This window comes from Heteronotia binoei, chromosome 1, assembly GCF_032191835.1.
Source record: "Heteronotia binoei isolate CCM8104 ecotype False Entrance Well chromosome 1, APGP_CSIRO_Hbin_v1, whole genome shotgun sequence".
Taxonomy (NCBI): Eukaryota; Metazoa; Chordata; class Lepidosauria; order Squamata; family Gekkonidae; genus Heteronotia; species Heteronotia binoei.
In genome coordinates this window covers 153,192,142-153,248,031 of record NC_083223.1, presented here as the reverse complement: position 1 = coordinate 153,248,031, position 55,890 = coordinate 153,192,142, and the positions used below count along the sequence as shown (strand labels likewise).

Genomic DNA, 55,890 nt, shown 5'->3' with positions numbered 1-55,890 from the left:
CCCAGGGGCGCTTATGCACTCATACCTACCTAATCAAAAGGGGGAGAGGGATGGACAGGAAGGTCCACACATCCCAGCTGGTTTCAGTTCACAATAGGGGAGTTCAGACATCCAGAAATGTGGGATGAAAGTGCTGGCATTTGTAAGGACTGGACTTTCCCCAGTGCCTAATAACTCTGCTTTGAGGGCAGGTCAGAACAGGGTGCCAATGACTGGGGAATGGGGAGCAGATGCTGCTGTTGATTTTGCACTTCAAATCCAGAAGGATATAGCAATGACTTCAGATCAAAGTGCTCGTCTGACCACAGCCTTCGTTCCCTGACAGGTGATGCAAATGTGTTCTTGCTCTATTTGCAAAATGATCTTAAAATCTGAAAAAGCTTTCTAAAACTACTGAACAGCAAAAAAAGAAACATAAAACCCACAAAATGTTATTTCAATCATACAAGTTTAATTGCTTGGCAGAAATACAGTTTTAAATGCCGTTGGCTGTTTGTCTGTACAAAAATTATTCCAATCCACTGAAAAACAGAAATGTGTGGTGTTTATTTTAAGAAGTGTGATTTTTGTAGTGGTAGCAGTTCACTCCTACATTTTAAAAAGATGTCTAAGAGAAGCAAAATAGAGAAGCAGTAATCACTATGGGCATCCCATCCCATCCCTATGCAGAGAACAAGTTCAGAGGGTTTTCAGTTAGGCCCGTAAAATAATTTGTATGCTGCCCCAGTGGGGTAAGCACCATAGCTGTTCCTATGTTGGCATACTCCAACATGCCAAACCATTCAGAGCCAGCCCTTCTGTACCTTTTGCAACACCCAAGAGCCTCCTTTTTTGTATGCAAGTACTGAACTGCTGTGAGCCCCTCAAGAGTAGCAAAGTGTTGCTATGCCCCTTTAGTCTTAGTTTTGTTCACTTCTGACCCTCCCTCTCACTGTTTCAAACTTCATGACCAGCCAGTCTTATACTCAAAGCCCTACAAACTTTGCTTTGGGAACAGCTAATTGAGAAGATGCAATAGACAAATAGGTGGAACCAGAGACGCTAGCCTGAATGTATTAAAGATGTGACAGCAAAGTGGCTCAGAAAGTCATACCATGACACAATGGAAGAGACAAAGCTGATCTGATCATGCACCAAAAGTATCGTTTAAGGTGTTTTGGTTCCAAGATCTTTTTAAATGTCGTTGTCTTGCTGCATTCTTTTCTAACAAAAGAGGACCCACTGACCTCAGCCTCTCAGAGATTCAATGTGAAGGGCGGGATATAGATTCAATTTCTTCTTCTCCTCCTCCTCCTCCCAACACATCCTGAAGAGGCAATGAAATCCTTTCTTCCTTCCCACCTCCACATTTTCCCTTTCTCCTCCAACACACCACCTCCCACACTAAGCCTCCCCCCCCCCTTTATTTGGAAATTCCCTCATATCAGGAACACCTCTGTCATATCTTCACTCCCAACTGGAAGATTTTCCTCTGAGAAGAATAAAGGAAGTGCCATCAAGTTGCAAATGACTCCAACCATGGGATCTAATTGTTGCGACCAATTGCTGTGGGGATAAAATGGGAAGAGTGGACCATGTATGCCATCTTGAGTTCTGTGGAGGAAGACAGGAGAAAACCGTACAAGATGGAGTCTTGAGAATTCAATGCTCTGCCAAGAGAGTCTGAAAATTAGATCTCAAAGAATGGGGTGGCTGCTTGTGCAAAACAACATGTACGACTAACACAGAGCCATTTGCATTGCCTGCCTGCCTGCCATTTCACATGCTGGTGTTCATTCTAAACAGTCAGTAACAGATTACATGGCCACTATGATTCTCTAGCACATTTTACCCAAATAAAAAAACACCTTCTAGGTTTTAAAACAAAATTTATTTTGTTCAATTTTAATGCTGCCCTCCCACAAGTGAGCTCAGGGCAGGTTACAGTAATAATAACTATAAATTTAGATGATTAAAACCATATTTCAGTTAAAACATAAGCAAGTACATTGCAGACTAAATGTGTGGAGCCCAAAGCAGTCTAGCCCTTACCCAGTTAGCCCAGGCTAGTCTGATCTCATCAGATCTCAGAAGCTAAGCAAGGTCGTCCTTGGCTAGTATTTATTTATTTAGATTTTTAAGTTGCCTTCCCTGCAGGCAGGGCTCAGAATGAGTTACAGCAAATTAGGAACAATAAATAATTCAGTTCAAAATTTAAAATACAATAAAAAAAATACATTTCAAGAGATGGTGGGGGGAAATTTGCTTCCAAAGGCTGACTAGGGGGACGGGTTGCAGATGGTGGGGGGAAATATGAATGTGCCAGATTGTCTGCTGTCTTGTTGCTGTCCTTGACCAAATGCCATGCAGAACATCCCTGCCTTACATGCCCTGTGGAAAGGTAGTAAGTCCTGCAAGGCATGGGCATCCTCTGGCAGTGTTCCACCGTTAGGCTTCCCAACCCTCCCGCCCTGGCGAGGGACCCCAGGATTTCCAGCCTCTTCCCCCGCTCCCCCAAAAAATGGAAGCGGAGGGAGGGGGGGAAACAGCTGCCACCTCTTCTCCGCTTCACCGTAGCTGCTCCTCCATCTCGGAGGAGCAGCTACGGTGAAGCGGAGAAGAGCCTCCCTCCTCCCCCCCCCCGCATGCACTTGGCAGGAGCAACCACTCCCTTCCCGGCCGCACTGGCAACGCCAGTCAATTGTGCTTTGCCCTCCCGGAAGGAGGGAGGCTGACGCCAGCTTCCCGGCCATCTGGGAGTTGTAGGAGGGGGCGTGGAGTCGGGGCTATAAAGCCCCGGCTCCCGCCCGTGCAGCGCAGTTCTCTCGTGGCTCTCGGCAGGGAGAGCCACGTCGTCAGTTTCAGCGTCCGTAGGCGGCAAGCGACGCGGCGCGGGCCTCTACAGCGCAGCTGCATGTCGGGGCTGTGAAGAGCAGCTCGGGGCGATCGCGTGAGCAGCGGCTGCTGGGTGGCAAGAGTTTGGCTGGTTCTGCTGGGACGCAGAGTTGTATCGCGGGGGCAGTAGAAGCCTGGCTTCCCCCTCTCACACCAGGTCCCACTCAAGAAATATCTGGGAATTTTGAGGGTGAAGCCAGGAGACTTTGGGGGTGGAGCCAGGAGCAAGGGTGTGGCAAGCACAAGAGTTCTGGCCATCACATTTAAAGGGGACCACACAGTAAAGCTGCAGTACTGCAGCTGGAGCCCTCTGCTCACAACCTGAGTTCGATCCCAGCGGAAGCTGGTTCAGGTAGCCGGTTCCAGTTTGACTCAGCCTTCCATCCTTCTGAGGTCAGTAAAATGTGTCCCCAGCTTGCTGGGGGGAAAGAAATCAGAGAAGGGGAGGGTGGAGGGAAGGAAGGCATTTAAAATGTTGTGAGGTCCCTTTAATTGTGATGGACAGAACTTCCTTTGGAGTTCAATTGTGCTTGTCACACCCTTGCTCCTAGCTCCACCCCAGTGTCTCCTGGCTCCACCCCCAAAGTCCCCAGATATTTATGGAATTGGACTTGGCAACCCTATCCACCAGGCAGGGGGCCTAGCTGAGGAGGGACCACCAGGAGGTTCTTATTCCCAAAACATAACACCCTTCTGGGGGCATACAGAGAGAGGCGGTCCCAAAGGTATGTGGGTCCCTTACTGCTAAGGGCCTTAAAGGTCAAAACCAAGACCTCCCTATTGGATAGGAGACCTCCAAGGAATACCATGGTCATGAAGCGCCTTTAAAACCCCATAGGGCCACCATAAAACAGCTGTGCCTTGACAGCACTCTAATTGTGTGGATGGGGTAAGGGTTCAGGCACTAACCCTTAACAAAGTCTGTCTATGCCCTCTTTTAGTTGTAAAATGCTGGAGGGTATGAAGATAGGGAGGTGGAGGAATTGCTGAACTTTGATCAAACTATGTCAAGCATCTTTTAATTCCCTGCCAAACTCCATATATATGTTTAAACTGGAATTACCCTGTAGTTACATAATGCAACTGGCTCCCAAGGACTGGAGAGATTCTGTCTTTATAATCACTACAGAACAAAGTACCAACAAATTTGAACTGACAAATGAAAAGCCACTCTGCCTCCTCCTGATGTAAACTGTGAGCTGTCTGGGTTTTCTTGGCTGAAATTTTTAGTGATTTGATCAGTTTGACCAGAAAAGTTATTTTTGTTGGATTGTAAAGAGGTGGATTCGTGGTTAGGAGTTTGTGTGACAGTTTTAAGAAAAGAACTAGCCAATTCTATTTATAGAAGCTGGGGAAGATTGAGCTTGTTTTAAAGTTAGGCAAACTTTGTGCTTGAGAATTTTATAGGCCTGGATTTTAGAACAGAAAATTTATGATGGAATTTTATCCAAGGCTGGGCTTGCTGACTGAACTCCAGCAACCAGTGTCTCTGTTTCCTTGTAGTTCACAAAACAATGGAGTGAGTTTTTAGCAAAACTGGAGACTGATATCTTAGAACCTGATTCAGAATCTTCAGTTCATCTCCTAATTGGATTTGGGAGCCAAGAGTATATTAGATCAGTGTTTCATCTCCTGTATTAACAATGTGTGATAATGAAAGCATTTGACTTGCACTCCAACATGTAGTGACTCCTTTTTCCCAGGTGTTCCCTCATAATCAAAATGATCAACTGAGATATACTAAGAGTACCCTCTTGAATGTATCAGTCAAACATCAAGTGTAAATGATAAAAGGCTGAAAGCACACGATGTTCTTCCATCTCTAAATTTCAGTAATCTGGCCACTGACTAGGAATAGAAACTGTGAAAAAAAACTGTGATGGATAGGAGGCTGTCCTGCTGTACACAGATAAAACGTCCACTCAGCTATTTTCACACCCGAGTCTATGGGAGTACTGCTCCAGCATCCAGTCTCCTTCCAGAAGGGGGTTGAGGGCTGCCTGAGAGGGAGGGCAGCCAGGAGAAAAAAGGAATTATCTCAGTAAGGGAGTGGGCAATTTTGTGTATAGCTCTGCCTGGCTGTGTGGCAGAGTGGTTTAACTCTACCTCTGGGAGAGAGTAAAGATGTGAGGACTGTCCCTGCTGATGAACAGACCATTTAACAACAGACTCTAAAGAAAGTTCACTACATAACCTGTACATAAATAAATCTTTTGTTTTGTCCTGAAAAAACTCTATGGGTTTCCATAAGTCAGCTGCGACTTGACAGCAAAAAACAAAAACCTCCCTATGCCTTACATCATGCTGGAAAGCAGCTAAGTTAGGCTGCTTGTGCTGCTTTGGCACCTGTTCAGTTGGCAGCATCTTCCCCTCTACTTTTCGTTTACTTTTTGTAGCCTCGGTATTTTCTAGCTATTTCCTACAGATGCACACTTATGTTGACAAGAAAGCCTTCATCGGTTTCATTTCAGGTTCATGCCTGGGCTTAGAGCTATGTTCCTCTATGGGTGCTTTCACACGGTGACTGTTTGCAAGTGGATTCTGCCCTTCTTCTTCTTCTAGTTTTAAATAGTTTATTAAAATCTCAAAAGTAATGCAAAAATAAAATCCAGTTGCAAAGCATGTTATTTAATGTGTGTGAATGCATCCTACGAGAACTAGCGTGGAATTGTGGATAGAGTGTTGGACTAAGATCTGAGAGAACCAGGTTTGAATCCCCATTCATACAATTTAAGGTTGCTGAGTAACTCTGAAGTAGTAACACATTCTCAGTCCAATCTACCTTAAGAACATGAGAAGCCATGTTGGATCAGGCCAATGGCCCATCCAGTCCAACACTCTGCGTCACACAGTGGCCAAAAATTTTTATCTAAACCCCATATTTTTATCTAAACCCCTCTTAGGGTGGCCAGATCGTCCCGGTTGCCCGGGAAAGTCCCGATTCTGGCCCCCAAATCCCGCCTCCCGACCTGGCTATACCGGGACCATTAAAAGTCCCGGTTTAGCCAGCTAGAGGAGCCGGCGGGCCGCGCGCACGGGCAGGGAAGGCGGCGAGTGAGGGAGCAAGCGTCCCTGCGCGTGCGCACGGCGATTGGCGGGCTCTGCGCATGCGCCAAATGCCGTGCGCACGTGCAGGGACGGTCCCTCCCTCACTCGGCGGCCTGCATTTCCCTCCCCTTCCCTCCCCGACCCGCCGGGAAGCTGCCCGGGCCGCGCTGCGGCCCGGCGGCGGCCTCCCTTGCCCTCCCCTTCCCTCCCCGACTCACCGAGAGGCTGCCCGGGCCGCGCTGCGGCCCGGCGGCGGCCTCCCTTGCCCTCCCCTTCCCTCCCCGACTCACCGGGAGGCTGCCCGGGCCGCGCTGCGGCCCGGCGGCGGCCTCCCTTGCCCTCCCCTTCCCTCCCCGACTCACCGGGAGGCTGCACGGGCCGCGCTGCGGCCCGGCGGCGGCCTCCCTTGCCCTCCCCTTCCCTCCCCGACTCACCGGGAGGCTGCCCGGGCCGCGCTGCGGCCCGGCGGCGGCCTCCCTTGCCCTCCCCTTCCCTCCCCGACTCACCGGGAGGCTGCACGGGCCGGGAGGCTCACCGCTGTGCGCACGCGCAGGGACGCCGGCTGCCTCACTCCCCGCCTTCCCGGCCCGCGCGGCCCGCCGGCTCCCCGCTGGCTATACCGGGACTTTGTAATGGTCCCGGTATAGGCAGCCCGGGAGCCGGGAATTGGTGGCCAGAACCGGGAAAGTCCCGGGAGACCGGGACAGTCTGGCCACCCTATGTAACAGAACCCATGCTGAGTCTTCCTCAATAACCCATGTCGATAAATGTGCCTACTCATTCTGTCCTTGATAATGCTTTCTACCAACTTTCCCGGTATTGAAGTCAGACTGACTGGCCTGTAATTTCCCGGATCTCCTCTGGAACCCTTTTTAAAGATGGGGGTGACATTTGCTACCTTCCAGTCCTCAGGAACGGAGGCAGATCATTTCAATGAAAGATTACAGATTTTTGTTAGAAGATCCACAAGTTCAATTTTGAGTTCTTTCAGAACTCTTGGATGTATGCCATCCGGACCCGGTGACTTATTAGTTTTTAAATTGTCTATCAGTTGTAGGACCTCCTCTTTTGTCACCTCAATCTGACTCAGGTCTTTCAACACCCCTTCCAAAATTAGTGGTTCTGGGGCGGGCAAAAAGTTCTCATCTTCCACAGTGAAGACAGAGGCAAAAAATTCATTCAGCTTCTCAGCCATTTCCCTATCCTCCTTTAGTACGGTAATCCTTTTACCCCAAGGTCATCCAAGGGCCCCATTGCCTCCCTGGATGGTTTCCTACTTCTAATATATTTGAAGAAATTTTTTATTGTTGGTCTTTATGTTTTTTGCAATATGCTCCTCATAGTCCTTTTGCCTGCCTGATCACAGTCTTGCATTTGATTTGCCACAGCCTGAGTTCCCTTTTACTAATTTCACTTGGACTGGTTTTCCACCGCTTAAAGGAGTCCTTCTTACCTTTTACAGCTTCCATTACTTTGTTTGTTAACCATGCAGGCCTTTTCTTATGCCTGTTTGTGCCGTTCCTAACTTGTGGTACCTTACAGGGTTGTTGTGAAGATAAAATGGAGAAGATAATTATGTAAGTCACCTTGGGTTTCCATTGGGGATAGAATACTCATCCAGTGTACTCAAGATAAAATTAAGCAAGACAATTTGTTTTGTAGGTTGCTTTTTTGGGGTGAGGTTTTGGGAGGGGAGAGCCATGGCAAAGAATTGTGAGAACACACATTTCCAATTATTCCCTATTTGGACAGTTTGTCTACCTTTCCTATTAACATACACTGAACACAAGATACCTCACATCTTTATATTGCTAACTATGAAATTTAAATGTTTTATGTAGTTAAAGAAAGTGTCCACATCTGATGTGGTAGGCAAGTTTTGATGGGGCGGGGAGTAGCATGAGAACACACATTTTATTGACTTTTTTTTAGAACAACCAAGAACATGTCTCAGCGGTGAATATAAATGAGTAGTCTGCAACTTTCAGATAACTTACAAACTGAACTACAGAGTGACTGAGCATTGTAATCTGAATTAACTGTTTTAATAACCTATTAGAATAAAAGTTGTGGAAATTCAATCAAGATAACCACCTGGCAAAGTTATTCAATTAGCCAATTTATTTAAAGAGATTTGATTGCAAACACACGATTGTACAGAGCAACTGTGCAGATGCAGTGCTAGATGGAAATGTAGCATACCCTTTGGTGGAGATGTGCAAGAAGGTGTGTGAATATGTGACCCTATAGAATCACAGAGTTGGAAGGGGCCATACAGGCCACCTAGTCTAACCCGTCTAATGCAGGATCAGCCTAGAGCATCCTTATAGAATCACAGAACCCCATTCCCTTGTGAATTATAAAACAACAGAAGAGTATGATTGAGAAACATTATGGGTAGATCATCACTTTCTCTTAACTTGGGCTTTCTCTGTTGGTCCCCGCAGGAAGGCTCCCATGCTTCTGCAGAATGCATAAAACCAAATTGTTCATGGGGCTATTTTTGTAGCCTGTTTAAGAAATAGGCAGTTTTTATTGCACCGTATTATTTTATTTTTAATTACATTATTTAATTACATTAATATTGCTGTTTCTAATTTTTGTAATCCAGTTTTATTGCATTTATTACACTGTCTGTACTGCATTGTTTTAGAATTTTATAAAACATCCTGAGCCTAAGCAAGAAAGGCAGGCAATAAATGACATAAATAAAGGAGATTCACATTACATGTGATTGTGTTGATGCAAAAAAAGGATGAAAAAGCCATCCCTTTTGCACAATGATAGGAAATTTAAGCATATAAAATCTAGCTCTAGAAATATCCCTTTCCTTGCAGAAACAAAGCCCATTAATGTGATGCACAGAGATATGAAAAAGTATGTTTAATTTTCCTATTGAGGCTGTTTTGCAAGAGCTGTTCCTTTAAGCTGGAGAACAAGCACATGGCATGCTGACCTCTCATCGGAATAAACTTGTGATGATTGCCAAAACCAGCCGTCCACACTATTTTTATTGGCCCAGCTACCTTTGCCAGATCCAAAACCATCTACCAGATTTTACATAAATTACTAGGCAAGAGCAGAGATGGACTGGTGGGACTAGACACTCAGCATGGACTAACCTGAGCTCCCTGTAACAATGCTTGGTTCACCAAGGAAGGTGTGCTACAGTAGAAGAGTCCTATGGAGCAAACCTAACCAGCATGACCACCACAGTATATTTGATGCAATGAAGTACTTAGAGCTATAGTCTCTTTAATAGTTGTCTTTATTTTCCTTCAGCCATGGCCAATCAACTTCCAGTTCAGCTAGGTGTATCTCCAAACAACAGCAGAAAAGTACAGAAGAGGACAATGAAGATGATTTAAGGAGTTAGAGCACCTTTCCTATGAGGAAAGTTTGAAGAGTCTGGGATTTTGCAGTTTAGAAAACAGATAACTGGAAGGTCACAGTAGAGTCATGTAAAATGACAGAGAACACAGAGGATTTTCTCTCCTCCCAAACTACTACAATTTGGGGGCTCCCAATGACGTTGAAGGGCAATAGATTCATGAGAGAGAAGAGGAATAGCTCTGCATTCAATAAGTGATCAAACTGTGGGATTCAGTGTCAACTTGCACATGCACCAGCATCCTTGCTCATCTCCTGAATGCCAAGAGGTCTGACACACTGCTCAGACTGAGCCTCACTCCACATTTCCTTCTCTGGATTTATTACCCAAAATTGTTGCTAGATTGTCCACTTGGTGTTCATTCCTCCCTTCTCTGCAAGCACCCCTCCCCCCAGACCCACAAGTCTTAAACTGATGTGCATGTTTGAGGGTAAATGGAACTAAGCCACCCCAAACAATTCCCTGATTTAAAAAGATAGGTAATATTTTCCCCTATCCCTTTCCTCCTCCCTTCTCTTCTCTGAGATATTTTCTGTTCCATGGAAGTAACTACTAGGTGGCTGCCAAAATCAGGTGCTGATATTGATGTGCTATGTGTACGGAAGTATTGCTCTAATTCTGGCTCTCCAAAATAAATTGTATCCAGTCAGTATAGTTTATTACACCCCCATTTTCCTTTCTAAGCCCACTTAGGTCCATCACTTTTCATTTGAATCCCAACCTTCTGGGTACACCATATACATTTTCTTCAGCCTGAGTCTTGACCTGAGTCCTGTTCACACCAAGAAAGAAGTTTACATGGGTCACCTCAAACACATTTGGTAGCAATAATGTTCCATGTTATCTTTTGGAGTGTGAGGAAAAACTATTCTTGACTTATCACATAGAGAATGAGAAGATAATCTAGTGGCAGGCATCTAGTTTTCCACTCTCTCTATCCTACAAATTGTCATTGTAATCAAAGCCAAGCAGTTTCTATGCACATGCTGGGAGAAGTGAAAGTAACAGAACTGCCAGGTAGATCATCTAAGTGACAGAAGGTGGCTGGTTGCCAGATTGCATCAGCCTGGACAATGTCAACATGACTCAGCAGCAAGCTGATTGGTTACCTGGGTGGATGGTGTGTATAAAGGTACAAAGACAGTTTACTATGTGTGGGATATGTATGGTGGAGTTGCAGCAGAGCATTCTGTCGGTTTGGAGAGTGGAGGTGTAAATAAATTGTATAGAGTGGTTTTATCACTGCTGTGTGCAAGCCTTCATTCTTTGCGTCACTAAAGACCACCCTCACTAAGCACAGGCACATCAACACAATTTCACTGGACTTAACAATGTATGCCAAGATGCACTTTGATTGCAAACTGAAGAACATGTACTTGTGTCTAAACTCCACTCAAGAACCCACTGGAAGTTAACCTTTAAAAGGAGCAACTGATGCAGTGAAGTGTCACCATGACAATCAGGTCTAAGACAAAGAAGGCAAAACTGGTTTACATCACGTGACTTTATTAAAGAAGTAATTATTTGATATAAAATGTGACCAAGTACAATTTTGAGTATGAATTTCAATAAAAACAAGTCTAACAAAAGAAGAGGCAGCAGATTTAGGTTTCAAAGCCCAATAAAGGAAGTCTGAATGGGATTAATATTGATTCTGCAGCATACACTGCTGGCTGATTTCACTGAGTACAACCCATCAACATGCTCTCCTGCACAAGCCTCACTGAAATGAATGTGAGTTGTGCAAAAGCAGAGCAGTAACACTAAGATGACTCCAGAGGACAAATCCTGGGATACAAAACCTACCGATTTCATAGTCTCCCATATGACAGCATAAAAGCTGTCCTATACCAAGTCAGACGAATAATTCATCTAGGCTAATATTGCCAGTTCTGAATGGCAGCAGTTCTTCCAAGGTCTCAAGCAGAGAACAGCTTTTCTCAGCATCTTCCACCCAAGTTTTTTTGGCAGGGGATGCCAGGAATTGAACCTGGGATCTTCTGCATGGAAAAGCAAGCACCTACAACTAAGCCAAAGGCCCTCTCATGAGCTAACTAAGATGGAAAGTTACACCATTTATTAAAACGGAAGCTTTTGATTTAATTTTTCAGCTAAGGAAAACTGGAACCTAAGCTGGAAAATTCACATTTTACATCATTCAGCTTTAACAAGATTGCAAAGACTCTCTTTCAAAGGTCCCCAAAAGTGCAAATCAGAAATATCACTATGCTTGTTAAACTTGTGCTCAAGCTTGTTTCTTAGATTTGTTGCTTTTAAAATTGCAAATAGTTTTCAAAGTATGAATGTCTTTTATATTAAAGTGACCTGCAAAAACTAACCTCAATGGTCAACAAGACATTCATCAATGGCCATCATAATTTTGGACACTTTCTTGAATTATAGCAGGCATTGCTTTAGTTTGTTTGTTTTGAACTATCAATAATTTAACTCAGATTATTCAAGAAATGTACAATGCAATCAACATTTAAACAAAATGGTAGCTATTCAGTATCCAGGAGCCAATTCATACTTGCATGGCACCAGTGCTACAAGAGATCACAGCTGTTTGCTATAGGAAACATTTTTTAAATATGGACAGAAGATGCACAATACACAGTGGCCCCACAGCAAAGCATCAAACCTATCTGAGGGACACAATACGTTTGACAATTGGATCTTCTGACATGGAATGCAGCTGAAAAAGCAGCTAGGGGGAGCCCCCAGTATAGATTGGGCTGCAATGCTAGAAAGGTGCTTTCAGTAACAGTCTGTCTCCACACACCAGCTTCCTGATAGACAATAGCCTCACTGGGCCTGCTTTAAATCTTAAGGAGAGCAGAGGGGGAGAGAGAAAGAACAGAAGACAGCATAAAAGCATAAACAAAGGCACAATATGCTTACTGATCTTTCCCCCTTAGAGTGGTTTTAAAGAAGCCCAAGATGGCCATTTTTGAATGACTGAATCCCTCCCACCTTCCGAGCACCACAGCTCAGGTTGCACATAGCTGTTTTTTGCAGCTGTGTTACACACTGAAGGATCTGACCATTTATCAGAATGAGGTAAAGGAGATTGTGAGCCACTCTGAGACTCTTCGGAGTGGAGGGCGGGATATAAATCCAATATCTTATCTTATCTTATCTTATGAAGAGAATGGATTTATATCCCGCCCTTCACTACCTGAAGAGGTCTCAGGACAGCTTACAATCTTCTTTCCCTTCCCCTTGCCACAACAGACACCCTGTGAGGTAAGTGGAGCTGAGAGAGCTCTAACAGAAACTACTCTTGAGAGGAACAGCTCTGAGAGAATCATGACTGACCCAAGGTCACTCCAGCAGTTGCATGTTGAGGAGTGGGGAATCAAACCCGGTTCTCCCAGATAAGAGTCTGCACACTTAACTACTACACCAAACTGGTTCAGCATTGTTACAAATACAACATGACGCATTTTAATGTTTACCACAGCAAATGCCCAAATGCATGTTATGGCACAAAGCTCCCAGAAGTTACATTTTCTTTGTGTTCTCTTCATTGCTTTCCCCATATCCTATAACTTTCTATTACAACATATCCACCCTTGTTTAGAAGAAAGGTTAAGATTTAGAATTAGACTCTAATATATGTGCTGCCTAATATCACCATTATTTGCCTGCAGGTTATATAGGACAGCAACTGACTGAATAAACAAAAAACAGATTTTAAAAGAGCAGAGTAAGAGGTTACTTATATAGAAACACTCTCATTCTTTAGACTTTCAGACTGCAGTTGACAGAGGTCTTATGCAGTCATACAATGGAAAACTTACAGTTGTTATGGCTCATCTGTAGAAGGCTGGTAGTAACTGACATTAGAACTGGGTGAAACTATTAAAATGCAAATGAGAAATGTAAATGTGGCCCTTTTTTGTCCTAAAAACATGCAAACCAATTTGAGGCTGCTGGGGCTCCTTGAGGATTCAAGAGTTTGTATTGGACCAGTATTCTGAAAATCCAGTTCTTGAAATTAAGGAGAAGGTCAGACAGGTCCTGGATTGCACAGATCACCATTCGTGTGCTATGGAGAATTAAGGCTTAAAAGTAATGGGACAGAGCAGAGGCAGGATAGAAACCACAATGCATGTCCGAAATGGCAATCCAACCAGCATAGCTTTTCTATTCACACATTTAAACATTAGATGAGAATGAGGCCTGGTCTACAGAGGAGGCAAATTTAGGTGGTAGAATCCCAAAGTGGTATGATGAACTGGACCAACTCAAGCTGCAAGTGGGCAACACTATTTTTAATACTCTCACATACTAAAAAAAAAAGCAGCAAGCCACCCTGAAGATATAAACCTACCACAACAGGTAGGATATGAGATACCTGGAAGTTCTATTCCCATGAAAGGAAGTAGCACCAGAAGTTATATAATCCTGTCCTGAAAAGGATAATGCTGCAATGTAAATAAAGTACATCAACGTAATCACGGAGGGTGATCTACACTCCTGTAGACTGGTACAATCATCACTTGAGGTACTGTTCTCCACAAAAGTTACTTTTATCAAGCAATTTTAGCCAATAAATGACTGGCTGCATCCCATGCACCTTTATTTTCTCCCTTGACCTCCACCCTGGCTTTAATTTCAGTAAATTATTCATGTACAGCTACAGTACTGCTTTGGATATACCCCTTTGGCAAAGTCTTCCCATTTCAAAAATATTCCCACTGCCAAAAATCCCACAGATGAATCAGCTGCAACAGAAATAAGCCAAACTAAACATACCAATACAAAAATATTTTCTTTTTAAAAACTGCAGCCTTGTTTTCTTTATGATTTATTTCAAAGAGGCATGATGACTTTTTCTGAATTTTGTGCTTCAATAATTTATTATCCTTAACACTTTTCCTCTTCTTTGTAATTCGTGGTGTAGCCACTTAGTTGTTTTTACTAGCATCCGCATGAAAATGGGTACTTCTGTCAGGAGGCTTTAACATTTCTCCCACACCAGATTCCCCTCCTTGTCCTTAATATATAAGCAATGATTAGGAAATTACTCCTGTCCATCCCCATCATGGATAACCATCTTGCAAGAGGATTGTAAAAATTAAAAAAGAAACACCCCACACTAACACTGGACCATTTCAAAATACAAATACCCATCTTGAGTTTACAAAAAATATTAATACAAAGGTGAAATTTAAAAGAGTTGGAAAATTATAATTTGTTTTTAAAGAACACATAAAAGCCAGTAACAAAACAAAGGATAGAGGGAGAGAAATGCTCCTTTTAGCTCTCTTCAAAAATTAACAGAAGTTATTCAGTTCTTCTTTACCAGTTGTCTAGGAAATCAAATCCCGTCTTCAAGATAACATTACTTGTATTGTTCTGCGAAGAGACAAGATTTAGACAAAGTAAATTTCTACAGACATAGAGATGGACATTAGAATACAACAAAAACAAGATGTCTATATAACTCAGCAGAATTACTGCAAGACATCTTTTCCACTGGGCAAACCTCTCCAGGAGAACCAATGGTAGTACAATCATGCTTTTGTACAAAATGTCTGGGAGACTTTCCAGGTCAATTATGCCCATGTAGTCCTCATTTCTTTCCCATCTTCCTTCTGAACTTAGTTTTTAATAGCCATACTCATTCCTACTTTGAGAATAAAACTGGATTAAGAAATTCTTCCTAGCTATATACCTGTCAAGAGGGATAACCAAGAATTCAGCTCTGATGTTAAAAGTTAGCATGTCCAACAAGGAAGACATTTACTCTTTGTGTTCCTAACCCATTTGCTTACTACACTTATATCTCAAGAACCCTTCGGATGGCTTGCAGAGGATTCCAAACAGGTCTCCCATCCAGGCAATGACCAGACTCAGGGCCAAATTAGATGGGCTTAAAGAACTGGGTTTGGGTTCCAACCTGGGTTCTCTGCAGCTACATAGTAGTTGTGAGAAAGGGCTTTTAAACAAAACAAAGGAGAGCCTGTTTGTGCTCACAATACCACCACAGGAAGGGGAGGAGAGAAGGGCTCCTGCCTTCCCTCTGAGTCATTTTTCTGCACTGAAACAGCACATCCAGTGGGGTATTTCTCCATCTTTCCTGCTCTAAGTAGGGAAATAATTCCTCCCCCAGAGCTGCTTTGCCATGGGACAACAGCTTAGGGGAGGGAAGGCAGGAGCCCTCCTCCCCCCACAACAGTTAAATGAGCCCAAACTCGTTTTCTTTTATTTTTTCAAAGCCTTTCCCCACAGCTGCTATGTGATTGTAGGGAACTCACACCCACCTCTTTAAAAACAAACAACTGTCGTGGGGCCTCCAGGCCTGCTTAAATTCAGTAAGGTAGCTGTACAAGATGCTTTTGCGCTATACCATCTTCCACATTCCCACTGGTTATTGTATTTGGACCAAACCCCTCAATGCAATGTTGCTACTAACTGCAACACTCTGGCATCCCAAGGGGAGTGAATGACAGCCATTTTCTCACATGGTGGCTTGGTTGGTGACACAATGAGGCCAGGAAGAACAAACTTTTGATTTTTGAAAAAAGCTTCTCTGCCCAATTGTCTACTGGAAATTCTAACTTGCAACAGGAATCCAGGTAAATTATCATTTATACATGTCGTGTACTCCCATATGGAGTGAATCCTCACCCTTTTATATATCACAGACACACAAGGCACAGAGTTCTGCAACAAAGCTCCTGCATGTGCAAAACACTACATCTGAGTCTCTGCTTTTAGTCCTTTCATAGCTAACTCACATAGGCAGCTTCAGTGGAAGTCAATTAAAATTCTGTTCAGGTAAGAGGGTGCGAGGCAATTTAAACAACAGGTTATGATATTAAAAATGCCCCATCTAGAAAATGATGGTACATTAGCCAACGTTATTTCTTCAATTTCTGAATCAAGGGAAAAGAAACTCAGGGTTTAGCATTCCACAGAGCACCTAATCTCCTTGCATAACTTCATTAAACCAGGGAAGGGATAGAGAGATTGCACAGCACTCAAAGATTAGGAAAGGAAAGGTCCCCTGGGCAAGCACCAGTCGTTTTCGACTCTGGGGTGACGTCGCATCACGACGTTTTCACAGAATACTTTTTTACAGAGTGGTTTGCCATTGCCTTCCCCAGTCATCTACACTCCCCCCCCCCCGCCCCCAGCAATGCTAGGTACTCATTTTCCGACCTCGGAAGGATGGAAGGCTGAGTCAATCTTGAGCAGCTACCTGAATCCAGCTTCCGCTGGAATTGAACTCAGGTCATGAGCAGAGAGTTCAGACCACAGTACTGCAGCTTTACTACTCTGTGCCACGGGGCTCCGACTCATAGATTAGGTAAGGGATAAAACACTGGATTTTACCTGACCAAGTGTCTGCAAGTCTGAAAGGAAACCGCTGTCAGTATCTTCACTTCTTGTCCCAGGAGATGATAGTTTTTCCACTGGTTCAGGAAGGGTCTGAGTGGTGCTCACAGTGGGCTGGCCAGGCTGAGGTTTTTCCCATTCCAAAGATGTAGGAGCAAGAAAGGGAGTGATCAATTTTTCAGGCTTCATAACGTTAGGCTTCTCTGCTTTAGATGCCTCTTTTGGACCAGATTCTTGCCTGTAATAGGGCTGGAGGGTCTTCTCTCCCTTCTCCATGGATTTGATCTGGCTAGGGGTCAAAGAACAGAATTCAGACTGTTCCCCTTCAAACTTGGAGCGTTCAGCATTTATCTTCCAAAAGGAGGCCTCATCCTCTTTCCTGGCTGGTATAAACCCATCTGAGATTACTGTTTTACCACCTTGTGAAGGTTTGGGGATCTGGGGGCCTGGAGCTGTTTTGACAGGTTGTTTCTGTTCATTCTGTGATGACACTCCACCTGGTTCTTGTATCGACAGAGAAGCAATGCTGAACTCCATCTGACTCTGTAGGGAATTAAAAGCAAAGTAACTCCAAATCTCTTCAGATGGGCAAAGTAATTAGAACGTATAAAGCAGCACAGTTGATGAGGAGGCACATTTCATGGATTGTGCCAAGGCCATTGGTGACCAAGGCTTGTGGCATAACAGCTGCCGGCAGGATTGTGTAGTTAGCACACAATTTTGATGTTTTAGTATAAACAGCATCTATGCCTAGAAAAAGGGAAATTTACAACCTACATAAACTGTGCAATGTATGCAGATTTGCAATGCAATTGCTTTTGGAGGGCATCACTTATTCTGCTAGTCTTGAGGGCATACTGAGCAATTCAAGGCTCAAGCAAATCTGAACATCAGCCTGCATTCCCTAATAAATGGTACTGCAATTTTGTCAATCCTAAACTTGCAAAAAACCACCTCAGGCATATAGGTTATATATCTTATAAGGCAACATGAAACAAACAAAAACACTATGCTTTCTTAGATAGGTAACATCTTGCACCCCTAAGCTACCCCAGCTCTTCTTCTTCTAGAAAATACTGCCTTGCCAGTGCACACTGCGCAATCTGGGGCTCAAGCAAATCTGAACATCAGACTACATTCCATCACCATCAGACCACATTCCATCATCTTCCTAACATGTAAATCATCATGGAGATATTGCAATTCTGTTAATCCTAAACTTGAAAAAAAAAAGAATTAAATTTATAATAATAATATAATAATAATTTTTTATTTCTATCCCGCCCTCCTCGCCGGAGCAGTCTCAGGGCGGCTCACAACATAAAACACACATTACATCAATTATACTTATAAAACATGGTTAAAACAATTACAGAGTATTAAAATTAACATAACAGTATGGCGTTATAAACAGGTTTCAATAAATTTCAGAAGTAAAACATTTCAAGAATAAAAGCATTTCTAGCAGCATATCTAGTTTTGTCACAAGTTTTTTCGCTAGTTGAAGGCCATCCTGAAAAGGTGGGTCTTACAGGCCCTACGGAATCCCTCTAAACATCGTAGGGCCCTCACCTCCTCAGGGAGTTGGTTCCACAGTAATGGAGCAGTAATAGAGAAGGCCCGGTCCCGGGTGGCTTTCAGTCTGGCCTCCCTTGGCCCAGGGATATTCAGCTGGTTTTTCCCAGATGACCTCAGTGCCCTCTGGGGCTCATATGGGGAGAGACGGTCCCTTAGGTAGGTAGGTCCTCGGCCATATAGGGCTTTAAAGGTAATAACCAGCACCTTGTAGCGAACTCGGTATGACACTGGCAACCAGTGCAGTCCGCGCAGCCCCGGCTGTATGTGCTCCCACCTTGGGAGCCCCAGCAACAGCCTAGCCGCCGCATTCTGCACCAGCTGCAGCCGCCAAATTCGGCACAAGGGCAGCCCCATGTAGAGGGCATTGCAGTAGTCCAGTCTCGAGGTGACCGTAGCATGGATCACTGTTGCTAGGTCGCGGCGCTCTAGGAAGGGGGCCAACTGCTTCGCCCGACGAAGATGAAAGAACGCGGACTTGGCAGCGGCCGCTATCTGTGCCTCCATTGATAATGAAGGCTCCAGAAGAACCCCCAGGCTCTTGACCTTGTGTGCCGCTTTAAGCTGCATACCGTCAAGGACTGGCAAGGGGATTTCCCCTCCCAGGGCACCGCGACCCAAGCACAGGACCTCTCTGTCTTCGTTGGATTCAACTTCAGCCCACTCAGTCTGAGCCAGCCTGCCACGGCTTGCAATGCTAGGTCCAGGCTTTCTGGGACGGAGCCAGGCCGGCCATCCATTAGCAGGTAGAGTTGGGTGTCATCAGCATATTGATGGCACCCAAGTCCAAACCTCCGGGCAATCTGGGCAAGGGGGCGCATATAGATGTTAAATAACATCGGGGAGAGAACTGCCCCTTGTGGGACCCCACATACTAGTGGGTGCCTCCGGGACCGTTCCCCCCCAATAGCCACCCTTTGTCCCCGTCCTTCGAGGAAGGAGGAAAGCCACTGTAAGGCCAATCCCCCAATCCCCGTGTCGGCGAGCCGGCGGGCCAGTAACTGATGATCGACCGTATCAAATGCGGCTGACAGATCCAGCAATATCAGCACCGCCACGCCGCCTCGATCCAGATGCCGCTGGAGGTCATCCACCAAGGCGACCAGCACTGTCTCCGTCCCATAACCCGGACGGAAGCCGGACTGGTGAGGGTCTAAGGCGGAAGTGTCATCCAAAAAACTCTGCAACTGTAACGCCACTGCCCTCTCTATAACCTTACCTAAAAATGGTAGGTTCGAGACCGGCCGGTAATTTGCCAATTCGGCCGGGTCTGCTGTACTCTTTTTTAGGAGAGGGCGGACCATGGCCTCTTTCAAAGATGTTGGAAATTGCCCTTCCAAGAGGGATCTATTTATGATATCCCGTATAGGATATCTAAGCTCCCTCTGGCAGGATTTGATTAGCCAGGAGGGGCATGGGTCAAGGTCGCAAGTTGTAGGGCGTACAGTTGAGAGGACTTCGTCGACTTCCCCAAGACTAAGCGCGTCGAAGTGATCCAAGATAACACCAGAAGACAGGCGCGGAGCCCCGGGTTCATCTACTGCATTCAATGTGGCAGGAAAGTCCTGGCGGAGTGACGAGATTTTATCTGCAAAAAATTTCGCAAAAGCCTCACAGCCTATTTCCAATTCTTTCATGTTTGGTCTGCCTTGGGGCAGAGTGGTCAGATTCTCAATTATCTTAAATAATTGTGCTGGGCGCGAATTTGCAGATGCAATCCTAGCCGCAAAGTATTCCTTCTTTGCAGCTTTGACTGCCATCTCATAAGACTTCATAAACGTTCTGTAGGATGTTCTCGTCGCTTCGTCACGAGTATGCCGCCACCGCCTCTCTAGTCGTCTGAGTCCCTGTTTCAGTTGGCGTAGCTCCGAGGTGTACCAAGGAGCCAGCCTACTTCGGGGGCGCAGAGGACGCCGGGGTGCAATTTCGTTGATGGCCCTGGATAACCTGTCATGCCAGGTATCTACTAGGTCATCAAGGGAATTGCTAGAGGGCCAGGGGTCCCGCAGAGCCCTCTGGAACCGCTCAGGGTCCATCTGACTCCGCGGGCGAGCCAAAATAGGCTCGCCGCCTGTACAGGGTCGAGGGGGCGCACCCACACGGGCCTTAAGGGCTAGGTGGTCCGACCATGGCACCGCTTCTACTGCGTCTGAATCCCGGACGCAAAGATCAAGTCTAACATGTGTCCGGCCTGATGCGTGGGAGTGGTAACAAATTGGGAGAGTCCCAGTGTCGCCATGGAAGACACTAGGTCCAGCGCCTGATTGGAGGCCGCGTCGTCTGCATGGACGTTGAAGTCACCCAAGACCATAAGCCTTGGGAACTTAAATTTAATGCAGCTTGGAAGATTCATGTATAGTCTGAAGACCAAAGGCATTATCTTGGTGAACATTTAGATTCAGCACCACATTTGCCAATGCAATAGGGATGCCAGGGAAGGGGTGATGGTAGAAAGGCTTACAGGACTGAATCCCCTCACCCCCTTCCCCATGTTCCCAGATAGCAGGAGGAACAGCAGCTAGCACATCAGCCCATCCTCAACAGAAGCCAACTTGCTTAAAGGGGCTGCGCTTGCCTTATGATGGCACCAAACAAAGGTGACTGCTGCCAGGTGATTGGTTGTTTGTTTGTTTAAAGAAACATTGTGCTACTGTTGCTGCTACCAAGAGCAGGCTGGTGTGTGGATGTGTGAATCAGCCCAAAGAATGCAGGAAGTCCTGTTTATCCAATTTCAAAGTGACAAACCCCATAAATTGACCTAATTCTGATGAAACTTTTTTCTTTCAGTTTAATTACCATTTCATACTACAACATTGCTCTAATGGTTTTCTATGTAGGAAGGGTGTCATTTCAGAAACTGTGAAGGCCAAATCACGGTCAGCTTGATGCAGTTTCTGTAGTTGATCTGCATGGATGGGTGGGGGGAGGTGGCTTTGGTCCATAATGACATGAACATCTCCCTTCACAGTCCAAGTACAAAGGTAATGGTTGGTTACTGGGATAGAGTATCTTGCTGTCTAATGGTTTTACAGATTGAGTCAACATAGGGATTTTTATCCCACATCATTAGAACATAAGAACATAAGAGAAGCTATGTTGGATCAGGCCAGTGGCCCATCCAGTCCAACACTCTGTGTCATGTAGTCAAAAAAAACCAGGCGCCATCAGGAGGTCCATCAGTGGGGCCAGGACACTAGAAGCCCTCCCACTGTGCCCCCCAAGTACCAAGAATACAGAGCATCACTGCCCCAGACAGAGTTCCAACAATACGCTGTGGCTAATAGCCACCGATGGACCTCTGCTCCATAGCTTATCCAATCCCCTTTTGAAGCTGTGTATGCATTCCTCTAAAGAGCACACAGCAACATATTTGGTTCTAATTTTATACCCACAACAATCCTGGGAGATAGGCTTGTCATTCTCTCAGTGTAACATAAGATCACCCAGTAAGATGCAGGAATCCAAATCCAGGTCTGACATTCTAACCCAAAGGATCCTCAATGAGTTGCCTACAAGGCCCCACAGCTCCTAGCAACAATAACTGTGGCACCGACTAGGAAGGGAGATTAGGACATGGAGTGTGCTTTGCCCCAGTCAAATTTGTAGTGAGAGAAGAAGGAGTTGGCAGGGCTGGGGTATCCCAATTAGATGTGCTGGCAGGGCCCCACTTTACTCCCTGCCCAGCACCAGCAAGGATTCAATAGTGAGAAGCCTAGTACTACTCCTCAAAGTCAGGGTAATCCCAAAGGGTGAGTGATTGGTAGAGCCACAACAGATTTTGGGAAACAGAGTAGTATGGAGGAGGGCCATGAGAACCCGCATGGTGTAGTGCTTACGAATGGCAGACTCCAATCTGCAGAATCCTCATTCCGCCTCCACATGCTGGGTGATCTTGGGCCAATCACAGTTCTCTCAGAATTCTCTCAGCCTTCCCCCTCAACCTCACAAGGTGCCCATTGTGGGGAGAGGAAGGGAAGGCAATTGTAAGCCGCTTTGAGACTCCTTAGGGTAGAAAAAAGTGGGGTATAAAAAACAACTGTTCTTCTTTTAATATGTGGAAACAAAGGAACCAAGGAAGGTCAGGGTCTCTGGAGAGGGAAACACATTCTAAGTGTCTATATGTTAATACTAGAAGCCTCCAAGAGAAGACAGGGGAGCTGTAGCGCTTGATGGTAAATAGCAGTCTGGATATAGTGGGTGGATTAGAAACACAGTGGAATGGGGAAAATCAATGGGATACAGTCATCCTCAGTATAAACTCTATGTTGTGTTGTATATTAAAGAGAGCAAAGAATCCAATAAGATGAAAGTGAATGAATTCACTGGCAGAATTGTGATAAGTGGAGGTATTAGGCCTGAAAGGTTATGTAAAATTTGGAGTATACTATTGCCCACCTAACCAAATCTTTGAGGAAAATAAGGGAGGTGACTAAACCAGATAGTGTGATACTGGGTAATTTCAATCAGCCTCTCATTGACTGGATAAACATGTGTTCCAGTCATGCTGTAGAAATAAGATTCCTAGAAAACACAGATGACTGTGCACTGGAACAGTTAGTCACAGACACAACCAGAGGGGTAGTGATCTTGTATCTGGTTCTGAACAGAGCTCAAGACCTAGCACAAGATGTAGATGTTGCTGTACCAGTTGAGAACGGTGATCATCATTCTATTAAGTTCAGCATTCATGTCAATGGGAAGTTACCCTAGAGTTCAAAATTGTAACATTTGATTTCAAAAAAGGGGACTTTACAAACATGAAGGGGCTAGTGAGAAGAAAGTTAAAAGGGAAACTCAAGAGAGGCAATTCCATAGAAGATGCTCAGAAGCTATTTAAAATTGAACACTAATTGAAGCCCAGATAGCAAGCAATCCCAAGTTTGGAAAGGTACTGCCAATTTAAAAGGATGCCTGCATATTTAATGACCCAAGTCAAGGAAGCTATAAAAGGCAAAAGGTTTTTTTTTAACCAAAAAAATAAAATAAAAATGAAAGTCTATCCCAATGAAATGAACAGAAGAAGGCACAGGGTCTGGCAGAAGAAGTTAATAATTACACAAACAAATAAAGAATATGAGGAGTGGAATGCTAACACTGTCAAGTCAAATAATGAACATTTCTTTTAATATATCCAGAGCAGGAAAATGACCAGAGACAGCTGAGCCTTTGGATGACCAAGGAATAAAAGAATTGCTAAAGGAAGATGGAAGAAGATTCCCTGTAAGATAATATAGTAAAGACAACAAGTGCAGATGACATTAAAAGAGGATTGCACAGCTTCATGTAGGATACAAATAGTGGTAGACCTAGAGGCTACTAAGCCTTGGTGACTGAAAGGAACCTTCCACATTCAGAAGCAATAAAACTAAAACTCTGAATACCAGGGCCAGGCAACAGTATCAGAGGAAAGCCTTAGCCTCTATGCCCTGTTCTTGGCCCTCAAAGTAACTTTGGTCATGGGTGAGCCAGGAAGCTGGACTAGATGGACCAATAGCCTTATCCAGAAGGGCTCTTCTTATGTTCTTGGGCAGTGAAGCAGAGAAGTGCTTGACTTGCTTGTTCTGCACCCAGCTGGCTGCTGGAGAGGGAGAGAGGGATATTGGGGTAGGATGTTAAATACTGTACTTATGGTCCAGATGTCTCTTCCCATCTAGAAGCCAACAGAGGTGCAACACAAACAAGTCAAGCACTTCTATATTTTATTTCCTGTCCTGCCTTGAGAAGAAGTGCTTGGGTGGGGATGGGGAGGGCAGAAGAAAGAGGGAATAAGCAATTAAAACAGAAAAAAAATGCAGGGAGGGCAGTAAAACAGTGCAATCCCCCCCACCCTGTGGACAGCTTCTTTATTTCTGTTTTATTCCCCCTTTCCACACACTTGGGCTTCTTCTGGGGTGTGTTTGATATACTTCCTCCAATCAGAGCTAAACTACTCTGGATGTCACATGCAAGGAGGTGATGTGCCTGCTTTTTAATGGGAGACCTAAAACTCCATACAGAGTTTAGGATGCCCATGTTTCTGCTGGGTGCAGAAGCCCCCCTTCAGCCTTTCCCCTGCTGCTGGTCAGCTGGGTAGGTGGGGAATAATGCACTGGTGTCACTTTCAGCTCAACTGGAAATGACATCAGAGTGCTTCTAGAAATGCTCTAGCATTCAATCAACACTCTATGGGACAGTTGAATGGAATCAGCTGCAACTTTAGAGAAGGGGGGAAATCTCATAGCAAAGTAATAAGGTTAATTTAGCAATGAACTCAGTGCAATGCTTCATGAGACAAATTGAGGATTGCTCCTGCAGAATATATTCATTCTAGGATGTCTGAAAGTCAGTGTCAGACACAAACTGCATATCCAATTTCTCACTATGCATTTGGACAGGGGCGGTGATGGAGTGCTTGTAGGATAAATCTGGCTTGCAAAGGTTCTTCTGTTGGAATACCTAGCCCTTAGAATACCTAGTCTATGCAGTGCGTTTCTGCAAGCCAGAAAAAAACTTTAGCCAGATAACCAGACCACAAACATCACGTTACTAAATCCTGAATTAGAATTAAAATTTTCCACATTTCATCAAAATATTTGCTTCTCTTAACAATACTATCCCTTCCTCTCACATTTTACACATTTTTGTGATGTTCTCTGAATGCTGTACAGACAATACACAGCCACTGCCACCAGAATAATTTTAGCCTAATCTCTGTGATGCAAACAGTGTTTATCTCTTCTACATTCCAGAAAGATATGCCGCATGTCACAACCAAGGTCAGTACTATCAACACCATATTGCAGATGGAGTGGGGGAAGGAGAGGGCTGACTGTGAAGAGACTGGCTTTCCTAACAGGACTGGATCTACATGTTGTTGGGGTTTTTTTTGGGGGGGGGGGGTTTAAAAAATGATGCCCGCTTATGGACTCATTTTATCTTATGGACCCAATTTGGTGCCCCCCCCTCCAGCAGCGCCCGGGACAAGCGCCCCCTCTGCTCTCCGGTGCTGTTTCCTAAAACTACTGAGTTCATGACAGAGCTAAAAGTCAAACTGGATTCTATCTCTTCGTCACAATGCTGTAACTGTCCCCTAATTTAATCCTAAAGTGGGGGATAGGTTAGAAAAGAACAAAGTCAAATGGCATTTAAGGAAAGTTAATTTTCTGTGGGATAGGCCTTCCACATTTCCATTTTAAGGTCTCAACATGAAAAAAAGGCAACATTTGCAACAGGCTTGGGGGGAATATATGACAAACACCCCTCAGTTTAGCCACAGAAAATTCTAGAAGAAAGGACACTCTAGACTAAAACTCTACATTGGCTAAAAAGATATTTTAGAGGAATACAATTGTTTCTAAACGCTGGAGTGGCAAAGCTGGTAGCTGGTGACTTCCTTTCTGCCCCGTATCTGGTGCCACTGCCAGTTATATTCTTCTTGCATACTACCCCAGCTCTCTGTCTTGTCCTTCTGGCAGAGGCATCCACCATCTCTCTTCTAGCCTGGGAAATGGCCATTTGCACTAAGGCTAGAAGGAAGCTCATAAAAGTTGCACCACAGCTCTCCCAGAAAGGCCCCCTGTAGGCTTTGCAATGGGCTCAGTCCATGCTGCCCAAGGGTCCAGTGGTGGCAAAGGGAATCAGAAGAATAAAAATCCCAAGGCTGTCCTCATCACAATGCATCAAACTCACCAAAAGCCTGTACTAAAAATGGAGAAGACCGCAAGATCTGCAGTTATTTTTATATCTTATTCACTCATGGAGAATGTGTGGTATTTCATTAAATACATAGCATGCACAGCCAAAACCAGCTGTTTGTCTTGGCAACTTCTAAACAAAACAGAAAAAGAACAAACCTGTAAGATATTGAAACAAAACTTCTAGAATGACAGTCAAACAAATATATTATAAGACATAAGCCAATATATTAAGAAGCCAAAGACCAGCTCACTTCAGTGACAGAAAATAAGAACCTTTGGCTGACTGGATTTGAATTGACTGAGAACATTATGTTTCAGACTATTATACAACCATCAAGGTATGAGCAGAGTAGAGAAAACACTGTCAGCAGAGAACCCTTCATCTGTTTATAAAAAGACCCCCCCCCCCCAAAAAAAAAAAATCTTTCTGAAGCCAAATCAAGATACTGCCTCTTCAGGCAGTGGTCACTCCAGCCTGGGTGTTAATTTTTTTTTTTTTTTTGGCCAGCTTCCACACAGCAACATGGTGTGTTCACGCACTTTCCAGTTTTTCCTGGACTGATTTCCCATTTGCCTTACGCCGCTGTCAAGCGCCTCTTCTTAGCGGGGCTTCCCTCCGATTTCACACTATCTGCCCCGGAGCTCCAGCCAGCGTCAGCTTTTTCACGGGGCAAAGAGAAACCGCTAAAAAACAGTTTCTCTTTGCCCTGTGAAAAAGCCAATGCTTGCTGCAGCTCTGGGGCAGATAGTGTGAAATCAGAGGGAAGCCCCGCTGAGAAGAGGAGCTTGACAGCGGTGTAAGGTGAGTGGGAAATCGGTCCTAGTTTTTTAAGTAAGAAAAAAAGCAAGGACATGGTAGGCCCATTGCAAGCAGGACAGGAAAGAGAAATTGTAACAGGCAGGAACTCATTAGCATATTAGACCATACCCCTAATATTGGCATATTAGCTAACTAGCATATTAGGCCACACACCTATTAGCATATTCGGCCACACCAGTTGGTATAATCAAGTGCAAGTGGTAGCTGACTCTCGCCCCCCACCTGCCACCCCTCCCTCCCTCCATGCAGAAGCTGCAGCTGCTCCCACCAGACTTTTAAAGGAACCCACATATCCCAGCAGCAGTCGTTCAGAAGACAATGCCCACCACTCAGGGAAGGAAGGGAGGGAGGGAGGGAAATAGATGGGGGAGGGAGAGGTGGAAAGAAAGCAATTAACTTTAAATGCATTCTCCAAGCTGCCAGCTGGCTTGGCTTGGAGAAATGATTTAAAGAGGAAAATGCCTTCTCCAAACCAGCCATTGGGGTGGTGGTGGCTTTGAAAGTCACATAATATATGTGAAATATATGTGAAACAAGCCAGAGTTTGGCCAGCCCTGGTGTAAAAGGTGCCACTGGACTCAAAATTCATATTAGGCTAACTTCCACATAAGTCTTTTCACCTACTAACATAACCTCCATCTTATTTGGACTGAGTATCTCCTTATTGGCCCTTGTCTAACCAGTTACAGAATCAGATACTTGTTCAGAATATCCATAGCCTCATCCTAATTTAGATGCAAAGGAGAAACAGATCTCGGTCTCATCAGCATACAAATGATACATCATTCTAGACCAGGGGTGTCAAACTCATTTGCTAGGAGGGCCAGATCTGACATAAATGGGACTTTGTGGGGTCGAGCCATGCATGTCCTAAAATGTAATGTCAGATAGAGAAGATGTAGACTTTATAAAGGACACAGGCAAACACAATTAAAGATATTATTTTTTAACTTAAAATACAAACATTCCTAAAACTCTTGCAATATTTTGTTTAGGAAAGATAGGAGAATAGTGCGATTCTGCAATGCAATTTCAAAAATAAAACATCAAGAAAAAACACAAGGATGACACAGCAGAAAACTAAAAATATAGAATGCTCTCAGTCTGGGAAAACATGAAATGGCAGGGCATTTTAAGTTTCTTCCCCCCACACACCCCGTCTACTCAGATTAGCAATGGCTCTCCAGGATAATATCCCCCTTTGGCTGTGGGTTCCCAAGTTAGAGTACTGAGTAGGCACTAGTCCTCATATCCATTAAAAAAAGACAAAGCTGACTCAGAGCATCAATGCTCCATTTGCAATGACACAATTCCAGGACGCTTCAGAGAGACAGAGAGGGAGGGAAGGGGGGAAGAGAGAGGGAAGGGCGGGGAGAGAGATTCATGCCTCCACACACACTATAGCTGAAGTCAAAATGTACATTAGGAAACTTTATTCTGGTCTGGAAATTAAAAAAAAAAACCTGAAGAGAAACTTTGCCTTCCCATTCATTCATGCCCAAACTTCTGCAAATACTCACTTTACAAGCCTAGGCTCTAGCCTTGAAAACACTGCTGGTATACTGATGGCTTAAATAAAATAACTACTGCTGGAGTCAGTTAGAAATTATCTCACCAAAATGGAGAAGCAAAGATAAAGAAAGTAGAGCCTGCTTTCACCAAGTCACCATGCAATAATATTGGGGGGGGGGGGGGAGGGAGGATGAAGCAAATAGGAAAAAATAAAGACTGACAGAAAGAATGAATGAATGAAAGAGTGGGGAAGTGGGAAATAAAGCAAATAGACAGGGAAAAGGAAAGTCAGAAAGACAGACAGACAGAAAGAGAGGGGGGAGTGGTAAATAAAGCAAATAGGGGAAAAGAAAGATTGACAGAAAGAAAGCATGAATGAATGAAAGAGTGAGGGAGTGGTAAATAAAGCAAATAGGTAAAAAGAAAGACAAACAGAAAGAGAGGGAGGGAGGCAGAGTTGGAGACAAATAGACAGAGAAAAAAAGAATGAAAGAGAAATAGTAAGGAAGGAAAAGACAGGGTAAGAGTGAAAGAAAGGAGGGGGGAAAGGAAGAAAGAAAGAGAAGAGAAGAGAAGAGAAGAGAAGAGAAGAGAAGAGAAGAGAAGAGAAGAGAAGAGAAGAGAAGAGAAGAGAAGAGAAGAGAAGAGAAGAGAAGAGAAGAGAAGAGAAGAGAAGAGAAAAGAAAAGGACAGAAAGGGGATGGGAGCAACTCACCTGTAAAACTGCTGACTCTCTGGAAGCCCGCTGCTGCGCAGCTTGGCCTCCTGAGCCCCACTAGCCAGCGTGACATCGAGAGGCCCCTGTGCAAGCGTGACTTACGGGGTTGGGAAAATGGAGAGCTGACCCACTTCTTGCAAGAGGAGCAGACAGGAGCCTTTGTTTTGGACATAAAAGGCGACTCTAATGCCTGCTGTCTACCTTTTCCAGTGAGGGAATTGTCTATGACATGCTTGAAGAATTTTGAGGGGGTTTACTTTGGCTGGCGAGGAGTCCCAGAGGGATTCCTTTCTGGCTTTGAAGAGCCCCCGGTTAAGAATTGCATTCCAACGTCTACAAAGAATCTCCTGCGTCATTAAATTGACTTAAGCTCATCAAGATTCCAACTTTCTATGGATTACAATAACAGCTGAAGGAGAAAAGATCCGTGTGAGAGGTAAAGATTGTTATCTACCACTCCGGGATTAAAATAAGGTTTTAAAAATTAAATATTTAAGATCTGGAAAGAACTGTAAGAGCATAAAGCTAAGAAGAAGTAAAAGGGGGTAAATTTGGACTTTTTGAAACTTAAAATAAGCAGGAAAGTACAGAAAAATAACTGATGTTTGATATACCTGTGGCTTTGAAAAAAAAAATACCCTGATATAATAGAGTGCTGAGCTTCAAGACGAAACAGGAAGTGACGTGCTACAACTATTGTGAGACTATTAACTATAGAGAACGAGACTTCATGGTCAGAAAGTCAGAAAGTGAACACTGAAAGAAGAGCTTTGTTTTAAACCTCCAGGGACATCTCTAGAGCCAAAAATCATAGAGAAACATCGGCAGCCATTAAAGAAGGGTCAAAGGTTTTATATTTTTAAAACAGAATTGGACTTTAAAAGTTTATAAAACTGACAGCAATCATCTTAAAAAGAATAAATATTTTGGACTATATGTTTAAAAATAAAATTTAAGGCTTATTACAAAAAGGAAAACGTTTTGAAAAAAGGAGCTTGGAAAAATCGTGGCCGCCATTTTGGATTTTTTTAGAACTTTAAAAATTAATATCTTGAGCTAGGAAGCTCAGAGGATGGCGATTTTGGGCTTGTCGGAAAGGGCATGCCCTAATCTATTGGAACATATCATTGGTTTGCTGATTGGTGAGGTCAGCCTATAAGCCCATTCTGTGCAATGGGAGGACAGTGATGTCTGATCAAAAGTTGGAACCAAGGCTTACATGATTAAGATCAGGTTCACTGGGAGGTGGAAAAATGGCTAAAGTTCAAGAGCAATTGGAGGCGATGGAGACAAGACTGCTGAAGGTGATGAAAGATTTAGCAACTGGAACTGAGAAGAAACTAATGAAGGAAATAAATTCCAGTGCTGAAGAAGTCAAGAAAGAAATTAAAAAAGAGATTAGGGTTTGTAGAATCTTTCGGGCTTAAGTGCCGTGTTCTACTGGAGAAAGTTTTCCTTCCAGACGTTTTGTTCTCAGCTGCGGAGAACATCCTCAGTGGCGTTGCAGCCGGAGCAGGCGCTCAGACCTTCTTGGCTGCTATGCATTGAGTGAGGCCAGGGCTGCTGGAGAGCTGCTATTTCTAGGCTGGAGGGGGTGTGGTGAGAGGGCAATTGGTTTGTGAATGTACCCACAGTTTGGTGGGGCTTCCTGGAAGGGTGGTGATAAGGAAACTGGATGTGGAATGTGACCATTGTTCTTTGTTGATTGCTGGGAGGGTTGGAAGAGATTGATGAATCACAAGCTACTGCTCAGAAGACACAGGAAACAGAAAATAAAGTTAAAAACCAAGATGCTACCATGAAGAAAATGCAGGAGAAAGCAACACTACAAGACTGTAAGTTAATGGAAAACATGATTCGTCTATGAGGTGTACCTGAAAATGACCAAGAGGACTTAAAGAAGTATATTTCAACAATCATTGCTGAGTATATGGGAGAGGACCCTGATGTGACAGGACTATGGAGACTATGACTATGTTTACAGGATTAACTCTGATTGAGTTAATGACTATGACTATGTTTACAGGGTCAACTCTGAATTTGCTAGAAAGAACAAGCTACCAAGGGATGTGGTAGTAAAATTTACTACAAGAGTCATGGTGGGAAGGATTTTAAGTCAACAATTTAAAAAAGCAATGGTGGTGGAAGAAAGCAAAATAAGAATAATGAAGGAGCTGCCAAGGAAAGTTATAAGTGACAGAAGACATTTCAAAAAATTGACAAAGGGCGAAGGGAATAATTTATAGATGGATTTTACCAGAAGGTCTTAGCTTTGAGTATAAAAGACTGAGAAATACAATAATAGATATTCAAGTCATGGAAAGGTTTTTTGCAGACAACAAGGAATTTAGAGATACAGAATAATTGAAGAATCACTATGGATTACAAATTAATTTCTTGGAATGTAAATGGACTAAATGATTTGGATGAAGAAACAGAGGGAACACTTATGAAATCTGCAGACGATACTAAATTGAGAGGGGTTGCATACTGTAGAAGATAGAGACAGGACACAGGATGATCCTGACAGGCTGGAAAACTGGACGAAAACAAATAACATTAATTTTAACAGGGAAAAATGTAAAGTTCTGCATCTAGGTTGGAAAAATCTAATGAATCATTATAGGATGGGAGAGACTTGTCTTGGCAATAGCATGTATGAAAAGAATCTAGGGATCTTAGTGGACAGTACACTGAACATGAGTCAGCAGTGTGATGCAGTAGCTAAAAAGGCAAATGCAATTTTGGTCTGTATCAACAGAAGTACAGTGTTCAGATCACACAAAGCGATGGTATCACATTAGTCTGCTCTGGTTAGACCTCACCTAGAATATTGTGTCCAGTTTTGGGCACCACAATTTAAGGATATAGACAAACTGGAACATGTCCAAAGAAGGACAACGAAGATGGTGAGGGGTCTGGAGACCAAGTCCTACAAAGAAAGGTTGAAGGAGCTGGGTATGTTTAATCTGGAGAGGAGACAACTGAGAGGTGACGTGATCACCATCTTCAAGTATTTGAAGGGCTGTTATATAGAGGATGGTGCAGAATTGTTTTCTGTAGCCCCAGAAGGATGGACCAGAACCAATGGCTTGAAATTAAATCAGAAGAATTTCTGGCTAAACATTGGGAAGAACTTCCTGGCAGATAGAGAGGTTCCTCAGTGGAACAGGCTTCCTCAGGAGGTGGTGGGCTCTTCTTCCTTGGAGGTTTTTAAAGAGAGGTTAGATGGCCATCTGACAGCAGTGCTCATTCTGTGAATTAGGCAGATCATGAGGGCATCAGTGCTTAGTTCTCAGGGCCCTTTCTTACACACCCAGGGAAATGCTGATTACTGCTTAGGGGTCAGTCAGCAATTTTTCTCCAGGCCAGTTTGGCATGGGATCCTGGAAGTTTTTGCCATTTTCAGGACATGGAGCAAGGGTCACTGGGTAAGTATGGCTTGCAGGTGTGGTTACAGGGGGCTGCAGCCCCATTTAAACAAGATGCTATGTGGTGGCAGAGAACCACAGGCAAATTCTTTTGCCATCATGTTTAAATCTCACTTTGGCTTTGACATTATAACTTGTTGCTGTGCTTGAATTATATAGCTAGAAGTCAAAAGCCCAGTAAAAACACTGCCTGCAGTACACCATCACTAGCAGCCCCAAATCCTATGACCTCACACAGTCAACACCCAGTTTTGCTGGAGGAGAACTTTCGGGAATGAAGAAGCCACAAAAGAATGGATAAGCCTTACTTGCATGTGCTCCTTGCAGCTCATTAGCCCAATAGAACCTGTTTAGACCCACTATCAGTTTTGAACCTCTACCACAACCTTTATGAACCTGCAGTCACTGTTGGAATTCTGACACAGGTGATGGGTACAGCAAAAAATGGCTGCAGCAGGAGGCAGCACCAACTACAAAATGTCAGGGAGCAAGGTTATGCATAACTCTCACAATAACTGACATTTAAGACAGAAGCTCTTTTAAAAGGATGCCTTTTAATCTGCATAGCCAATCAGAAGACCTGCTAGGCACAATTCCCACCTGGCTCTCCCTACTTTCTAAAAATATTAGTGGGCATCAGAAAAGTATTAGATAGCATCCTGGCAACCAAAGGCACCACTTTGGGGCCCCTATTCAAACCTTAAGCTAACCTGCAATATTCCCCATTACCACTGGAAAGTAACCTGACCAAAAGATGTCTAGTGCACTTGTGCTGCTTTGAGTGTTAACAAAATCATCTTTAAACTTATTATGCACATCTATCTACATATAAAACAAGTTCCTAGCAAACATATAAGCAGAAATTAAGCATATGCTTACCGTTATGCAGCATAATATATATAGGAGATAGAAACTACTGTGACTAACCTTAGAGGAACTGATTTGGGAATGTATAAATAGCTAGTAGCAGGTAACTTCTATTCAACAACAACAACACCTATGTATCCCTTGCTTCTCCCAGCAATGACAATAGATATGCTGTGCACAATGTTGCATAGTTGTTTTTCTATAAATCAACCTTTTTTTAAAAAAGTCTCTAAAACTTTCTAGGCCACCTGTCCAGTTATTTCACTACCTTTGCAAACTACCTTTTTCAACTGCAGGGGCTTACCAGTGGTCACTTGGATTTCCTACCAAGATGGTAGTGGCCATTTCCAAAAATCCAAAAGACCAGGGATGGCTGAATCCAAACTAAGTTTTCCATCAGCAGAATGGGAATTTCCTGCTACTTGTTCCTACTGCAGCTTACTGATCTCCACAAAATGCTGCTCCTGGAGGACAGGAGTCCTTGAGAAATGAGAGGGGGGAGGGTTTTTTTTCAGTAGGACAAGAAATAAGCAGAAATAGTAGAACATTTAGTCTGGATCCAACCCAATGATTTTATTAGTTTGGCTTTCTTTGCCAAATGTACTTGCTGGATGTTTAACCACAACCTTGGAAAGGTACAACCTGAAAAATGCACCCTTGAACTTATAACTTTCTGATAGGGGGAGCAGACAGCCATAGCATCTCTCATTCATTCCTGCCCTCCCCAACAGTCCTCCTGAAGTCCTGCCTTAGAGCAGACAGGAGAACAGACAACAGGACTGGGAGAGGAAGATGATATTGGATTTAAATTCCACCCTATACTCTGAATCTCAGTCTCAGAGCAGTCACAATCTCCTTTACCTCTCCCCACCCCAACAACAGACACCCTGTGAGGTAGGTGGGGCTAAGAGAGCTCTTACAGCAGCTGTCCTTTCAAGGACAACTCCTAAGAAAGCTATGGCTGACCCAAGGCCATTCCAGCAGGTGTAAGTGGAGGAGTGAGGAATCAAATCCAGTTCTCCCAGATAAGAGTCCGGGCACTTAACCACTACACCAAACTGAGAAGCTGCACCTACCTCTTACCCCACTGACTCAAGAAATTCAAAAGAAACATAAAACCACACACATTTATCCAAGCTGGCAATCTACCTAACAGTTGCACATGGGAGAACATCTTTTCCATCCAGGCACTGACTTCTTCCAGAATGAAACCCACAGAAATAAGCTTGTCTTTATTTGCTGTCAGCAAAACTATTTATAAACCAGCCACAGGTTTTCTTTCCATTTGGAAAGAAAACTTTGTAGGAAGGACAGCAAAAAAAGAAACCTTCATTCAGCTCTCTGTATTATTTTTCCATTAACACACCCCCAACCATCAGATCCTCAAGTGCATTGTTCAAAAGGAAATGAAGTAGTCCTAACTACATTACAGAAGGAGCTGATTCAGAAAAATGATGAAGACTTTATTCAAAACAAATTTTCTCCTTCCACAAACAGAAGAAATTCACTCAGCTTTGAGTACTTGTTACCACAAGTCAGCCTTTTCACTGAAGATTTGTTCAAAGCACTTTATGATAGTTAGTTCTAGTTCTGAGAAGAGCCCTGTAAGATACAGCAATATTAGAAATGCGCAACAAGGCCACTTTGTACATGACCAAATATGTGTTTAGGAATTCAATACCTTTCAGGTATACATGGCTTGATTAGGTTCAGGGCAATGGCGCTTAAAGAACTGCCCTTTGCTCCATTGGGGAATTTACATGCATGGATGGCTACACATAACTATACCCAATGGGGCAAATGGGGAGGAGAGAAAAATTATGCAAAAATAAATAAATAGCTAGCTAGCTAGCTAGCAAGCAGCTCTCTAGGGCCATTTTAGACCAGGAACATGGCATGGAGGAAAGGAGCTTTAGACACCTGCTCCCCATGCACTGTCATCTCAATTTAGATCTGGCCTACATGCACCTGGGATGCATAGAACTGCAGAACATGTCTTTTAATAAGTAACTTGCCCCTAAGGTTAACAGGACTGAGGCTTGTGTAGACCAGCTGGTGAATGAGTTCATGGCTGAGGTGAAATCCGTGTTATGCTTACCCAAGGGTCATATTTGCCTCTTTGCAACACTAGTTGAAACTCCAAGAGGTATGCCATGCATTTTTCTAAGACCTGGTTAGTGCCCTGGTCATATCAGACACAATGGCACATCATACTGTTGCCCAGATCTAAGAGCTGCATTCTCTTAAGTGTCACCTTTTAAAAGTCAATATCCAACTGGCGCAATATTGTAAGGAGCTGTACTCTGTGACCCCACACAATATTCGCATCCAGAAACTGGCAGGAAAGAGTTGCTTTCCATTGTGAATCCCTTCTAAATCTCAACAGTGACATGATCTGGCTTCAGTAGAAATGGAGTGGAAATCTATTTCTATTAATTACACTCGGAGAGCCGGTTTGGTGTAGTGGTTAAGTGTGCGGACTCTTATCTGGGAGAACTGGGTTGATTCCCCACTCCTCCACTTGCACCTGCTAGCATGGCCTTGGGTCAGCCATAGCTCTGGCAGAGGTTGTCCTTGAAAGGGCAGCTGCTGTGAGAGCCCTCTCCAGCCCCACCCACCTCACAGGGTGTCTGTTGTGGGGGAGGAAGGTAAAGGAGATTGTGAGCCGCTCTGAGACTCTTCGGAGTGGAGGGCAGGATATAAATCCAATATCATCATCTTCTTCATTCAAAATCCTGAGGTGAAACAACAGCAAAGAGGAATAAAACTGATTTGCAAAATTACCTTGGTTTCCCAGGAGAAAGGAGCTGAGTGTTCATCCTGCCAGGTTATATCCTGAAATTTAACAGAAATTATGCACAAGTTAGCATGCATGTGCGCACTTCTGAATACAAAAAAACCCAGAGATGTAACTAAGATGCAACATCTGGAAAAGTGGAGCTCTCACAACACTTCAACATATGGATCCACAATAGATATACATTGAAATCCCTCGATCAAACAAGATGTATTCTTCTTTAGAATAAAATATCTAACAGTTTTCTGTATTGGTTTATAATACTTTTATTATTTTTATTTAGTACATTTAGTAGACGTCATACACTTAACATTGTACGGGATTTCTCTCTGCATAGGAATATCAAAATTTGATGCATTCCAGCTTCACTTAGCCCATGCTTGAAGCATGGCTGCATCCACATGTTGTTAGATACAGTTGTATCACACTATAGCAAGAATTTGCAACTGGATTTTTCTGGGGGACAACACAATTCAGTTGCAAATGACTGCTAAAGTATAACAGTAGCACAATATCCAGCAATACGTGAATGCATCTGTTACAGAAATGTTCCTGGTCATGTCAGAGGCCATGCTGGAATGCGACTTGGTATTTTCAGTACAGGCTGTTTATTTACTGGTAAAACCAGCAGCACTCAGAGATGAATAGCAGTCTTATGCATCCCTTCCGGGATCAGGAAAATAGAAATAGCCGTGCTGTAAATACTCCAAAAACATTTAAGAACAATTTAGAATATATGCTTTGGGTTGTTCAAGAAATTAAAATAGATCTTTTGCTTCCAACATGTAAGAGACATGTAAGAGGCTTCTCCTAAGTGGATGCCAGGACTTTGGCCTGCTGCATATTTAAGGAGATGAGTCTCTCTCTATGCAAGTTTCTGAACATCTGAACTCATGACAGAAATTCCATCCACAAACAAGGATCCAGTCACAGAGCTGACCTCAGCAGCCATCTGTAAAGCATCAAATACATAAAAGGATGAATCTAACTAAAACAGACATTAAGGCTGCATAAGCTTAGAAAAAGACATCAGAATTTTAAATCGCCCAAGATAGTGGCATCTTTCTTTCCTGACAGTGAATGACACAGTGGAGATCTGACTATCAGCACCAAATAACTGCTCTGTTATCCAAATCCACACAAAAGACCTCTCTGCTGGCAACTGAAGATTTCTTACATAGCTGCTCTATTATATAATAGGAAAATCTTGAAGAGGAGAGGAAAGTTTTGAAACTCTGTACACCAGCCCCTTTTATTGTTGTTTTCAGGACTGTAATATACATGCATAATCATGCCCACAGAGATGTTACTACAAACAGGTTGGGAAAGCCAGAAGACATCATCATGCATGGCAATCATGCAAGCACTAAGTCTTACTCATTGGGAAACTGAAATCTGTACTGAGTTATCATAATTTCCCAGTTGTGAAAAGATCAAAACACATGCACCTCTCAGGCAGAGTTTGTGATCTTTACATTCAACAGTGCATGTGGGTTCTTTCCAACACATTGGCACACTCCTGTATAAGTGAACTGTGCATGAATATCACATTCGCCCTCCCTTAATCACCCCTTACCACTTCTTGTGCGAGCTTTGAGTTCAATCTAGGCAGGGCTTTTTATGTAGGAAAAGCCCAGCAGGAACTCATTTGCATATTAGGCCACACCCCCTGACATCATCATTGTTTTGCACAGGTATTTTTGTGGGATAAGCCCAGCAGGAACTTATTTGCATATTAGGCCACCACCAGCCCAACACCAAGCCAGCCAGAACTGTATTCCTATGCGTTCCTGCTCAAAAAAAGCCCTGAATCTAGGTAATAGTTATCCATGTGAGGAGGGATCTCTTTTTCTCTGCACAGCACCTAACTAAGGCTGAACAAGTTTTAGAGTTAGCAATACCTTCACCTTTGTGAAACTGGTGCCCAGAAATCTTAAAAGTTCAGTGCAATATTCAGAGGGGAAAAATACGGTATCATCTTATTTATTATGGATGAGTTATGTATAAGATAAATTAGTGAACACAAACAAGTCTGATACTGTACTCCCACTGAGTTTTCACCAACAGTCAAGCTGCTCGCAACATTGGCATATAAATCCTGGACTTGGATAATCTAGCCACACTGATCCATGCTACTTCAACCTCAAAACTGGATTACTACAATATGTATTTTAAGATATTTACATATCACCTTTCTACCGAGTTAGGGTCCTCAAGATGGGGTTGCCCTAGAAAACCTAAACATTTCAAAATACAATGGTTCCAACTAATGCATGATATTTCTGTCATAACTGGTGGCTGTACTCCATAACTTTTTCAGTGGTCACTCCTGGAAGGACTGCTGTGGCCTGGTCTGCATCCAGGAGAGCTTGTTTTTTCTTCTTCCAAACATCCAGGAGAGCTTGTACAGTGTTTTATTTTGAAGGGCTTTTTGCTGTTCTTGTACAGTTCTTTGTGACTGCTTTAAGGTGTTGGAAGGATGTAGGGAGGAGTTTGAGGGTTTATTCTAGCACATTCTTGCAAATGGTTCCAAGCCCCCTTTGCAAAGGAAAGCATCCTAGAAATATTTTTTAAAAAATGATAAATTCACCACAGGGATTTCTTACCCACTCCACATCCCAGCCATATAATCTATTATGATTAAGAAGCTGATCATCATGTACAGTTGTGCTACCTCTTATTTCTTCAAAGGATGACTTCCAAAACAATCTAATTTCCACAGTGCCCCTGCCTCCCTGAAACAGCATTCCTCTTAATTCAACTGACAGAGAACTCAAATGAAAACAGTATTGTAGGACAATGTACAAACCTCCAACTGCTAATTATTGATTCTGTTGCAAACATACAACGAAGTCACACTTTGAAGTTTTATGACTGGATTCATACCTCTTTATCTCCCCTCCCCCCGTGGTAAACCTACACTTAAAAGTCTCATGACAGAATTAACCCCCTATATTCTCTCCCCTCCTTATAACCTGCCCCTAAGAAACATTCTCTGATTTCCATATATAGCCAAAGAAGTGAGCTCTTATGTTGTTTTAGGTGCCTAAGATGTCTTTACGAGACCACTGGACTTTTGTTTTATTTTGCTTGTTGTTGTTGTTCAGTCACACAGTCAAGTTCGACTCTTCACAATCCCATGGACCTTCTATCTTCCACCATCCTCCTAAGTTCACTCAAATTCATGTTCATTGCATCGATAACACTGTCTAACCATCTCATCCTTCGCCGTCCCTTTTTTCTTTTACCTTCAATCTTTCCCAGCATCAGGGTCTTCTCCACTAAGTGCTCCCTTCTCATTTGGTGGCCAAAGTATTTGAGCTTCAGTTTCAGTATCTGACCTTCCATGGAACAGTCAGGGTTGATTTCCTTTAGGATTGACTGATTTGATCTCCTTGCCGTCCAAGGGACTCTCAAGAGTCTTCTCAAGCACAACTTTAGAGTAATATAGTTAAATCCAAATCTTAATCTTTATCTCATATAAAATTGATTTTAGTCCTGGAATGTTAGATAAAGATCTTCTTACCTTGCAGCCCAATATATCCTTGTTCACACCGTTCTTATCAATGATAAATGTTTAGATGTTAGAATAGTCCAAAGAAAGCTTGAAACATGATGAATTTAAGTCAAATTAATGACCACGGATGTCCTCTGTAGACGCTGGAATGCAATTCTTTGCCGGGGACCCTTCAAAGCCCATAAGGAACCCCACTGGGACTCCTCATATGCCAAAGTAAATCCCCTCAGAATTTTCCTGAGCATGTCTTGGCCTTTTCCCTCACTGAGAAAAGTAGGCAACAGGCGTTGAGGTCGCCTTCTCTACCCAGAACAGAGGCTCCGGTCTGCTCCTCTTTTTGAGAAGCGTCTCAACTCGCCATGTTCCAACTCCGGAAGGGGGTAATTTCCGGGCTTTTGGCATTTAAGAAGCAAAGTTAAAAGACGAAAAACGACTTTTGTTTGGAATACTTGCGGCTTCTGCAAAAAAAAACCCATTGTCACTGAGTTGCTGAACTGGAAGAGGTTACAGGAAGTGGCGTCATACAAGCATCGCGAGATCTCTCAACCATTGAAACGTGACTTCATGGCAAGAAACGCAGGAAGGAGCCATTAGAAGAAGGGAACTTTTAAGCCTTCACTAGGATTTGAAAACCATAGAGAAATTGCGGTGGCCATTAAAGGAAGGTCAAAAAATTTAAACATTCAAGAAAAGAGAATAAGACTTTGAAAATTAGTGGAGCTGGCAGATATCAAAATTACAAAGTAAAATATACTGGATTATAATATTGGAACTGATTTTGGTGGCTTTTTGGTGAAAAAGGAAAAAAACTTCCAAAAGGGTCTGAAAAATCGCAGATGCCATTTTGTGCATTTTTAAAACTTTAAAAAATTATATCTTGAGTAACAAAGCCCTGAGAATGGCAATTTCGGGCTTATTGGAAAGGGCATCTCCTAATCTAGAAGATCCTATGGTTTAATTTGATTTTGGTGAGTTCAACTTAAGAGCCTATTTTGGTAGTGGCAGTAATGTCTGATCACAAGCCGGCACCAAAACAGACACGCGCAAGGACTGGTTCACTTAAGGAAGGTATAATGCCTAAAATACAAGATCAATTGGATGCTATGGAGGCAAGACTGATCAAAGTGATGAAAGATATAATAATGGACAACAAGAAGCAATTAAAAAAGATATTGAAACAAGTGCAGAAATGGTGAAGACAGAAATTAAAAAAGAAATTGAGGATCTCAGAAAGGACTCACAAGCAACACGAAATAAAGTACATGTGGTTGAGAATAAGGTGAAGGATCAAGATTCCATGATTAATAAATTGCAGGAGAAAGTAGTTCTGCAAGACTGTAAGTTAATGGAAAACCAGATACGTCTAAGAGGAGTACCTGAGAATGAAGGAGATGACTTAAAGACATATATAATAAGCACTATTGCTGAGTTCTTGGAAATAGAACCTGATGAATCTAGTTATCTTTATGATTACATATACAGGGTCAATTCATCGTTTGCAAAAAAAATTACCAAGAGATGTGGTAGTAAAATTTATTTCAAGAGACATGGTGGGAAAGATCTTAAATTTTTTTTTTTTTGAAAAAACACTGGAAATTGATGGAAGCAGAGTTAAAATCATGAAAGAGCTGCCAAGAAAGGTTATAAATGACAGAAGATTGTACAAAAAATTAACTTATAAGCTGCGGGAGAATGAAGTGCGATACAGATGGATACTGCCTGAAGGTCTAAGTTTTGAATATGGAGGAAAGAGGATTACAATTACAAATGTGCAGGAAATGAGATTTTTTGAAGAAAATGCGGGATTTGGGGATACAGAATAAAAGAATAGTTATGGATTACAAATTAATATCTTGGAACGTAAATGGACTAAATTCACCGCAAAAAAGAAAGGCCACATTTCATTGGATCAAGAAATAAAAATGTAATATAATTTGCTTATATTAAACAATTGGATTTTTATGGAATAAACAATTGGGTAAGGAATTTTTTTCTTTGGCTAAGGAGAAAAAAAGGGGAGTGATGTTTTATGTTAAACAGGAATTGGATCCAACATTGATTTTTAAGGACAATGAAGGGAGATATTTAGCTGTGGAAGTGACAATGAATGACAAAAAGACATTGTTGTTGGGACTGTATGCCCCAAATGGGGCGAAGGACTCCTTCTTTAAAGATATTGTGCAACAATTAGACCAAGTGACTTATGAACAAATAATGGTAATGGGGGACTTTAATGGAACAATCTTTAATGATCTGGACAGATAAGGGAAAAAAGGAGGGTAAGTTACTAAAGTGATTCTTTGATTTAGTGAAACAAAAAAGTTTGGAAGAAAAATGGAGGAAATTTAATCCTAAAGTGCGTGATTACACCTTTTTTTCAGCTAGGCATAACTCTTTCTCAAGAATTGATATGTTATGAATGACAAAAGACCTTGGACTTATCACAAAAAAAAATAGAGATTCTTCCTAAAGTTGGGACTGATCACAATCCATTGATGTGGTCAGCAAAGTGTGTGAAAAGATTAGGAGATGGAGAATAAATGAAGATTTGCTACAGAAAACCAAGACAGTGGTGTCTCAAGAAAAAGAAACTAAAGCCTTCTTCCAAATAAATGAAAAGGAGGACATTCAATTTCAAACTGTGTGGGATGCATATAAAGCAGTAATGAGAGGTATTTTAATTACAATGAATAATAAAGATAAAAGGGCTAAAGAGAAACAAATGTTGGACATTCAAAAAGAGATTGGGAAAAAAGAAAAGGAACTTAAAAAAAGACCGGGGAAAAAGTAAATAATAAGGGAAATTACAATACTGCAGAACCAATTGAGACATCTGTTAAATAAAGAGGTAGAATGGAACCTTAAGAGACTCCAACAGAAATCTTTTGAAGGAGCAAATAAGTCTGGAAAATACCTGGTTTGGCAAATGGGGAAAAAAAAGGGAAAATAAATTTGTGAACAAAATTGTATCAGGAGGTAAAGAAATTGTTGACCAAGCAGGAATTAAAAGGGAATTTTATAAATATTATGCTAAGTTATTTCAAGCTCAAAAGTGAAGAAAAGAAAAATAGATGCATATTTACAGAAAATTCAAGTAAATCCCTTAACAGAAAATATGGGCAAGGTATTAAATGAACCAACTGAAAAAATTGAAGTTGAAGCAGCTATAAATTCAATGAAAATGGGAAAGACACCGGGTTCAGATGGTTTTACAGCAAAATTTTATAAAGTCCTCGCAGAGACATTAGTACCAAAATTTCAGAAGTTGATGAATATTATAAGGATTGATGAAATAATACTAAATACATGGAAGGAAGCTACAATTTCGTTGATACCAAAAGAAGATATACAACAAATGTAAAAAATTATAGACCAATTTCATTACTTACAATGACTACAAAATATATGCTAGGATACTAGCAGAACAACTCAAACAGAATTTGAATTATTTTTTTCAAAGAGGAACAAGCAGGCTTTCTTCCCAGGAGACAAATTAGAGATAATATCAGAACTTATAGATATTGTTGAATATTATGAGAAGCACCCTGAAAAAGAAGTGGCACTAGCTTTTGCAGATGCAGAGAAGGCCTCTCACAATCTGAATTGGGATTTTATGTTTGCAATGATGGAGAAATTGGAATTAGAAGATTTTATAAGAATGGTTAAGGCGATATATACTGAACAACAAGCAAGACTCTGTATAAATGCGGAGTTGACGGAGAAAATGTTTGTTGGTAAAGGAACAAGGCAAGGTTGCCCTCTATCCCCATTGATATTTATAATGACATTAGAGATTTTGCTTAGGCAAATACAAGACAAAGAGATAGAGGGGTTGAAATTGAAAGGTTTTTCTTATAAATACAGAGTGTTTGCTGATGATGTGATGTTTATCAGTGAAAATCCCTTATCTGTGATACCATTGCTGCTTCGTAAAATACAGGAGTATGGAGAACTGGCAGGCTTTTATACAAATAAAGAAAAATCAAAAATTTTGTGCAAAAATATGACAAAGAATCAACAGGAGGAACTGCAAAGTGCAACAGAGTGTGAGGTCACTTTAAAAGTAAAATATTTAGGTGTGGAAGTTACCATGAAAAATATAGATTTGTATAAAAATGATTATGAAAAGCTTTGGCGGAAAACTGATGAAGATTTGATAAAATGGAATAAATTGAACTTGTCTATGCTGGGCAGAATTGCTGCACTTAAAATAAATGTTCTACCAAGAATCATGTTTCTATTTCAAACAATTCCAATTGTGAAGGACAATAAACAATTTACCAAATGGCAAAGAAAAGTTTCAGAATTTGTATGGGCTGGAAGAAAACCAAGGATTAAAATGAAAATTTTAACTGATGCAAAAGAAAGGGGAGGTTTTCAATTACCGGATTTAAAATTGTATCATGATGCAGTGTGTTTGGTATGGATTAAAGAATTATTAAATAAGAAACTGTTGGTTTTAGAAGGCTATGGAAATATTTTTGATAAGCAAGTGAAGGGATGTGGTTAACGTATAATCAATTATTAAAAATACATGGAGGAAAGGTGGACCTAAAATCAGCTGAAGAATTACAATATAAATATAACTGGTTTCAATTACAACAAATTAAGAGCTTGGTGGAGCAGGACATTAAAAATGAAGGTATAAGACAGGAGCAAACAGAATTGGAAAAAATGCTGTTGGGCAATAATGAAAAGTTGATTTAAAGGATTTATAAATTACTATCGAAGTGGTCTACAGAAGATGAAGTAGTTAAATCTCAAATGATAAAATGGGCAAGCAATTTCAACAAAGAAATACAAATGGAATCTTGGGAGTATTTATGGAAGAACTCTATGAAGATATCGACATGTTATAACATTAAAGAAAACTGTTTTAAAATGCTGTATAGATGGTACATTACACCTAAGAAACTGGCAAAAATGAATAATCAGGTGTCAGACAGATGTTGGAAATGTAAAAAACATGAAGGATCTTTCTATTATATGTGGTGGACTTGTGAAGTTCATCTGTTAATAGTTCATCTGTTCATCTGTTAACATAATAAACAGATTATGTTAACAGAGTTCATCTGTTAATATAATAAAAGTAGCTGATATATAATTATGATTATTTCAACTGGATATTATTTATATGTTATTTTTATTCAAACTATTTTGTTTAATATGTTTATGACTAAGTGCAATACTGGCTATTTTTGTTATACACCCTTATTTTAGATTCAGTTGTCCTCAATATGTATTTTCTTTTTCCTGCATAGGCTTGCCAATCCCCAGGTTCCAGCAGGGGTTCTCCTGCTTTCCCAGGCTCCTCCCTGCCCCAGTCAGCTGGCATTTAGAGCTGGCCCTAGACTGTCTGGCACTCTAGGCAAAGCTAACTTCTGGCTAACTTCTGGTGTCTCCTCCTGCACAGGTAACATCACTGAGTCACATGGTGGGGCACCCAATTCAGTGTCCCCAGAAGGCCAGCACCCTAGGCAATTGCCCAGTGGCAGGGCTGGCCCTGGTTGTATTGAAAAGAGTTTGGGGTTAATTCAAATTCTAATTATCTTAAACTTCAAATTATCTGTAGTTGCAAATTCAAAAGCACATTCACTTGCCACATGACTAGAAAATCAGAAAGAGAGCTTCACATAAGCTGTAATACCATATTTACAATATTGCCCTTTACCATCTTATAAAATCCAGTACTTTAAAATTACTCTTAAAGCTTTATTCTTTAAGGCCAGCGATTTTCCACATGATCCTTAAACTATATCTAAATCATAAAAATGGTTATAGTTTAGGTACATCCTTGCAAAAAAAAAATATCCGAAATATTGGTACCACAACATTCAAAATATGACTGATTTAAAAAGATCCCGTCTCCATCTGCTATTGGTTGGCTCCTTCTTTCCAAGCACGCCTTCTGAGAAAACAGGTCTTTCTATATTCAAAAGGTCTGCTTTGTAAGGGTGCCACGTCTGCACCGAGATTGCTTTGCTGTGACTTGCTGTCACACTGCACCTTGCAAACTGTGATCCAGGTGCAGTGCTAAGTGTGTGTGAAACACTTAGCAAGGCAAGGTATGCTTTGCAGTCAACTGACAAGTCTGTCAACAATGTCACTAATGTAGCAGCCCTTATGGAGAGATGCTTGCTGCAGCAGCTGCTGTTGTGTTAAGCATAGGTTTTATTCCCATTTTTAAGATGTGATGCTCTTTCAAGAATTTGTTGTGTGTGTCTAGAAGGGCACACCTTTGGAGATTGAAAAAACTTCCCTAAACCCTTTGTGATATAGCTTGTGTGTCTGTGTGCGTGAGGGAGTGTGTGCTGCAGTTTAAAGAAAAATGTCTATGCTTAAGCCCACAGGCTGAGACAGTTATCCAGATACAGCCTAACCCTCCCCACTCCCTTTCAAGGAATAATACTATTGCTGTGTTTAGATCTGTGTGCTTATCCACAAGGTTGACTTGTATGTTGTCACAAGGTTGATTTGTATGTTGTCACTGAGGCCAGAGTTCAGTGGAATAGTGCCTGATTTACATGCATTATTTCAATCCACTTAATGGAAATGAAGCCCAATCACAAGACCTGCTGCAACACCAATTACTGTTCAGAATGTACTTTGGCACTCTAACAGCTGTGTTACATACCAGAAAGAATACTGGTGGTTTTTTAATTGATGTATAAATCCAGATGTTTCCCCCCCCAATAGCTTTGCGGCAAATAGCCATCAACGAAAGTCCAAAGCTATGCAGTTCTGTGTCACCCCGGAAAACTGCTTTTCCCACACCCTTGTTTTTCCTGGCTCAAGAACAGGAGCAGAAAATTTGACCAACCTTTTGAGGAAGTCTCTTAAAAACATCAGAAGTTGAAATATTCATAATATTATGCAGCCACGCTTCCCTGAAGAAGCATGGAAGAGGCTGCCAGATTCCTGGAGTCAAATGTAAATGTTTCCTTAAATTTAATTTTAGCAATAACTTCCTACCATCTGTTGCTAAACAAATGAATACCAATCATGCTCTTTTTATAATGTTATTTCTCACTTGAACTTTTAAGCTAATAGTTAGGATTTTTGAGGCATGCTGGTAATAAATGAATAAAAATGAGTAGGGCATGGCTTCCAGTCCTGAAAAACACAAAATGCCCTACAGCTTACAACAGCACTACAGATAAGATTAGAATTTCAATAGCCAATTCATACACAAAAGAACCCCCTCGGGTAAGCTCCTCCATTAGCATGTCATAGCCCAGGAAGCTCCCACAAGATAATGACTCAGCCCTACCCCACCTGCCTGAGTAGTTATAAATTACCTACCTACCAACTTCTTCTCAGTTTGACCCAGAGAGAACTCCAGTTTTCTAGGTTACACCCCTGAGGATGCCAGTCACAGTTGCTGGCAAAACATCAGGTCTCACAATGTCAAGACCACGGCGACACAGCCCGGAAAATCTACAACAACCAACCATGCTGGCAATGTTTTCTTCAATATTTGCTGCTATTTGTCTGCCACATACCAGGTATAAATGGCTCTATAATTCTGTAAAAGACAATCATGATACTGTTCTGATAGATCCACAGTTGGTTGAGGCAGCAGGTGTCTGATTACATTGGCCTTTCCCACTCCAATCTGCCTATACTATGGACTACACCAATTTAGCCTGGGCCTATCTGTTTAATATGTGGGTTCCCTGCATACATTTACACTACAGTCTCAGGATGCTGCTGACTGTGTTAAATTTTAGCTAACCACTGTTTGTTAATTTGGCTTTGGTTTTTAACTTGGAGTACATGGATTGTTTTTATCTGTTTTATTAGTAATCTGTCCTGAGCCTGCTTACAGGGGAGGGTGGTATAGAAATCCCAATAAAAAAATAGTTGCTGTTTTCTTTTAGTGCACATTTATAAGTTAGGGAAAATACCCTACTAAAAGCAGGATTGTTTGATTCACATGAAATCCGTTATTGGATTGCTCTTTAAAAGAAACTGTTTGGTAATATGAATTGATTAGGGCCTGAATTGTGATCGGGCCCTGGTACTAAAGGAGGGGAGAATTTAAATCCATCTCCTTCCTCAACAGATATCCCCCTCAAGCTGCCAAGGGGGAAGAAGGTGAGAGAGATACAACTGAGATTCTTCAATGAGAAATTAGTAGTAACAGAAAATGTTCCCTGAATGACAGCTTGCATACACATAAAATTTTCCCCTGCCAAAACAACTGCAGAAGAACACTGATGTTTGTAGATGCCCCATAAGCTGGTCACATTAATTTTGTTTGCCCTAATTTTTTCCCCAGAATCCTCTGCAATGTGCTAGGGTTCTGTGAAAGTTAGAAATTCTTCATCTGACAAGTCAGTTATTTATTTTATTTTATTTATATCCTGTCCTCCCCACCAAAGGCAGGCTCAGGGCGGCTCACAGGTTAGGGTCAAACAATGAGCAAACAAGATGAAACAGCAATAAAATAAGACATAAAACAATTATTAAAACATCAATATAAATAGGTGCTAGTGCAATCATTCATACAGACAATTAGAATTTCAGTGATAGCAGATGGTGAGTTGGTCAGTGTTAGGTGCTCCATAGAGGACCCAGGGACGCCACAGCATGGTAAGAGAAATCCAGAGTAATGTTTAAATTTATGGGCCTAATCCGTTGCTATAGATGTTACCGTTATGAGAAAGCATGGTGGAAGAGTGCTGTTTTACAAGCCCTGCAGAACTGTAGAAGCTCTTGCAGGGCCCTAACCTCCTCCGGCAGCTCATTCCATCAGCTAGATGCTCTAGTTGACTCTGCTCACCACCTGAGCCTGGCTTCTCTGATGCTGGGGACTGTCCACAGGTTTTGAGATAAAGTCTTGTCACTCTAATGCTTCCAAATGTACACAGTTAGTAGAATGTATGAAATGGAACTGACTGCCGCGTCTCATTCTAATGCTTCCAAATGTACACAGTTAGTAGAAATGATCTCATGAAGGGGAAAAGTGTGAAAGGAAAAGGAAAGGAAAGGTCCCCTGTGCAAGCACCAGTTTCCAACTCTGGGGTGATGTTGCTTTCACAACATTTTCATGGCAGACTTGTTACGGGGTGGTTTGCCATTGCCTTCCCCAGTCTTTTACACTTTCCCCCCAGCAAGCTGGGTACTCATTTTACCGACCTTGGAAGGATGGAAGGCTGAGTCAACCTTGGGCTGGCTACCTGAATCCAGCTTCTGCTGGAATCAAACTCAGGTCACGAGCAGACTTCAGACCACAGTACTGCTACTTTACCACTCTGTGCCACGGGGCCGCAGTGTGAAAACCACTGTGCAAAAGAACTGAACATTTCAGAATTTGTTCTGAGAAATGAGGAATACATAAAAATGTTCTTTTTTACACACACACACACACACACACACACAAACAAACAAACACAGACTAGTCCACTTTTTAAAAGAGCAAGGGAGCAAGAGAAAGATTCCACAGCTAAGGAAAAGTGTCATATTCTCTCCCATTCTGTTTTTTAAACATTTTTAGCCACCCATGACTTCTCAAGCTAATAAGTCTCCAACTAGCCAGCATTGTGGCTATACCCAGCATTCCAACAAATCTTCACTATGTATCCCCAACCTGCAGCACAGATGGAAAGTTCTCAGTATCAAACAAAGCTAGCATCTGAAGTGAATTTGAGATTAAACTCCATGTGTCTCATTTTAATGCTTCCAAATGTATTCAGCCATGCTGGCTTACTGCAGCAAATGAGGCAGAGTCCTTTGGCACCCTAAAAACTATGTGAATTATGCAACAAAGGTAATAGCTTATGTACAAGGCATGCACCATGCATATGGATGAAGATACAGTGGAAGGAAAGAACACCACCGCTACAATTGCCCTGCAGTCAGTTCCATTTCATACATATCCATCCTTGGCCATACAGACACCACAGTTCTCCTAAAAACTGTGACAGATACATGATTATTTGAGCTGGCAGGACAAACACGCCCCCTCGGTTTTATCAACTGGTGTGCATGTGCATTTTCTCTTCATACCAAGGACCTCCATGCACCCTAGGCATGTACAGGACTTTTATGGGGACTTCATGAATGATGGAGTTAACTGTGTAGATTTGGTGAGTTACACTTATGCGGTCCACTTTTTAAAAACTCTGACTAAACCACCTCACATTCTCTCCCCACCCCACCCCAATCCTTTGGCAAAAGGCTGTTTTAAATATTACATAAATATGCAGGCCACCTTCTCAGCCTACTTTCATGTATCTCACTGCTGGGACTGATTCTTTTTGCCACAGTAAGCACACTAGCAGCCTCTACTTATCCGCCCCATTTTTAACCCACTTGTGCACTAAACAGCTCAGGGAGCATACATGTTTTTCCCCCTCTTACATATTATTACTTTAGGACACACCACTTTATCATGGCACCTTTCTGGACATCTACCCTGTGTTCTTCAGAAAAACCTAAATGCATACTAAATTTGGTAGCAAGCACCCACAAAAGACATGAGGCAGTGACAACCAGCTTCCTGGATGCTTCTGCTATTCCTATTGTGTCATTCAAAGCCTCTTTTACAGTGCAGCAATAGTTTATTTCAGTGGCAGCTACAGCTGGAATGCATGCAAGAAATATGCCACAGCTAAAAGTGGCATCAACAATTTACTTCATCAACAATTAACAGGACCAATTATTATTTGTGCAACCAATAACCTTCAATTACAGACTACTGGAAGTGCCAGTAGTTTTTAGCACCTGTAGAAGCCAAAGGTCTAAGTTCAAGAATCAGGATGAGGTACACAAGCAGCAGCCAGCACCTGGCTGGGCATCTGAATTTCAACAGCCAGGAATACTAAGAGTCAAGCCTGCTAGGGCGCTCTTATTCTGAAAGCCTTTTATTAGTCCTTATTAATACCCCTCACAGTGAGAAAGCCGCTTACACATTTAATGGTAAGAGGAAAGGGAAAATTGTACCTGCTTATACCCTAATCTCTTCTAACTATAGACTCCAGGGAAAGCGCTGACAGGGAGAACGATAAACCCTTCACATGAATCCTGCCTCGAAGTAAACAAGGACCTCATTCTCTATGGCCGGATCCTCCAACTACATTTTCCTTGCCCTCTCGTCCCCCAGTCCTGAACAGAACCGCACCGGCTCAGCCTTGGAAGCCCAGAGGCGAGCGAGGGGAAAGGGAGCATGTGCAAAGAGCAACGAAGCCCGGCAACCGACACAGCCGTGTGGCTTTACCTCGTCGCCGAAGTGCACCACCTTCTGGCCAGTGTTGAGGCGCAGGTTCGGGTAGCAGACTGGAGGCGGGGAGCTGCGGGCGGCTCCTCGGTGCGCTGCGTACCGGGCCTGGACGTGCGGCTCCACCAGGCTCTTGTCGATGATCTCCTCTTGCTGGCCGGGCGGCAGCCGATCCCACTCGGGCCCGTACCGCTCGCGAATGCGCTCCTTCTCCGCCATGATCTTGCGAGCCATGGGGCTCAGCGACGAGAAGTAGCTGAAGCGCTTGCGCTCTCGCTCGTCCAGCGGCCGGTTGCCGTTCATGACGGCTGTGCGGGAAGCAGCGATCGCCGCCGCCATGGAAGCCATGGCTGCCTGGGCCTCGGCAGGCTCCGGGTCTGGGGGCAGCGGCGGGCTTCGCGGGACAGGGAACAGGCGCACAGCACAGCTCGCCGCGCCTTCCTCTCACTCTTGTGCTGGAAACACAGCCTTGCTCCCCGCCTCCCTTCAGCCTTTCGCTCCTCCTCCGGCCGTGGATCCGCCTCCCTTTCTTTCTGCCGGCTTCGCTCCCCTCCCCTCCAAAGAATTGAGCCCAGCGAGAGGAAGCTATGGTTGGGCGACGTTTACGCGTGGCCTCGTGGTGTGCACGATGAAAAACAAGGCATGCATTTCAAAACCTGGAGCTTCACTGCTAGAATGTAGTCATTTATATCGGCAATTTAAACCGCACGCTCGACTGTGGCAGATTCTGCCCGGCGTGCCCGCCCATCCCCTTCTTAAACCTTTTACCACCCCCCCCCCCTTTGTCTGGAGCCACCTCGACCTACCTTAGTCCAGAGTACCCGAAGCCAACATACTGACAGGCGCCGCGCCGCAGCCAGTTGAGTAAAACAACTTTTACACATCAGTGTTTAAATAGTGGTTTCAGCCACAATAGAAGCCGGGGCAGCTATTCGTTCCCAGATACACGCTCTACGGATCCCGCGTCGGGAGAAAACCCTCCAACAGGTTTGGATCACACTTCCAAAGGATGTCATTTCTTTTAAACTGAGCAGCATCAGTGAAAAAGAACCACCCTCGAATATTGCTTAAGAATAAAATCAAAATTGTGACGCTTACCATAGGCGTAAACTACCTGGGGGCTGGAGCATCCTCTGGAGTTTCCCACCCAGGGCTCAGCCCCCCTGGCAATCAGTCACCAAATAGTGACAAACTGCTTTGATGTTTTTTCCTCTAGACTGAAAACAAGACAGTCAGTGGTGTGGTGTGATTTCCTACACCTTACAAATGCTAATGAGCTAGCAGAGCAGGAATAGAATAGATAAACATCCCCCCTTCCCCCCAACTATCTCTGGAGAGAGGAAAAAATAGCGGGGACTGGGGAAAGGAAAGATCTTTTTTTTTTTTTTGTCTTTCCAGGATATAGTTTTATTAAGCAAACAAGCAAACAAACAAATAATAAAAAAGAAACAAATACATCCAAAACAACAATAAGCAAAAAGATAATAAAACACAATAGAACACAATAAAACACAATAGAACACAATAGGGAATACACAACAATACAATTGAAAAGAAAAACCACTACAACTACAAACTCATTCACACTAAGGAATGGAGAGGATCAATACATTTCTGTTACTCCAAATCAACACCTTTACTTTTTACCCACTTATATATGGGATCCCATTCCTCCTGGCATTTTTGCACATTGCCATCTCTTAATCTTATGGACATTAAATCCGATTCTGCGGCATCTAACAGTTTGGTAATGAATTCCTCTCTGTGCCCCCCCCCGAGCCCCACTGTCGCTACGGGCCTGTGTGCAACCCCAGAAACTCTAGTGTCTGAAACAATATGAAAAGGTAAGAAGGCACTGTGAAGAGGCTATACACACCACTTTGTTGGTGTTAAAGGTGCTTTTGTTGTTCAGTCACACAGTCGAGTCCGACTCCTTGCGACCCCATAGACAAAGTCATGCCAGGCCCTCCTGTCTTCCACCATCCTCCAAAGTCTGCTCAAATTCATGTTTATTACATCAGTAACACTGTCCAGCCATCTTATCTTTTGCCATCCCCTTCTTCTTTTGCCTTCTGTCTTTCCTAGCATCAGGGTCTTCTCCAGGGAGTGCTCGCTTCTCATTTGGTGGCCGAAGTTTTGAGCTTCAGCTACAGCATCTGACCTTCCAGGGAACAGTCAGGGTTGATTTCCCTTAGGAATGACTGATTTGATCTTCTTGCAGTCCAAGGCACTCACAAGAGTCTTCTCCAGCACCACATCTCAAAAGCATCTATTCTTCTGTGCTCAGCCTTCCTAATGGTCCAGCTCTCACAGCCATACATTACTACTGGGAATACCATCCCTTTGACTATATGGACTTTTGTTGGCAGGGTTAGGGGTATACATTCGGTTCAGCTGAACCGAATAAACCTCCGAATCCCCCCTGATTTGGAAGTATATCGCGCCGTATACTTCCGAATCAATATTTGGAAGTAAACGGACGTCTATAGAAAAAGTGGGAAAGGAGCTTCTGCAGCCTCAGGGGAGCTGCTTGCCTCCATTCCCACCTTTAGAAGCCTTTTCCCACCTCTCTCATAGCCTCCCTGGGATCAGGGAGGGAGGGGGAGGGGGAGAGGAGCCCCAGCAGCCAATCCAAAGCATGCATTTACAAAATGCATTGCAAATGCATGCTTTGCAGGGCTGTTGTGTAGCTGATGGCTGGGCTAATCCCCCAGCCATCAGCAACATTGTTGTTCTTTTGTTTACTTGGGTATCCAAGTAAACAGTGTTTTCTGACCAATCACAGAGCAGTGGTATTTTTTGAAACTGCTCTGTGTAGGGCCAGAGAACCTTTTTAAGGAGTCTGCCTGGCTGGACTCCATTCCATTGCTGCTGTGTTGGTGTTGGTGTGAGAGAGAGATTGTGCTGCGCTGGCCCTTGGCCTCAGCTGCTGCTGCTCTCTCTCAGTCTTGCCTGACCTGCCTGGAGAAGAGAAGTCATCTAAGGTAAGACAGTCTTGGGGTTCTTGTTTTTATTTTAGTTAGTAAAAGGACTTTTTAAGACTCAGAGTCCCTTTACTTATCCAGATTTGGATGGGTGGGTACTGGGGTAGCTTATTTGGAGTTGGGGTTAGGGGGTTCTGCTGGGGGTGGGGGCCTGGTGTGGGGGGTTTGCCAATTTGCCTATATCTTACTTTAGTGAGAGGACTTTTAAAAGTGCAGTGTCCTTTTACTTTTCCTGATTTGGGTGGCTTGGATTTCTTGGGGGTTAGGGTGAAGGATTTTTTGGGGGGAGGGGTTGGTAAAGTTCCTGTATTGTTAAAAGTCAAGTTTTTTACTGTTTTAAAAGGATTGTGTGTTTGATTTGTTGCTGCTGTTGTTCCTTTTCTATTCTGGTTCTGGTTCTTGGGGGGGGGGGCTGTTTGGCCTAATTTTCATTGTTAAAAAGGTCACTTTTTAACAGTTGAGTTTCTTGGCCTTTTCTCAGTGATCTGTTTGGATCTGTCCACCGCTTCTCTTGTTTGAGAGTTGTGTTGTTTGGGGCAGGGCTGGAGACCTGGCATCTGGGTGAGAGACCCAGAATCAGCATGCTTGCTGTGCTTGGCCAGCTCTCCCCACATTGTTTGGGGCAGGGCTAGAGAGCTGGCATCTGGGTTTGCTGCAGTCACGTCTACAGAGCAGACCTTGAGCAGATTGTGTTTTGTGTGGCAGTGACGTTGGCAACTGGATTTATATTGGTTCCAGGCCAGCAGGGTTCATAGAGTAGATAGATGGATGTAGTGCATTTGGGTCCTATAGAGATTCTGTGGTGTGAAGTTAGGTTTGGCTTTGGGTGCCCCAGGAATGGGACCCCCTGGACCAATCTTTTTGGGACTTGGGCAGTTTGTAGGGGATAGACTCCTGCAGGTCCCCTGCAAATTTGGGGACTCTCCCTCAAACCCCCTCCCCTCCAGACGGCTTCCAATGTACCCTATTTTGCCTTGATTTCAAAGGTCATAGCGTATAATGGGGCCGTATATTCGGAAATAGCCATACATCTGCCTTATATACGGCTATTCTGAGTAGCAGTATTCAAAAATATACGGTATTCCAAATATTTTGGCCCCATATATTTCCGAATCTGATTTCTTTTTTTTTGCACACCCCTAGGTGATGCCTCTACTTTTTATTATATTTCCCAGGTTCGCCATAGCTGTCCTCCCAAGGAGCAAACGTCTTTTAATTTCAGGGCTACAGTCACCATCTGCAGTGATCTTGGATCCCAGAAATGTGAAGTCTGTCACTACTTCCATGTCTTCCCCTTCTATTTGCCAAGGTGTGATGAGGTCAGATGCCATGATCTTAGTTTTTTATGATGTTGAGTTTCAAGCCTACTTTTGTGCTCTCCTCTTTCACCTTCAACAAGAGGTTCTTTAGGTCCTCCTCACTTTCTGCCATTAGAGTAGTGTCATGTGCATATCTGAGGTTGTTGATGTTTTTCCCGGCAACCTTAATTCCGGCTTGTGCTTCATCCAGGCCAGCATTCCGCATGATGCACTCTGCATATAAATTAAATAAGCAGGGTGACAATATACATACTTGTTGAACTCCTTTTCCTATTCTAAACCAATCAGTTGTTCCATATCCTGTTCTAACAGTTGCTTCTTGACTCTTATACAGGTTTCTCAGGAGACATGTGAGGTGGGCTGGTATTCCCATCTGTTTAAGGACTTGCCACAGTTTGTTGTGATCCACACAATCAAAGGCTTTAGCATAGTCAATAAAGCAGAAATAGACGTTTTTCTGATACTCCCGTGCTTTCTCCATAATCCATCGAATGTTGGCAATTTGATCTCTAGTTCCCCTACCTCTCCGAAACCCAGCTTGACCTTCTGGTAGTTCCCGATCGACATACTGCTGAAGCTTAGCTTGGAGGATCTTTAACATGACCTTGCTGGCATGTGAAATGAGTGCAATGGTGTGATAGTTTGAACATTCTTTGGCATTACCCTTCTTTGGGATTGGAATATAAAGTGATCTTTTCCAATCCTGTGGCCACTGTTGTGTTTTCCAAATTTGTTGACATAATGTGTGCATCACTTTAATAGCATCATCTTTTAGGACTTTGAATAGTTA

At 42.9% G+C, this 55,890-nt stretch overlaps 1 protein-coding gene across 1 annotated transcript; it reads right to left on the bottom strand.

Moving 5' to 3' along the window:
• Nucleotides 1-11,469: 11,469 nt before the first annotated feature.
• Nucleotides 11,470-51,345, bottom strand: C1H1orf198 (chromosome 1 C1orf198 homolog). Its single transcript, XM_060242826.1, has 4 exons — nt 50,798-51,345; nt 36,047-36,097; nt 16,661-17,206; nt 11,470-14,677 (listed from the first exon to the last, which is right to left on the bottom strand). Exons 1-4 carry the CDS (start codon nt 51,143-51,145, stop codon nt 14,621-14,623), a joined length of 1,002 nt encoding a protein of 333 aa, XP_060098809.1. The 5' UTR covers nt 51,146-51,345; the 3' UTR covers nt 11,470-14,620.
• Between the last annotated feature and the right edge of the window lie 4,545 nt (nt 51,346-55,890).

Excerpts from the sequence above, each read along its gene's own strand:
- C1H1orf198 (XM_060242826.1), bottom strand. The coding sequence starts at position 51,145 with ATGGCTTCCATGGCGGCGGCGATCGCTGCTTCCCGCACAGCCGTCATG. Across the intron at positions 17,207-36,046 it reads CTTTCTCCTGGGAAACCAAG|AGTCAGATGGAGTTCAGCAT; the intron begins GTAATTTTGCAA and ends AATTCCCTACAG. Across the intron at positions 14,678-16,660 it reads ACTTGCAGACACTTGGTCAG|AACAATACAAGTAATGTTAT; the intron begins GTAAAATCCAGT and ends GTCTCTTCGCAG.